This window comes from Amia ocellicauda, chromosome 12 (assembly GCF_036373705.1).
Source record: "Amia ocellicauda isolate fAmiCal2 chromosome 12, fAmiCal2.hap1, whole genome shotgun sequence".
NCBI classification, from domain to species: domain Eukaryota; kingdom Metazoa; phylum Chordata; class Actinopteri; order Amiiformes; family Amiidae; genus Amia; species Amia ocellicauda.
This window is the reverse complement of record NC_089861.1, coordinates 17,298,942-17,368,551: the sequence shown is the minus strand read 5'-3', so window position 1 is coordinate 17,368,551 and position 69,610 is coordinate 17,298,942. Positions and strand designations below refer to the sequence as shown.

At 42.0% G+C, this 69,610-nt stretch overlaps 2 protein-coding genes across 2 annotated transcripts; both read left to right on the top strand.

Annotated features, from left to right (window-relative positions):
• Positions 1-12,005: 12,005 nt before the first annotated feature.
• Positions 12,006-33,584, top strand: LOC136764001 (mucin-2-like; the record flags this gene model as incomplete). Its single annotated transcript, XM_066717830.1, has 3 exons — positions 12,006-13,355; positions 14,969-15,444; positions 33,560-33,584. Coding segments are annotated over 3 exons (1,851 nt in total), but the record flags the coding sequence as incomplete, so codon positions are not given.
• Positions 33,585-41,832: 8,248 nt separating this feature from the next.
• Positions 41,833-67,642, top strand: LOC136764000 (uncharacterized). The gene is made up of 11 exons (XM_066717829.1): positions 41,833-41,930; positions 58,997-59,067; positions 60,512-60,542; positions 60,669-60,814; positions 60,934-61,052; positions 61,197-61,258; positions 61,516-61,634; positions 62,885-65,256; positions 66,219-66,283; positions 66,767-66,909; positions 67,062-67,642. Exons 1-11 carry the CDS (start codon positions 41,833-41,835, stop codon positions 67,166-67,168), a joined length of 3,333 nt encoding a protein of 1,110 aa, XP_066573926.1. The 3' UTR covers positions 67,169-67,642.
• The last annotated feature ends 1,968 nt before the right edge of the window (positions 67,643-69,610 follow it).

The following is a 69,610-nucleotide window of genomic DNA, read 5'->3' as shown; positions in this document are numbered from 1 at the left end:
CAAAAGATTAACATTCATATTTTATTAATATAATGTAATGGTATTAGTTTCCCATTAAATGTGTCCCAAATAAATAAATGCACACTTGTGATTTCAATGTTCTCCCTCTTATAGAATAAAGAGAAGATAGAAAGAATCTGAAAGGGGAGATGATGTGAGATTCAGTTAAACTGTAATGCTGATTGGATGGAAATCTTATGTGCGAGAAATTCATTTTACATACCCATATGCTCACTCTCCATTTGAGGTGATTAAAGTGGGTAAATTGATAACGGCTGACAAACAGACCTCTGGGTATATAACCTCAGCACTGAGAGGAAAGCGGGACGATAGCTAGATGCCACTTGTTTAATTGCCAGCCCCATTCAGATTAGTGGAAATTATTGCATCACAGACAGGTATGCAGGTATGTTTCACCAGCAGCTCTCTAAGACTCAGGTTGTTTTTCAGGTTTAACTATAAGTATTGTGTACTTAACTGATGTTTTGACTTAAATTTTTTTGTGTCATTCTTGTAAGGTGCTTTGATGATTACTATAAATGGCACTATGAGGCACTATGTGATTAATTAATATTCTTACTGTAACTAATGGAAGGCCGAAGGAATTGATCTCTCTAAAGATATTAGACAAGAGATACTGTTACTGTTTCTAAACATAAACTAAAAGATTTCATTTTAAAGCAGGGTGTTTACAGTCAGTGGATCATTGTCTTTTACTGTCTAAATTGTTTACGCGTGAATTTCAATACTGATGTGCTGTTTTCATGTGTTCACTGTCTGAAATTTGTACAGATGTGTTTTAAATACTCATGAGTAGTTGGGTTTCTTGTAAAGTGCTCTAGGAAATACTGGCATGAAGGCACAATTATATATAGATTATTATCACCTATTCCTATCACTAAACATTTTTATTTACAATAGTCCTTAAATTAAATGTAATTCTCTATAAACGTACATTAATTTGATTTTTTTTTAATCTGTTCAATAGTTTATGCATATTATGTATCTTTACATAAAGTGGTTGTTATTGATGGTTATTGATGGATGGATGGATGGACAGGCCAATAGAAAAGCTGACAGACAGACAGACAGACAGGCAAAGACAGATAAACAGATAGAGACTGATAGATTAAATGAGGGACAGATTGAGATGCAGAGAGAGATTCAAATTGAAACTGAAAGAGGAAGATGTGAGGTACAAATGTGGAAAGGTGTATGTATTTACAAGAACGATAGAATAAAACAAAAGCATTCCAGAGATAGGTGTCTTGGAGATAGGTGGAGCAAAGTCAAGGGAATGTCATGCTGGTTGCCCAATTGCACTCAGAGAATGTCACTGTGACTTATAAGTGGTTCATAAGTGAAGGGTGTCTAAGGGGAGGAACATACTGATGCAGCTGCCACTGCCACTGCTGTGATACAACTGCTACTACTACTGCTGTGATACAACTGCCACTGCTTAATATAACTCCATCAGACCTACAACCCAGCTCGTGAGTCACAAGCTCAAACATTGATTAAATATAATTGATATTAGTATTACTGATTAATACTAATATTCAAATTCTCTTATTGACTGAGGTGGAAAGTACTGAAAAATCTTAGAACAGTAGAACTGCAGAAGTAGTTACTTTGATGAAATGTTACTCAAGTAGAAGTAAAAGTACTGGTATAAAAAACTACTCAAGTAAAAGTAAAAAAAAAAAAAGTAGCTAATTTAAAAAGTACTTGGAGTACAAATTACACAGTTACTTTTAACAAAGTCTTGTCATATGATCTCCAAGCAAACATTAACACTATATATATGTATATATGTATATATATATTCTCAATCATGGTGCAGAGGTATGTAACTATAAAGTAAAGTTCTATTGATTGTGTTATTATTATTATTTCTAAATGGCTGTAGATATTTAAATAAATAAATACAAATAAAATACCACAATACCAACTTACATAGAACACAGAGAAATGTTGCTGTAACTTTATTCTTAGTTTATTGTGCTTGTAAATCAATATGTGTGTGTGTGTGTGAACAATCCTATTATGTCTTTAGTGTGTTTTCAGTATTCCAGGCCTGTCATTCCATGGAAATCAGCTGTCATTCCACTTTTATTTTTTATATGAGATTATTTTAAAGAAAGTGTATTCAGGATTTTACAATCCCAGTTTAGGATTTGGAGATATAGGCAGTCAAATCTATTTGTGCTGTTTTGAGTGTGTTTTCAATATTCCAGGCTTGTCATTCCATGTCATTAAACTTTTATTTTTATATGTTATTTTAAAGAAAGTGTATTCGGGATTGTAGGATTCCTGTGTGGGATTTGGAGATATAGACCGTCCTTCTGTCTCCCCCATTGTACTCTATGGGCATTCCGTAAGTACGGGTTTGTAATGTGTGATACTGTCTGCTATTTCGTCAACATGTCTGAATGATGTGTTCATTGTGATCGTGTGAACGTTTTCCGTTTCAGATATCAGTGCTAATTTGAAAATGGATATATTGCGTTTTGATATAAATCAGGAATGTCAACTGTCGCGTTTTCAGAGGGGATTACAAGACATAATTCGTTTTAGATTAAACTGTGTATACTATGTGGAAATGCTTCATTATAACGTTCATTATAAGCTCTTCAATGTTTGCTCACTGATAGTGTAACGATTCCACAACTTTTCGATTCGGTTCAATTTTCGATTGTATTTATTTTCCTTCACACACTTAATTATTATTAATAACCTTTTCTGACAAAAATCGAACAATTATTTGAACACTGCCAGCCAGGAAATCAACAATAACAGTATTAACAGTAAATGAACAGTAAGGGCTTATGAAACGCACTTTAATGGACTTTATAAGTAGTTCTGGATTTGCATGAACAGTTTTTTTGGAGTTTCATGATTTAAGTCCAGGATCGTCAGACACTCGCTGAGCCGGTCAGAGGACAGACAGACAGGAGCTGCATCAGCTGCCATTATTCAATTATGTATCAAACCTTGCACATAAACATACACAAGAACAATAAAAGATGTGGTGTGCACGTATCTTAGAAGACATATACAATTATAAAACAAAGAACTAGGTATAAAATTAGCATGAAACTGAAATATGACGTAGCCTATAGTATCATGCAACGTGAAAGCGCTTAGAAATGGCTCCGTCTCTGTATTACAGCTGTACATCAGTGCAGTAAACGCGCTTTTCAACACTACAGTGCCCTATAGTATTGTAGCGACCTTGCCTTTTTAAAGGTCGCCGACTAAATGAAACAACTATGTTATTGTTTATATTCTTCTTCTTGTTACTGTTTATTATTCATATTGTTTGTGGGTCTATTGCCATAAACATTGACTTGAGTCCAGCTCTCTCTCCAGGTATTGTCATCGATTGGCTACTCTTAATTGACTGGTAGTCATGTGTGTTTGTGTGCGCTGCCTTGCCACGGACTGCTGTTCCACAAGGCCATGCCCTTCCTCGAGTCCTGTGCCCAGCTCACTGGCCCTGTACTGGAGCATGTATAATGACGATGTGTGTCTGCTGATTTTGTCTCAATTGGCATTCACTCTATTCTTCGTGTTTCCAGAGATTTATGTGAAAAAGCTGTTCCAGCTCTTAATTATTAAATAAATGGTCATATGGTCATATAGACATACAAAGATTGGGACTAAAACTAAAAAGGACACGGTCTGGTCAGTGTCCATGGCCTGAAATATATTTGAAAAGAAAAACAGTAATGTGTAAAACGAATTCTACCTTCCCAATTATATTAGAAAACACCATTCCATCATGACTAACCCGGACCCCTGCAAATGGAAAATAAGATGAAACATGCAAGATGTGTACTGAAGAATAGGGCTGGGGGTTGCAAGGGACCTCATTCTACGGTATGATCATGATACTAAGGTGCCGATATGAATTAGAAATTACACTATCACACTAAACCTACACTATTGCAATATTTCTCCTGTTAATTATTTTTTCCAGCTTATTTATGTTTGTGAAGGTCCTTGATAGTTTGTGCCCAAGGGCATTTCTAGCCTTTTGGGGGCCTTAAGCAGGATATGATTTGGGAGCATCCCTCGCTTCTTTTCCCTATCACTTTCTTTACAATGACATACATACATACATTTTTGCCCCAGGCTCAGTCATAGTCAGCAGCACCCCACCATGTGTAGTCTGTCAGGCAACAAAGGTCCTGACTGATATTTATTACACACTTTGCAGGTTTAAATAAGTCTATCAAGACCAGGGGTTCTCAAACATTGTCAAAATGAGCCTCCCTGAGCTATGACACAAAATGACTGTGCCTCCTCATAGTTTACTAAACCAATGCAACAATAAGTAGCAAAATCTAAAAGTAAGGATTTGATCAATATAGAGTTCAATATGAGCTACAGAAATATACATTGTGATATCAAAAATAGTATAAGTATTTTACAACAATTTAAGAAATATGACACAAACCAATGATAGATTTATTCCGTATAATGTTTATTATTCCCACCTTATCAGTGGGAGGGGTTTGTTTGTTTCCTCAATGCAAAACGTAGTGGGATTTGCAGTTTAGGCAGGAAGAGACATAAGTCATCTTCCAAAGAAAGCTTCCGATATTTTGTTTTAATTGCAGTTATGCTGAGAAGCCGCTCCATGTAAAGCCCAGATTTAAAGAAGCTTCATCATAGTTTCGTTTTTTGCGTTTTGCTTGAACCTCCGCTGCTGCCCTCACTTCAGTTTGTATTGGACGCTTTTCTCCCTTTCTCACAAAACGATCAATTTCTCACAACTATTTCTCTCTAAGCACGTTGCTGATGCGTTTACTTGTCGGAGAAACTACACAATGTACAAATAATAATAATAATAATAATAATAATAATAATAATAATAATAATAATAATAATAGTTTATTTAGGACACTGTACAAAAACACGTCTGACGTCACTTGCTTTGGAAAAGTAGAACGTTAATAATATACACTGAATTAATCGTTACGGTGTTCTGGACAAAACAAGCCTATTTGCAAAGAAATCCGATTGAAACCGATTGATCTGTGACTGTCTGAATGAAACCCCCCCCCCTTCCCCGGAGCAGACCTGAATGACAGCAGTGACAAGGAAACTGTTAATGGGATGTGTTTGACAATGAATGAATGAGCTTTCACACGATGTGCGCATTGTAGGAATGCAGTGTGACTTCTATGCACAGGAGCTGCACTTATCACTGCCAAATAATGCTTAAGAGGGTGTAGTAACACAGTATACTCTGAAAATGTTCAGTTTTTGGTAACCTCAACTTTTAACCTCTGTCAGTTTACCGCTTACCTAGGTTTCTAATGTGTAAATTATGATGTTTGATTCCATGATGCCCTGGGCACAAAATCTCTACATTCTTTGAAAACTGATAACAGTGATAATTTATGAAAATTAATTATAGAATATAATTGAAAATATCTTGAATATATGTATTATTCCTTTTTGCCCTAGTGGCCGGGGCCCCTAAGCGGCCACTTACGTCGCTTATACCTAGAATTTCAAGTTACCTGTGTCCTTTCACATTGTACAGCGTTAATCGGGCCGAGTGAAAAAACAAAACCGTGAGCATATGCAAATGAACCTTAAATGAACCTCTGACAAATAGTCAGTTGCTCAATTCTGTAGCTCAGGCTATCAAAACCCAACATATGTGTAAGATGTAAGGCCGTTTGAAAGCTCCCAGTCTATAGTTTGTAGATATAGTTTTACTGCATCTGTATATTTAGTAGTTTTGATAAAAATACAATTTATTTATTGGATTTACACAGTCTAAAATGGATACACAGTCAAATTCAACATCGAAGAAGAACACTGTTCCATCTATAGGTTTGTAATAATTAAAGCATTGTTATTTTGCCTCAATAATAAAACAACCACGTTTTGTAGAGAATTGATTCATGGAGACAGAGGATACATTTTAATATTATAAAGAACAATATTGCAATACTACACTGTATACTACACTCTTTTCCCATCCCTACTGAATAAGGGATGTGTTGTATCATCTGCCAGAACATACTCCGAAGGAGGTTACCATAGCAATCCCTATTTGCAGTAACACACAGGCAGTGGAAACCACTCAGTTGAACTGTGTAAGAAAGCCTTGAACTCTATTCCAGATGCCATTTTCTGCAATGTCATGTTTAATTTTAAACCCTCTAGTAAAAGAGTTTGTGGTCAGTCTAGTCAGCAGCCGGCAGCCGGGTGTCTCTCGCTCTCTCTCTTTCTCTCTGTTCTTCCTCCTGTCCTCCTTCTTGTCATTGTGGAACACCTGTATACCATGAGCTCAACGCTTGATGAGACCATGCTTTACATGGGCCCCTCTCCTCTGTCCACGCTTAAAGTCAAAAAGTTCTTCACAAGAATGCACTAGATAAGGTTAAATTGCAGGCTGTGTGGAGTAGAGGTATTCACAGGTCCACCCGAACCCGAGGACCCGGGACCTGACCGGGTCGCGTCCCATTCTTGTACTTTGGGTCCCGGGTCTGTTTAACATTGTGTGTGATACCCAAGTGACCCAATGACTTTACCGATTGACGATTTGCTCTTTTAGAAGGCGGGACTTAGTCCGCCATATCGGTGATTGACAGATTACATAAACAGAAGTGCATTATTGGCGTCGGCGCAGTTTTTGAGATATTGTGGTTGGAGTTCGTTCGCTTTGTATCTAAACTCTATGGCAGACGCGTCTCAGAGCACAATGACAGGACATTAGTGATGCTAACATCAGCGCCGTGGCACTGAACGAGCAGTCCTTATTATAGTTCAAAAGTGCAAACAGGGGAAGTTATCGTATTATGCGAGATACAAAAAAAACTGCAAAGCTGCAAAGTCACGTTTGTCCTCCAGCCACCGCAACAGCAAGTGGACTTTTGAACTGAAATAATGAGTGGATTATAAAGGCGCTTTCAGTCAGCAAGAGGAACAACATGGATGTTATTTTACCAGCTTTCCTGGCAAGGAGGATGGACTGTGCAAATAGCGATTAGCTGTGGGATCTGTGCCGATCGGTTTCAATTGGGTCTGTGTGTCCCAGCTGGGTCTGGGTCCAGATTTCAAATAATAGACGGGTCCGAGTCGGGTCCGGGTTGTACATTTACGGCATTTCTCGGTTCTGTACGGGTCCGGGTGCAAACTTTCAAATAATAGTCTGTCCGGGTCGGGTCCGGGTAGCACTTTTCTGGGTCTCTTCAGGTTTGGGCACACATTTTTGGACCCGTGAAGACCTCTAGTGTGGAGTTACAGGGTCACATGGAGAAATCCTGTATTTTAGAAAAATATGCTGTACCTCAAAATATCTTACACCATGGTAACGACAATGTCCCATCCCCTGTTGGGTAGTATGCTCTTTCTCAGGTATCCAGGCTTACATTCACAACCTATCAATCAGTATAATCATGAGTGAGTGTTTTACCCAGGCTCTCTCTAAAAAATTAAAGAGAAGAGCTTGTATATCTGTTCCCTGGCTAATGCTCTGTTGATTCTCCTTCTCTATCAACTCTCCCTATCTCTCTCCTTTCTCTTTCTACTCTCCCTCCCCCTCTCTCTCTCTCAGGTACAGCCTGGAGGATGAGAGCTGGTGACATTGTTTGGATCTTCCTCCTTGCAGGTAAGAGAGAGAGAAGTGGGAGAGGGAGAGACAGAGAATGGAAAGAGAGAAGGGAGAAGGAGAAGAAAGAGACGGAGAGAGAGAGAGAGACAAAATAGATCACTAGGCAGGGAGCAGATGAGGATACACTTCTCTTATTGTCCTGTTCTCTCTGTTCTCTCCTCATCTCCTCTCAGAAAAAATAGTTTATACAGTGAATGCATTATAGTCAGCAAGCACCTTGTAATTGCCTTCAACACAAAAACATATTTAATAGGTAATTTCAATACAGTTCTGTGGTCTGAAATGAAAGGCTGATATGCAGTTATCTGATAAATCAATAGCTGCTACATGTGTCTAATGGTGTTTTTAGCTATGCACCATTATTTCAGATCCCACTACCGCATAGTAATTATCTGGCTTGCAAAAGAAAATACAATTAAACACAATTAAATATAACAGTGCAGCTTGACTTATTCTTAGGATTATCAATAAAAAATTAATCATAATAATGTGGTTCTTTCTACATGTAGGAGCTACACTATTGGATGACACAAATGCAGCCCCCATCACAACTGAAGCTCCAATCATGACCACAACTACAACGCCCAGTACCACCATTACAAAAGCTCAGACTACCACAACTATACCTCCCACTATCACCACAACTATACCTCCCACTACCACCACAACAAAAACTCCCACCACTACCACAATAAAACCTCCCACTACCACAACAACTACAAGTCCAACCACTACCACAACAACAACTCCCACTACAACCACAACTACACCTCCCACTACCACTACAACTACCACCACAACTACAAGTTCCACCACCACAACTACAACTCCCACCACTACAACAACAAAAACTCCCACTACCACAACAACTACACCCCCCACTACCACCACAACTACAAGTCCAACCACTACCACAACAAAAACTCCCACTACCACAACAACTACACCTCTCACTACCACCACAACTACAACTCCGACCACTACCACAAAAACAACTCCCACTACCACAACAACTACACCCCCCACTACCACCACAACTACAACTCCCACCACTACCACAACAACTCCCACTACCACTACAACTACACCTCCCACTACCACTACAACTACACCTCCCACTACCACCACAACTACAACTCCCACCACTACCACAACAAAAACTCCCACTACCACAACAACTACACCTCCCACTACCACCACAACTACAAGTCCAACCACTACCACAACAAAAACTCCCACTACCACAACAACTACACCCCCCACTACCACCACAACTACAAGTCCAACCACTACCACAACAAAAACTCCCACTACCACAACAACTACACCCCCCACTACAACAACAACTACAAGTTCCACCACCACAACTACAACTCCCACCACTACCACAACAAAAACTCCCACTACCACAACAACTACACCCCCCACTACCACCACAACTACAAGTCCAACCACTACCACATCAACAACTCCCACTACAACCACAACTACAACTCCCACCACTACCACAACAAAAACTCCCACTACCACAACAACTACACCTCTCACTACCACCACAACTACAAGTCCAACCACTACCACAACAAAAACTCCCACTACCACAACAACTACACCTCTCACTACCACCACAACTACAACTCCGACCACTACCACAAAAACAACTCCCACTACCACAACAACTACACCCCCCACTACCACCACAACTACAACTCCCACCACTACCACAACAACTCCCACTACCACTACAACTACACCTCCCACTACCACTACAACTACACCTCCCACTACCACCACAACTACAACTCCCACCACTACCACAACAAAAACTCCCACTACCACAACAACTACACCTCCCACTACCACCACAACTACAAGTCCAACCACTACCACAACAAAAACTCCCACTACCACAACAACTACACCCCCCACTACCACCACAACTACAAGTCCAACCACTACCACAACAAAAACTCCCACTACCACAACAACTACACCCCCCACTACAACAACAACTACAAGTTCCACCACCACAACTACAACTCCCACCACTACCACAACAAAAACTCCCACTACCACAACAACTACACCTCCCACTACCACCACAACTACAAGTCCAACCACTACCACAACAAGAACTCCCACTACCACAACAACTACACCCCCCACTACCACCACAACTACAAGTCCAACCACTACCACACCAAAAACTCCCACTACCACAACAACTACACCTCCCACTACCACTACAACTACACCTCCCACTACCACCACAACTACAACTCCCACCACTACCACAACAAAAACTCCCACTACCACAACAACTACACCTCCCACTACCACCACAACTACAAGTCCAACCACTACCACAACAAAAACTCCCACTACCACAACAACTACACCCCCCACTACCACCACAACTACAAGTTCCACCACCACAACTACAACTCCCACCACTACCACAACAAAAACTCCCACTACCACAACAACTACACCCCCCACTACCACCACAACTACAAGTCCAACCACTACCACATCAACAACTCCCACTACAACCACAACTACAACTCCCACCACTACCACAACAAAAACTCCCACTACCACAACAACTACACCCCTCACTACCACCACAACTACAACTCCCACCACTACCACAACAAAAACTCCCACTTCCACAACAACTACACCTCCCACTACCACCACAACTACAACTCCCACCACTACCACAAAAAAAACTCCCACTACCACCACAACTACACCCCCCACTACCACCACAACTACAAGTCCAACCACTAGCACAACAACAACTCCCACTACAACCACAACTACACCTCCCACTACCACCACAACTACAACTCCCACCACTACCACAACAAAAACTCCCACTACCACAACAACTACACCCCCCACTACCACCACAACTACAAGTCCAACCACTACCACCACAACTACAACTCCCACTAAAACCACAACTACACCTCCCACCACTACCACAACAAAAACTCCCACTACCACAACAACTACACCCCCCACTACCACCACAACTACAAGTCCAACCACTACCACAACAAAAACTCCCACTACCACAACAACTACACCCCCCACTACCACCACAACTACAAGTCCAACCACTACCACAACAAAAACTCCCACTACCACAACAACTACACCCCCCACTACCACCACAACTACAAGTTCCACCACCACAACTACAACTCCCACCACTACCACAACAAAAACTCCCACTACCACAACAACTACACCCCCCACTACCACCACAACTACAAGTCCAACCACTACCACATCAACAACTCCCACTACAACCACAACTACAACTCCCACCACTACCACAACAAAAACTCCCACTACCACAACAACTACACCCCTCACTACCACCACAACTACAACTCCCACCACTACCACAACAAAAACTCCCACTTCCAAAACAACTACACCTCCCACTACCACCACAACTACAAGTCCAACCACTACCACATCAACAACTCCCACTACAACCACAACTACAACTCCCACCACTACCACAACAAAAACTCCCACTACCACAACAACTACACCTCTCACTACCACCACAACTACAACTCCCACCACTACCACAACAACACCTCCCACTACCACAACAACTACACCTCCCACTACCACCACAACTACAAGTCCAACCACTACCACAACAAGAACTCCCACTACCACAACAACTACACCCCCCACTACCACCACAACTACAAGTCCAACCACTACCACAACAAAAACTCCCACTACCACAACAACTACACCTCCCACTACCACTACAACTACACCTCCCACTACCACCACAACTACAACTCCCACCACTACCACAACAAAAACTCCCACTACCACAACAACTACACCTCCCACTACCACCACAACTACAAGTCCAACCACTACCACAACAAAAACTCCCACTACAACCACAACTACACCTCCCACTACAACCACAACTACACCTCCCACTACCACCACAACTACAACTCCCACCACTACCACAACAAAAACTCCCACTATCACCACAACTACACCCCCCACTACCACCACAACTACAAGTCCAACCACTACCACAACAACAACTCCCACTACAACCACAACTACACCTCCCACTACAACCACAACTACAACTCCCACCACTACCACAACAAAAACTCCCACTACCACCACAACTACACCCCCCACTACCACCACAACTACAAGTCCAACCACTAGCACAACAACAACTCCCACTACAACCACAACTACACCTCCCACTACCACCACAACTACAACTCCCACCACTACCACAACAAAAACTCCCACTACAACCACAACTACACCTCCCACTACCACCACAACTACAACTCCCACCACTACCACAACAAAAACTCCCACTACAACCACAACTACACCCCCCACTACCACCACAACTACAAGTCCAACCACTACCACATCAACAACTCCCACTACAACCACAACTACACCTCCAACTACCACCACAACTACACCTCCCACTACCACCACAACTACAACTCCCACCACTACCACAAAAAAAACTCCCACTACCACCACAACTACACCCCCCACTACCACCACAACTACAAGTCCAACCACTACCACCACAACTACAACTCCCACTAAAACCACAACTACACCTCCCACCACTACCACAACAAAAACTCCCACTACCACAACAACTACACCCCCCACTACCACCACAACTACAAGTCCAACCACTACCACAACAAAAACTCCCACTACCACAACAACTACACCCCCCACTACCACCACAACTACAAGTTCCACCACCACAACTACAACTCCCACCACTACCACAACAAAAACTCCCACTACCACAACAACTACACCCCCCACTACCACCACAACTACAAGTCCAACCACTACCACATCAACAACTCCCACTACAACCACAACTACAACTCCCACCACTACCACAACAAAAACTCCCACTACCACAACAACTACACCCCTCACTACCACCACAACTACAACTCCCACCACTACCACAACAACAACTCCCACTTCCACAACAACTACACCTCCCACTACCACCACAACTACAACTCCCACCACTACCACAAAAAAAACTCCCACTACCACCACAACTACACCCCCCACTACCACCACAACTACAAGTCCAACCACTAGCACAACAACAACTCCCACTACAACCACAACTACACCTCCCACTACCACCACAACTACAACTCCCACCACTACCACAACAAAAACTCCCACTACCACAACAACTACACCCCCCACTACCACCACAACTACAAGTCCAACCACTACCACCACAACTACAACTCCCACTAAAACCACAACTACACCTCCCACCACTACCACAACAAAAACTCCCACTACCACAACAACTACACCCCCCACTACCACCACAACTACAAGTCCAACCACTACCACAACAAAAACTCCCACTACCACAACAACTACACCCCCCACTACCACCACAACTACAAGTTCCACCACCACAACTACAACTCCCACCACTACCACAACAAAAACTCCCACTACCACAACAACTACACCCCCCACTACCACCACAACTACAAGTCCAACCACTACCACATCAACAACTCCCACTACAACCACAACTACAACTCCCACCACTACCACAACAAAAACTCCCACTACCACAACAACTACACCCCTCACTACCACCACAACTACAACTCCCACCACTACCACAACAAAAACTACCACTACAACCACAACTACACCTCCCACTACAACCATAACTACACCTCCCACTACCACCACAACTACAACTCCCACCACTACCACAACAAAAACTCCCACTATCACCACAACTACACCCCCCACTACCACCACAACTACAAGTCCAACCACTACCACAACAACAACTCCCACTACAACCACAACTACACCTCCCACTATCACCACAACTACACCTCCCACTACCACCACAACTACAACTCCCACCACTACCACAACAAAAACTCCCACTACCACAACAACTACACCCCTCACTACCACCACAACTACAAGTCCAACCACTACCACAACAACTCCCGCTACAACCACAACTACACCTCCCACTACCACCACAACTACAACTCCCACCACTACCACAACAAAAACTCCCACTACCACCACAACTACACTCCCCACTACCACCACAACTACAAGTCCAACCACTAGCACAACAACAACTTTCACTACAACCAAAACTACACCTCCCACTACCACCACAACTACAACTCCCACCACTACCACAACAAAAACTCCCACTACCACAACAACTACACCCCCCACTACCACCACAACTACAAGTCCAACCACTACCACAACTACACCTCCCACTACAACCACAACTACACCTCCCACTACAACCACAACTACAACTCCCACCACTACCACAACAAAAACTCCCACTACCACAACAACTACACCTCCCACTACCACCACAACTACAAGTCCAACCACTACCACAACAAAAACTCCCACTACCACAACAACTACACCCCCCACTACCACCACAACTACAAGTCCAACCACTACCACAACTACACCTCCCACTACAACCACAACTACACCTCCCACTACAACCACAACTACACCTCCCACTACCACCACAACAAAAACTCCCACCACTACCACAACAAAAACTCCCACTACCACAACAACTACACCTCCCACTACCACCACAACTACAAGTCCAACCACTACCACAACAAAAACTCCCACTACCACAACAACTACACCCCCCACTACCACCACAACTACAAGTCCAACCACTACCACAACTACACCTCCCACTACAACCACAACTACACCTCCCACTACAACCACAACTACACCTCCCACTACCACCACAACTACAACTCCCACCACTACCACAACAAAAACTCCCACTACCACCACAACTACACCCCCCACTACCACCACAACTACAAGTCCAACCACTACCACAACTACACCTCCCACTACAACCACAACTACACCTCCCACTACCACCACAACTACAACTACCACAACAAAAACTCCCACTACCACAACAACTACACCTCCCACTACCACCACAACTACAAGTCCAACCACTACCACAACAAAAACTCCCACTACCACAACAACTACACCCCCCACTACCACCACAACTACAAGTCCAACCACTACCACAACTACACCTCCCACTACAACCACAACTACACCTCCCACTACAACCACAACTACACCTCCCACTACCACCACAACTACAACTCCCACCACTACCACAACAAAAACTCCCACTACCACCACAACTACACCCCCCACTACCACCACAACTACAAGTCCAACCACTACCACAACAACAACTCCCACTACAACCACAACTACACCTCCCACTATCACCACAACTACACCTTCCACTACCACCACAACTACAACTCCCACCACTACCACAACAAAAACTCCCACTACCACCACAACTACACCCCTCACTACCACCACAACTACAAGTCCAACCACTACCACAACAACTCCCGCTACAACCACAACTACACCTCCCACTACCACCACAACTACAACTCCCACTACTACCACAACAAAAACTCCCACTACCACCACAACTACAAGTCCAACCACTACCACATCAACAACTCCCACTACAACCACAACTACAAGTCCAACCACTACCACAACAACAACTCCCACTACAACCACAACTACACCTCCCACTATCACCACAACTACACCTTCCACTACCACCACAACTACAACTCCCACTACTACCACAACAAAAACTCCCACTACCACCACAACTACAAGTCCAACCACTACCACAACAACAACTCCCACTACAACCACAACTACACCTCCCACTATCACCACAACTACACCTCCCACTACCACCACAACTACAACTCCCACCACTACCACAACAACTCCCGCTACAACCACAACTACACCTCCCACTACCACCACAACTACAACTCCCACCACTACCACAACAAAAACTCCCACTACCACCACAACTACACCCCCCACTACCACCACAACTACAAGTCCAACCACTACCACAACTACACCTCCCACTACAACCACAACTACACCTCCCACTACCACCACAACTACAACTACCACAACAAAAACTCCCACTACCACAACAACTACACCTCCCACTACCACCACAACTACAAGTCCAACCACTACCACAACAAAAACTCCCACTACCACAACAACTACACCCCCCACTACCACCACAACTACAAGTCCAACCACTACCACAACTACACCTCCCACTACAACCACAACTACACCTCCCACTACAACCACAACTACACCTCCCACTACCACCACAACTACAACTCCCACCACTACCACAACAAAAACTCCCACTACCACCACAACTACACCCCCCACTACCACCACAACTACAAGTCCAACCACTACCACAACAACAACTCCCACTACAACCACAACTACACCTCCCACTATCACCACAACTACACCTTCCACTACCACCACAACTACAACTCCCACCACTACCACAACAAAAACTCCCACTACCACCACAACTACACCCCTCACTACCACCACAACTACAAGTCCAACCACTACCACAACAACTCCCGCTACAACCACAACTACACCTCCCACTACCACCACAACTACAACTCCCACTACTACCACAACAAAAACTCCCACTACCACCACAACTACAAGTCCAACCACTACCACAACAACAACTCCCACTACAACCACAACTACAAGTCCAACCACTACCACAACAACAACTCCCACTACAACCACAACTACACCTCCCACTATCACCACAACTACACCTTCCACTACCACCACAACTACAACTCCCACTACTACCACAACAAAAACTCCCACTACCACCACAACTACAAGTCCAACCACTACCACAACAACAACTCCCACTACAACCACAACTACACCTCCCACTATCACCACAACTACACCTCCCACTACCACCACAACTACAACTCCCACCACTACCACAACAACTCCCGCTACAACCACAACTACACCTCCCACTACCACCACAACTACAACTCCCACCACTACCACAACAAAAACTCCCACTACCACCACAACTACACCCCCCACTACCACCACAACTACAAGTCCAACCACTAGCACAACAACAACTCCCACTACCACCACAACTACAACTCCCACTACCACCACAACTACAACTCCCACCACTACCACAACAAAAACTCCCACTACCACCACAACTACACCCCCCACTACCACCACAACTACAAGTTCAACCACTAGCACAACAACAACTCCCTCTACCACCACAACTACACCTCCCACTACCACCACAACTACAACTCCCACCACTACCACAACAAAAACTCCCACTACCACCACAACTACACCCCCCACTACCACCACAACTACAAGTCCAACCACTACCACAACAACTCCCACTACAACCACAACTACACCTCCCACTATCACCACAACTACACCTCCCACTACCACCACTACTTCAACTCCCACCACTACCACATCAACTACACCCCCCACTACCACCACAACTACAAGTCCAACCACTACCACCACAACTACACCTCCCACTACCACCACAACTACAACTCCCACCACTACCACAACAAAAACTCCCACTACCACCACAACTACACCCCCCACTACCACCACAACTACAAGTCCAACCACTACCACAACAACAACTCCCACTACCACCACAACTACACCTCCCACTACCACCACAACTACAACTCCCACCACTACCACAACAAAAACTCCTACTACCACAACAACTACGCCCCCCACTACCACCACAACTACAAGTCCAACCACTACCACACCAAGAACTCCCACTACAACCACAACTACACCTCTCACTACAACCACAACTACACCTCCCACTACCACCACAACTACAACTCCCACCACTACCACAACAAAAACTCCCACTACCACCACAACTACACCCCCCACTACCACCACAACTACAACTCCCACCACTACCACAACAAAAACTCCCACTACCACCACAACTACACCCCCCACTACCACCACAACTACAAGTCCAACCACTACCACAACAACAACTCCCACTACAACCACAACTACACCTCCCACTATCACCACAACTACACCTCCCACTACCACCACAACTTCAACTCCCACCACTACCACCACAAGTACACCCCTCACTACCACCACAACTACAAGTCCAACCACTACCACAACAACAACTCCCACTACAACCACAACTACACCTCCCACTATCACCACAACTACACCTCCCACTACCACCACAACTTCAACTCCCACCATTACTACAACAAAAACTCCCACTACCACCACAAGTACACCCCTCACTACCACCACAACTACAAGTCCTACCACTACCACAACAACTCCCACTACAACCACAACTACACCTCCCACTACCACCACAACTAAAACTCCCACCACTACCACAACAAAAACTCCCACTACCACCACAACTACACCCCCCACTACCACCACAACTACAAGTCCAACCACTTCCACAACAACAACTCCCACCACTACCACAACTACACCTCCCACTACCACAATAACTACACCTCCCACTATCACCAGAACTACAACTCCCTCTACCAACAATAATATAAGACAAATACCACTACAAAAAAAAGTCCCAGTACCACCACAACAAAATTTCCCACTACTTCCAATACAAAAACTCCCACTACAGCCACGAATACAATTCCCCCTATCACCAAAACAAATCTTCCCACTACCACCACAATTACAACTGCCAGTACCACAAGAACATAACACCCAGTACCAGAACAACTACAACTCCCACTACCAGATTAACTACAACCCCCACTAGCACCACAACAATAACTCCCACTACCACTTTCACCGCAACTACAACTCCCATTAACACCACCATCATGGCTCCCACCTCAACCACAACTACATCTACAACTCCGAGAACCATAACTTCAACTACAACTATCAATACCATGACAACATCAACTCAGACTCCCACAACAACTACAACTCCCACCAAAACAAGAACTCCAACTACAGGCACAACAACTCCTATCACTAAAACATAAACTCCCATTGCCACTCAATTAAAAAAAACACCCACTACCACCACAACTACTTCTGCCACTTCCACCTAACTATGACTCAGATTACTCCAACTACAGATTTCACCACTACCAACATTTCCTCTACACCACAACTACAGCTCTTACTCCCACCACAAGTATAGACTGCACAGGTTTCTTGGATCACTCGGTTATTAATGGACACCAAACAAGCATGATGGGTTGAATGACCTCCTCTTATCTGTAAACTTTTTTGTGACTACCTCAACTACAACTCCCACTACCATGACAACTACAACTCCCACTACCAACCACAACTCCAACTCTGACTACCACAATTACAACTCCCACAATGACAACAACTCTGAGTAGCACCAGAACTTCATCTCCCACTACCATGACAACTTTAAATCACAACTCTGACTTACCACAACTACAACTCCGACTACCAGAATAACTACAACTCCCACTATCACCACTACCATTACTCTCACTACTTCAACAACTCCAACTCAACAGCTACAGCTCCCACTAGCACTACCATAACAACTGCAACTCCCACTGCAAGTACAACTCCAACTATCATCACTAGAACAATTCCCACTTTCACCACTGTAGTGGCGCAGCTTTCTTTAAAAATGCAACCACGGTTGTCTATATGAAGCAATGAGTCTTACACATTTTAAACATTTCAACACAATTCTTATTTTTACTATTTACTTTGAAAAATAAAAAAACAATACCAAGAATTATATTTTACATGGTCAAAAACTGTGCTGCTCCATATACTCCTTCCTGCTTACAAAATTAGCATTGATGACAGTACTTTGACATCAGTCACATTAAACTGATGGGGATCTAATGGGGGGTTTCAAAATAATTATGAATATAGATAACATTCTTTTTAAATGAACTAATAAATACATAAACAATAAAATTAATTCAGAAAATTCACCTTTTCCTTTACTATGGCTCTTACATTTCCAGCCCCTAATTGGCTAAGCGGAAAGCATGACAATTATACTAAAAACTCAAAGTAGAGCCATATTAATCTCAATAAAGACTTAAACTAATAACTAATTGTCCTTGTTTCCTTTTTCACTTGGTGACACATTCCTTCAGTGTCTTTATTTCAGCACTCTCCTGCTGCTTCTTGTAGCAGACAAAGCTTAGTAACTGGTCTCTCATGGGTGCTGAACTTTGTTTTCACACTCACGCAGGGATGGTATTGATGATTTTTCCCATCATCCAGACACTTCGAGGTGTGGAGTTGTCCATGATCAGAACAATATCTCGCAGCTTGAAGTTTCTGTTTGTTTTGGACCATTTCTGGCATTCTTGTAGAATAGGTAAGTATTCACTTGTCCATCTTGTCATGGACATATTGACATATGCGCTGCCATGCCCCAGTTCCACAGAGACCAGCACCAAATTCCAATTGAAGATTTCTTTTTTGAAACACAGACATTCAAGGTACTTCATTTATTCCATAGACCAGAGCAACAAACCCAAATACAAACTACATGCTGTTAACAGAAGTGTTACCCAGCTTCTTCCTCAGTTTGATAACAAACAATGAAGGTGGCTTAAAACTAACTTAACAACACTTAAGTAATTCTACCTCAGAACCAAAACATGCATAAGCCATGTTTAGTCTTAAAAGGAAAAGCATTAGCTAAAACAACAATTGTACCATTGATATTTCACGTACATTGCAAACTAAACATTTGGGAAGAGAATAATTCACATATACTAATTTATCCTCCACTGACATCGGCATACATACATACATGCAAACATAAATACTGCATGTAGGAAATTGTAGTTAGTATGTAGTTAGTAGTATGCAGCGTGTCCGTGGTCATTGCTAGTGTCCCCTGAGGTTTTAACTATGACTATATCTTGTTTACAATTAGTAGCTCACAAATCTAGGATGTACAATGAGGGAAAAAAGTATTTGATCCCCTGCTGATTTTGTACGTTTGCCCACTGACAAAGAAATGATCAGTCTATAATTTTAATGGTAGGTGTATTTTAACAGTGAGAGACAGAATAACAACAAAAAAATTCAGAAAAACGCATTTCAAAAAAGTTATAAATTGATTTGCATGTTAATGAGGGAACTAAGTATTTGACCCCTTCAACTTAGTACTTGGTGGCAAAACCCTTGTTGGCAATCACAGAGGTCAGACGTTTCTTGTAGTTGGCCACCAGGTTTGCACACATCTCAGGAGGGATTTTGTCCCACTCCTCTTTGAGTTTGGCAACTCGAACCTTCAGCTCCCTCCACAGATTTTCTATGGGATTAAGGTCTGGAGACTGGCTAGGCCACTCCAGGACCTTAATGTGCTTCTTCTTGAGCCACTCCTTTGTTGCCTTGGCTGTGTGTTTTGGGTCATTGTCATGCTGGAATACCCATCCACCACCCATTTTCAATGCCCTGTCTGAGGGAAGGAGGTTCTCACCCAAGATTTGACGGTACATGGCCCCATCCATCGTCCCTTTGATGCAGTGCAGTGATCCTGTCCTCTTAGCAGAAAAACACCCCCAAAGCATAAGGTTTCCACCTCCATGTCTGACGGTGGGGATGGTGTTCTTGGGGTCATTCCTCCTGCTCCAAACACGACAAGTTGAGTTGATGCCAAAGAGCTTGACCACAACACTTTCACCCAGTTCTCATCTGAATCATTCAGATGTTCATTGGCAAACTTCAGACAGGCCTGTACATGTGCTTTCTTGAGCAGGGGGACCTTGCGGGCACTGCAGGATTTCAGTCCTTCATGGCGTAGTGTGTTACCAATTGTTTTCTTGGTGACTATGGTCCTAGCTGCCTTGAGATCATTAACAAGATCCTCCCGTGTAGTTCTGGGCTGATTCCTCACCGTTCTCATGATCATTGAAACTCCACGAGGTGAGATCTTGCATGGAGCCCCAGACCGAGGGAGACTGACAGTTATTTTGTGTTTCTTCCATTTGCGAATAATCACACCAACTGTTGTCACCTTCTCACCAAGCTGCTTGGCGATGGTCTTGTAGCCCATTCCAGCCTTGTGTAGGTCTACAATCATGTCCCTGACATCCTTGGACAGCTCTTTGGTCTTGGCCATGGTGGAGAGTTTGGAATCTGATTGATTGATTGCTTCTGTGGACAGGTGTCTTTTATACAGGTAACGAGCTGAGATTAGGAGCACTCCCTTTAAGAGAGTGCTCCTAATCTCAGCTCGTTACCTGTATAAAAGACACCTGGGAGCCAGAAATCTTGCTGATTGACAGGGGATCAAATACTTATTTCCCTCATTAACATGCAAATCAATTTATAATATATATATATATAGTATATATATATATACTTTTTTGAAATGCGTTTTTCTGGATTTTTTTGTTGTTATTCTGTCTCTCACTATTAAAATACACCTACCAATAAAATTATAGACTGATCATTTCTTTGCCAGTGGGCAAACATACAAAATCAGCAGGGGATCAAATACTTTTTTCCCTCACTGTAGAACTTGTATTAACTGCATATTTTCTGATGCACTTATGTAATTTTTAGCTTTGTACTGTTTTGATCTGTAATTTTAGACTGTATTGCACTTTTCTAATGCTGTTATGTTTTGTAAGTCACCCTGGATAAGGGCGTCTGCTAAGAAACAATAATAATAATAATAATAATAATAATAATAATAATAATAATAATAATAATAATAATAATAATAATAATAATAATTTAGACAGTAATGTTGCACTGTATGCCCGGCAACAGCAACCCCAACACAGGCAAAGATATGCTGCAGGGTGACCGGCCTCACACAGACACAATTCGCCCCATCATACATTCTCCACATGAGCTAAATGCAACCATGAGGGTCTTATCATAGAGCCATAGAACATACATATATACATATACACACACATACATTTGTTCTAATTTATTATTATTTCCAAATTTATTTGTGACTAATTCCAATAGTAGAGACATATACAACTAATTAAGACTTATTTATAGCAGCTGTAGGCTACTTAAAATAGGTTTCACGATCCAATAATAATCTCTGTTGACACAGTGGGGAAGGAACAGCACTGTGAACCAGGCGTAGTGGGTTCAAATCCTGTAATGGGCAGTAAACCTCTACTAGAACACAAAGTTCCCTTGCCAGAGCAACTGCATGGTCTTCTGATGACACTGACTTCAAACAATCATCTATGTAAAGGTTTCTAAACACTGTGTCAACTACCTCAGCTGTCACCTGTTCTCTTCCTTCTTCAGTTGTTCTTATCAGTGCATAAGATGCACAACTGAGGGATGATGTGGCTTCAAACAGATGCACAACCATTCTGTACTCCAATGTGGCTTGACTTGAGTGACCATCCGACCACCACAGGAAGCGTAGTAGATCAGCATCTTCATATGGAACTTTGACCTGATAAAACATCTACTTAATTAATGTCCACCATCATAGCCATAGACTCTTCTCTGAATCTGATCAGTATATAATGAGTGTGTGGGTAAGGTTGGGTCCCCGAAGTAGCTGCTCATTCAACGAGGTTCCCTGATATGTTGGAGTGCAGTCAAAGACAACACAGATCTTTTTTCTTTCGGTCTTGTGGTTCTCCACTGGTGTACTGTTCCAAGTAGTACAACTTGTCTTGGCTGCTCTCTGTTTTGCTGTTGATGAAATTCTTGAATGCTGTAATGAAAGATGTGTATACAAGTGGGTCACCATTGAGAACAGGTTTTGCTCTTTTAGGAAGATGAGACATCTCATTCTGCCTCCACATAACTTGATAGAGATCTTTCTCATATCCTTCAAGCCTCTGCTTAATCATCACTGTGGTATGGTCTGCGCTGTTCTGTACCTGGACCACAGCTGTAGTGCGTGCATTTACTCCTGTAGTGTGAGCTGGTTTGAATAAACATCCTTTCTTCTGACTGATGCAGGAGGAAGGTTTTCATACTTCTCGTTTAACTGTGAGGCTCCCCTGGATTCTGTCTTGATTTACATCATCAACTTAAACTAGTCATTCAGGCCAGAGCACTGTTATCTTCAAACACTTTCAGCTTAGATATACCGGTATTCATTTACAGACCGGTTTGGAATTTTACTATACCTTCATACCGGTTTTTTAAAGTTTTGAATAATTTACTATTTACTATGTCATTGAGTCATAGCATTCAGCTACCAATAAACTGGATCGTGTTTGCGTATCCCACAACTTGGTGCGTTGGCTGCTTGAGACTGCGCTGTCTGACATGAGACGCATCTGATCAAATATCAAAAATAAACTCCATGTGCATTGCGTGTTGACATAAACAAACATGATAAAAGCACAATGAATGAAGACAAGATGGAGGAGAGTAGTGCGGCTTCACAGCAAAGTGACCCCAGTGAATCTGTCCCGAATAAAGGTGCGTTGTCAATAGTGTGTACATTATTTGGTTTCAAGACAACTGACACAGAACAGGAAATGTAATTCAATGTAATTTGTGTCCTATTATTTTTTATTCATGAGCAGTATAAAATGGCCATTAAAAAATATTGTCATACCGTCAAGAATGTGAAAAATACCGCGATATTGTATTTTGGCCATATCACCCAGCCCCAGGAAGTGGTGGGCGGGGCTATTGCCATCAAGAGCCCTGCTGGCTTCTGGGGTTTGGAGTCTTGGAGGAGAGGTTGTGTGGTCTCCTCCACTAAAAGATCTGCCCTGCCCCCAGCCGTGCCCCTCACATCATCACACAATATTCAAATATTCAAAACATTTTAAAATTTCAACACTAGTGTTTCGCCAACAAAGACAAGAAAGGCAAGAGAATATAATTGTTTGCTTTCAATCAATTATGAATATTTAAATTACAGCACTGGAAACAATTCAATAAAGCACATCAAAGTTTGTTTGTGTGTGTGCCAGAGAGAGAGAGAGGGAGAGAGAGAATACAGATTTATTTTATGGGAAACTATTGGTTGACCATAATGATATCCGGGGCAAGGGCTAAGGGGTGGATTTTTATTCTCCAGTTTGAATTTTTTTTATCCCGTGGCTCTGTCAATTTTGACGGTGACTTTCATCGCAGGACATTGCACTGTTGTTAGCATATGAATGTGTCATTTGTCACACCATTTCAATGCAAGTAGCTTGTCATCATGTATAAACTAGACTTGACCTTTATCCATCTTTTTTTTTAATTGTGGCTTCCCCTTTCCGTTTGAGCACACAGTGCCACACACCCAAGTGATTTCTTTGTACAAACCCTCAAAAAGGGTTGAATTTGTGTACCAATTGTCAGTGTACAGCATGTGGCCTTTTCTGAGGTACGACTTCATAAGGCTTAGGACTACAGAAACAGATACTCCACGGTTGGTTTCATGGATCAGGTGAGTTGTTCCATCTGTATAAACAATAAAATCCACAATGTACATCACACATCACACATAATGAAGAGTTTGATGGTGAAGCGATGTCGCTTTGATGGAATATATTGTTTGAACGAAACAATATCACCTCTGCTTCATGCTGTCTCTTGGCTGGATGCTCATGCTGTGAGGATCCTCTCGGTATGTAATTTTCTTCTCTGACCTCTGCCTCTGAATCGGTACTAGCATTAGATTCTGTACATTCATTTGAAAAGGTGTCTTCAAAATCAGTCTGAATTGAGAAAAATATATCTCTCTCTTGCTGATAAATGTTCTCCTGTATGTATTCATTATGTACCTAGCTTGACAATGACAGTGTTTTCTTTCAAGTATGTATTTTTATGTGACGTCAGAGGGCAAACAGAAACCAGTGAATGTGTAACCCAGGGTTTTAACAGCATTTCAGCTGGCGATTTGTTTGTGTGTGTTTTATTTCCATGTTACAGAAAATCTAAGTAGGGTGTAGATGATGAAATAGTTGAAAGTGATGTGCTTATTTAGATATCTCTTCTTTTGCACATTTATTGCAGCCAGGAAGCACACTGACTATTGTTTTTGTTTTAGTTGTTGGTTTATTTTTTTAGTACGTTTGGTGGAAAGCTGTGTTTTGCTTTCCTTTCAAAAACAATGTGTATGAAATCACTGCACTGAATATATGGTATTACTGCTAGACACTCACTGACAAATAGTTTCACTGCTAATTGCAAATTATAAATCAGACCAGGCTGTATGTTTTATCAGTGCGAAGCTTGCAACAGTATGCAGGTTTTGATCTGACGTCACTTTTAAGTTTGTTTAGTTGTTTGTTTTAGTCTAAAACATCGAAAGGGTCCAAAATAATGAGACAAAGACTTAATTCAATTAATTACAGTAATGTATGGTTGTAAAAAAAAACATAGTTGTAGCTAGTTTTATATAGTTTCATATGCGCTGTATTACGTCTTTATTGTAGAACATACCAGTATGTTAATACTCCCTGAGGACCACCTCACTTAGAACGTACCGGTACATTCTTACTGCTCAAAGGGTTAAAGATGCTGCCTTGGGTAGCAGTGCTGCATGTTCAGCTTCTTCCTTCCAAGTATGCAGAACTGGTGGAGCTTGTAAAACAGGCAACTGACATGCATCCAGTTCTTGTGCAACCTTGCTGAAATTTCTGAAATGGTTAAACTGATCAGCATTTCTCTCATCTTCAGGTAAGTGATCTAACACTTATCACGATAGGTTAACTCTCTATGTAACTCTCTGCTCTTCTCAATGATGAGTCTGTGAAGTTTTTCCTCCACTGCTTTATATGTGGGTTTTTCTGCCCTCTTCTGGTCGTTTTCTGCAGTTACTAAATTGTCAGACATTTATTGTTCAGTTCAATGCCCAAACAAACGGTTAAACTTGTTAAGAAAATATTCGCAAACAAAACAATTGCATACTCGGACAATACACTGTGTCTCAAAAACAGGTAGTTACTATCTTCAGTATGGCTTAGAAAAACAATCAAAACAAATGCAGCTCTCAGTATTAGCTAGGAGCATGTCAAAAGATTTTTCAGTGTTCACTGCCATAATATTATTAATTGGGTACTTCTTAATTTGATTCCAATATTGTTGTTAATAGTGAATAACCACAGCTGATCAAAGTTTGGTCAAATTGTGTTTTGGCTCTCCTGTAAACTTCGTCAAATGTCACTTACGCCTCTCTGGCTCCAAGCCCTCGATATATAGGTAGGCGCTATCTATATATATATATATATATATATATATATATATATATATACATACATACATACACACACACACACTTTATATTATTTAAAGAGATAATTTTCCTTGTGGATTACAAATTGCTAAAAGAAGACCAGACAGGAGCAGTGGATTCAGTACTTGAGTGAATGTCAGAAGGAGCATACGGCAGAGGTTCTACGAAAAGCTAAGTATTTGGGATTCAAGCCTTTATACACATGGCAGATTTAACTTAATAACAGAGAACACAGTGCAAGAAAGAAAGGCTTTATTCAATACACAGTGGAATTATCCACATTGGCAATTTGCATTAATTCCTCCACCGTTTGGATAAGGTGCTGCATTTTAACATTTACTTTGTTTCCCTCTGGCTGTGAGGCTGCCTCCTCCCCTCTGGTGGCTGCAGGTAGAGCTGATGTACCTTCTAGGGTTTGCTGGCTCCGGCTCCAGAATGGCTCCAGAGGTTCAGCTCCAGCTCCAGGCTGGCTCTGGAGCTGATGGAGGCCCCCTGCTCCAGCTCCAGGCCGGCTCCAGCAGCCCCAGCTCCAGCTCTGGAGCAGCTCCGGTGCAGCTCAACACTGCGGCTCCAGCTCCAGCTGCTTTTAACCAGCTCCAGCTCCAGAGCCAAAAAAAACAGTGCAAACTATGCGATCATTATTTATATTGTTTCCTTTTTAACTTCTTTTATGTAAATAACTGTTTAATAAAAACAAAATAACCAACCAACATCTATTTAACCATTCAAACATGAAAAAGTAGAAAATTGTAAAGATGTCTGTGGCAATTAGGGTTGCCAGCCAGCCAGTATTTTAGCTGACTGTTTGTTATTTGTACTACATGGCCAAGAGTGTGTGGACACCCCTTCTAATTATTGTATTTGGCACTCTGAGACCAAGTAGAGGACGATTCTATGGTCTGATGAGACCAAATAGAGCTTTCTGGAGTCAACGCAAAGTGCTACATCTGGTGCAAGCCTAACACCGCACATCATCCTGAGAACACCATCCCTACCGTGAAGAATGGTGATGGCAGCATTACACAAAATGGATGCTGCACAGTACAGAGAAATCCTGTAAAAAAAAACGACTGAAGTCTGCAAGAGACCTGGGACTTGGGAGAAGATTAATCTTCCAGCAGGACAATGACCCCAAACATACAGCCAAAGCCACACTGGAGTGGCTTAAAAACAAAAAGGTCAATGTCCTGGAGTGGCTCAGTCAAAGCCCGGACCTCAATCCAATTGAGAATATGTGGAAAGAGTTGAACATTGCTGTTCACTAAAGGTCCCCATCCAACTTGATGGAGCTTGAGCAATTTTTCAAAGAAGAATGGGCAAACATTGCTGTGTGCAGATATGCAAAGCTGGTAGAGACTCATCCACATAGACACATGGCTGTAATTGCTGCCAAAGGTGCCTCTACCAAATATTGACTGCATTCAGTTATTTTCTATTTTGTATTTGTAATTCATTTATAACAATTTGCAGATTAAACTCCTGATTAAATCAATTCTGATTTCATTTTGAAACAATGACATGTGGAAAAGTCCAAGGGGGTAAATACTTTTGAGAGCCACTGTAAAATCAAGTCATCAGCAATCTCCTTAGACAAGCATTGGCAGAAGAATGGACTTTACTGAAGAGCTCAGTGACTTTCAATGTGGCACCGTCATAGGATGCCACCTTTCCAACAAGCCAGTTAATCAAATGTCTGCCCTGCTAGAGCTGCCCCGGTGAGCTGTAAGTGCTGTTATTGTGAAGTGGAAACATCTAGGAGCAACAACAGCTCAGCCGTGAAGTGGAAGGCCACACAAGCTCACAGAATGGGACTGTTGAGTGCTGAAGCACGTAGCACATACAAATCATCTGTCCTCGGTTGCAACAATCACTTCTGATTGCCAAACTGCCTCTGGAAGCAACGTCACCAGAACTGTTTGTCTGGAGCTTCATGAAATGGGTTTCCATGGCCGAGCAGCCGCACAAGCCTAAGATCTCCATGCAACAATGCCAAGCGTCGGCTGGAGTGGTGTTCACCAACTGGCAGTCCGACGGAGGAATCTGGGTTTGGCAGATGCCAGGAGAACGCTACCTGCACAAATGCATAGACCAACTGTAAAGTTTGGAGGAGGAATAATGGTCTCAGGGCTCGGCCCCTTAGTCCCACTGAAGGGAAATCTTAACTCTACAGCCTACAATGACATTCTAGGTGATTTTGCACAACAGTTTGGGGAAGGCCCTTTCCTGTTTCAGCATGACAACATGCTCAAGCCAGCAGACTTTTAACCCCTGCCTAAGACACACCAGTGGAAGCTATCAATCTGACAAGCCTCTAACTCCGCCCACCACTGTCCTGAAAGGGGAAAACCCCGAACACAGCAGACGGAGCGAGGGAGCTGTCACACACCCCCCGCCATAAAAACAGGGACCCAAAAAACCCTGGGGGAAAAAAACAAATAATTACAACAAAGAAAACAAAAACTTGACAGGCATCAAAGACCGTCACCACCACCCCCTTCGACCTGCCACTCTCCAAACCACAGCAACCATGGTACCTGGAAGCAATTTAAGAAGAACAGATAGGATAGGACAGAAAAGAGCCAGACAGGGACAGACAGGAATACCCAACACATGGAAACAGTCGGAAGGCATATTAGCAAGGCACACGAGACAAGGCATCTGCAATGATATTATCAGCACCTCGAATATGCCTGATATCTAGATGGAACGCCTGCAAGAAAAGATGTCACAGACAGTAAAATGGGTTTAGTTTATCGTTATTGGTTAATTGCTTCTTGTGTTATGCATTATTATTTTGCTTCTTCTCCCAGCTGGAAAAGTTTAATGGGCAGGTGTTGCTTATGATGGACCCGATTTCTTTTAAGGGATAAAGGGGGGATAAAAGGAGCGAGAAGGGGACAGCAGAGAGAGCACGGCTGGGGAGAGACTGCACAGAGCTGGAAGGAATGCACCACAGCCACTGGGCAAGGCCTGATGTGGGGGATAGAGTGGCCAGCGAGCAGGGGAAGCAGTGATGGGACGGACACCAGGTGAAGGGAAGGGGGAGTGAGAGGCTCGGCTCCACACCCGGGGCATGGTGTGTGGAAGATTGGGGCACGACTGGTACAGTGCCCCTGACCGCTTGCCAGGAGCTCGGGAACGGGTGGAGCTGAGCACCCCCAGAATCTGCTGAGTCCTGAGGCAGCGCTGCGCTTGTGCTCTTCCCCTACAGCCCAGCGGCAGAGATCACAGACGTGAGCTGTAGCAAGGGCATTGCAAACTGTGGCTCTCTAAGGGAAAAGGAATAGGGGACACCACCAAAGGCGAGGATGCATCAGACCATACACGCCACCCAGCTAAGTTATTCCCTAAATTGACATCAGCACCTTCCATAGGCAAAAAGGGTCGCATACCGACTACCACTTCACCCTGCACAAGATCTGACCTAAGCACTTGTTTGTGCAGTGGAACAGCTATCGTACTTAAGTCTATTCCATGAATTAATACGCTATCTCCGGTGGCTGTGTCAGAGGATAAGTGTAGCACAGACTCCCCGATAAAAGACTCGGAAGCCCCTGTGTCCCGCAAGATTTTAACTGGCACAGACACATCACTCCCTACCAACGACACAGTACCATCGGTGATAAAAGGTGAGTAATCAAGCCCCCTCAAAGTTTTGACGGGCAACTGCAACTGAGATTGGCCAGCAGAACCAACCAAGCTAAGAACTGGCAACGCTAAAGCAGCAGGTTTTATAAATGGCTTGGGGTAAAACTTGGTTCCCCTCCCCTGACAGTAATTACAGACCGACTGCAATCCAGCCCACAGGAAGCACACTCATGCTTAGCAGAACTCGACCTGTGCCCCAAAACTAGTTTAATGCATAAGGACAAATTCATCCGCCAACACAGCAGCATCAGAAGCTGTTCGCACCTTATGTTCATTGATATATGTAGCAAGACGCTCATGAACAGAGTCCTTAAACTGTTCAAGCACAATTAAATTGCATAATTCTTCATAGGTAGTGGCAGATGACACAGAACACCAACAACTAAACTGAGTTACCAGCTCACACGCAAACTCAACATGAGTCTGGTTTTCACCTCATCTCAGAGATCTCAAACACTGACGATAAGCTTCAGGGACTAGCTCATATGCTTGTAGCACTGCAGTTTTAACTTTTATATAACTAGTGCCATCGAGAACACCAAGTGCTGAGTAAGCCTCCTGAGCCTTACCAGTCAATATGCACTGCAGCAGCAAAGTGCGCTCAGAATCAGGCCAATCCCTATACTCAGCCAATCGCTGAAACAGGGAAAAAAACATATCTGGATCTCTCTCAGAGAATTTACTCAATAATCGTAAATTAGTAAGAACACCACCTCTGGGAGGGTCAGGGAAATCACTAAGTTTACCCTCCTTGATTAGCTGGATGTTGTATTTTGAGTTTAGCCATCTCCTCTCTTGTTTCAATTGGTCATGCTCCAACTGCAAAACTGTATTTTTGTTGCCCAAACCTCTAATTTTCAAAAAGAACACGTCGCTTAGGCCTATCTGGGGAGAAAGCTATAGCTTCAGTTAGCACACTGCAGCTACCTTGCCCGTATCTCCGGCTGTTGTGCTCCAAAACAACCGACCCTAGACAGAATACAAACCGATCCTCTCTCTACGTGGCACACAAACCAACCAAAACAAAACCTATAATTATAACCAACACACCATACAGGTGCACATCTAACAAAACCAATAACAAGCTTAACCAAATATAGAAGTCCATACCCAACGAAAGTAATTTTTGACAACATCAGCAGAGTTTCCATGGTCAAGTGCCCCCTCTTGTGGTCAAATATTTTTAAGTACAAGTCAGTATTAATCTCAAAAAATCAACTACCCTTACTTGATTTAACCAATTCATTTTTAATTATTAGTTATAATATACATAGCTCTGGTATCATAATAAATGAATACACACTTTATTCTCAAAGTTTCGTTTGTGTACTTGTTTAAAAAATATCAGACTAAAAACATGTATAGCTTACAACTGGGGCAGCTTTTCAATTTGCAGTTACCTTCTCAACCTCATTTAGTTGCTTAGTTTGATTTGGTTGTCACATTGATTACCGATGTGCAAGATATATATAATTGCAGCTTTTAAAAGCAATATCTCCAATTATTAAGCGCCTCAATGAGTATGTCAATTTTTTCGGGTGTAGCTCGCAAAGTACACATCTTATGTTCACCCTTTCAACTCTACAGTATAGAGCCAGCGATTCTGCACAGTTAGTATATATAAGGGCAAGCAAAGCTTAGTTACGAGTGCGTACGTGTGAGCATGCTAGCGCAGTTGGCTGCCGCTTCATCTCATACAAATATTTGTAATTGTCTGCTTAGTTGTTTGTTTTTGTTGTTTCTATTTAAGAACATTGTGCTTTTAAAGCCTTTTAAAGTTTATTTTGATTTGCCGAAAGTCTTTTATTAATCAAGAAACATAATTTACTTTTTCCTGGATTTATTATTGTACTTCTCTTGGCTCGAACTTTCAAACGCCAACGCTACTTCAATTCTCATCTCCACAACTGCACTTGGAACTACCATGAGAAGTGCCGATTGCTTCTGGTTTTCTTCCCATACCTGGTCTGGTGTGGGTGAGTGACGCTGTGCTGCCGATCATGTTTGTTGTGGTGTTCTACACCTGGAGGCTCTGCTTGCTGCCGGCCTGACGGAGAGATGGATCCCCGCAAGCCGTGTGCCCCGCCGGTGTATCAACTCTGCTGCCTGCAGGGACGCACAGATACACGGACTGCTGCACAGCTGCCTGCTCATCTGGCTGGTTGCTCTCTTCGCCGTCGCTATGTGGATTAATACGCTTTTTGGGTGGATTGAGGATCACGTGCCTCACGGAGACCTGGCAACAGCCAAACAACTTTCATGATCTCAATCAATCGCGCCTGGTTACTCGTATATTGGTCAACCTCGCTCTACTGGGCGAGACGGCAGTGTTGCTGTACTGTACCGGGATAATGTTAAAGTTAAACCCATCAGTTTACCTCAGCACTCTTCTCTGGAATATCTGGCTGTTAAACTCCCAGGTTCTCAACCATTGATCATTTTAACAATCTATAGACCACCTAAGCCATCTGATTTGTTTTTAACTGAGCTGTCTTCATTATTGACTTCTGTCTGTGCCATGTCCCCCAATGTACTCCTTGTAGGTGATTTTAACATTCATATCAATGCAACTAAAAAATGTAGATTTGCTGCTGATTTTATGTAATTACTTGATAGTCTTGACATCACTCAAAATGTTACATTCCACTGCTCAAGAAACCAACCCTTGATGCCACCTCTCCTCAGAACTACCGCCCTGTCTCCCTACTCCCCTTCCTCTCTAAGACTCTCGAGCGGTCAGTCCACCGTCAGCTCTCTGACTTTCTGTCCCAACACTCACTCCTTGATTCTCTGCAATCCGGCTTCCGCACAGCTCATTCCACTGAGACGGCTCTCCTGGCTGTCACTGACTCCCTCAGCTGTGCTCGGGTGTCCTCCCTCTCCTCAGTCCTCATCCTCCATGACCTCTCCGCAGCATTTTACACTGTCAATCACTCCATCCTCCTCTCCTGCCTCGCTGACCTTGGAATCTCTGGGACTGCTCTCACCTGTTTCTCCTCCTACCTCAGCGACCGGACCTACCAAGTGACATGACAAGGTTCTTCATCCACCCCCAAACCTCTCCTCACAGGCGTACCCCAATGCTCTGTCTTGGGCCCCCTCCTGTTCTCTCTCTACACTCGCTCCCTGGGCCCCCTCATCGCATCCCATGGTTTCTCCTACCACTTCTACGCTGATGATGCCTAGATCTTCCTGTCTTTTCCCTCTTCTGACCCTCTCATCCCCTCTCGCATCTCTTCCTGCTTGTCTGCTATCTCTGCCTGGATGTACTCACACCACCTGAAGCTCAACCTCTCCAAATCTGATCTCCTCTTTTTTCCCCCACTCTTGCTCACCTTCTGCTGATCTCTCCATCTCAATCCCCTTGGAATCTATGACACTGTCTCCCTCTTTTTCCGAAAAGAACCTAGGAGTGACCCTCGATCCTGCGCTCTCCTACACCCAGCACATCACCACGCTGACACGCACCTGCAGATTCTTCCTGAGCAACATACGCCGAATCCGACCCTTCCTCACCAACTACTCGACTCGACTGCACATGCTACTCCATTGCTCCGCTCCCTCCACTGGCTCCCGATACCTACTGCTGTCTCAACCACACTGCACCGAGTTACCTTCAGTCCCTCGTCTCCCCATACATCCCCTCCAGACCACTGCGCTCTTCCAGTGCCAGAAGACTAACTCTGCCTCCTCTCCACTCTCCTTCCTCCAGAGCCGCTCCTTCTCATCCCTGGCCCCTAAGTGGTGGAATGACCTTCCCACTGAAGTCAAAAGAGCAGAGTTCTTGACCTCCTTCCGGCGCTTACTCAAGACACATCTTTTCAGACAGTACTTCAGTACCTGTGTCATTACCGCTCCTGTAAGATAGCATTTATACAACGTTTTCTCATACTACTTGCTTTGCTTTACTAGTACTCTCATTGTTTATTTGATTTCCCCAATGCTCTTCCCTCGGCCCTTGACTGTGACTTAACATCTTGTCTTCACTCATCAGCTTTTACAATGTAGGATGTAAGACCTCATTGTTTACTGTATATCTCCTATACACTTGTGTAAATTGGAATTGTAAAATGTATTGTGCCTTGAATTGCACTTTAGTATTGCTTTTTGTACTGCTCTTATTTTGTAAGTCGCCCTGGACAAGGGCATCTGCTAAGAAATAAATGATGATAATAATACCAGATCGCAATGTTGATGATGTGAATAAATCATAAGCTCACACCATTAGTTTAATTGCATACATGAATAATATAACATACTATGCCATTGCATTTGTAACTGTACTTTATTCATAAAATAGATGGGAGGCAGGGTGTGGTGGAGGGTTATTTTTAGACCTACTATTTATTATTATGGCTACAAACACTCATGTGGAAATTATGGGTAAATAATGTATTAATATAAAAGGTCACATTGTATGCATACATATTTTTATTTGCATTGACAAAACTTCAATATGTATCAGTATGTTTTATAAAAAAAAAATAATGAGTGTAATAAAACCATTAATAAATGAATTAACAAAAAGGTGTATTTGTTTTACATATACTAATAGGATCATTTTTTATTTCATAATCAGCACCCACTTTACCGCTGGGAATAATATTATAGTCTCTTCTAAAATGCACTTTCCTTCCATTTTTCCAGCATATTCCCGCATTTTCAAGTTCAATACACAATATATGCCACTGGGAAATGAAGTTCACTCATATACGTTTTCTTCTTAAAAATATGCAAGCCCAACATTGCATAGATTGCCAAGAGACGGAACCGGAAATACAAATGTTCCCAGCTCTATTTCCGCTATGAGGCAGCAGTGCTAACCACCGTGCCACCCATTTACTAAATCCAAGCTTTTTAATTATTTTTAACAGTAGGGGTTTTAAAAGTTAAGGATAACATCGCATAAGGAATGTATTTTCTTAATAAGGAACCAGCTTTTTATCAGTTACACAATTTAAAGATTACTACAATTAAGGATTCAAAGAGAGCTGCCTTCAGAAGAGCGTTGGTTTCTCAAAACTCAACTTACCAATTTTACCACGTTTGTGTTCCATGTCGTTTCCTGTTGCAGTACTGCCACCTTGTGGTACAAAGAGGACGTACTGCACTGGAGGAAAATTATGTAGTTCTATGGCAGTGATTCACAGCCTGTGGCCGGTGGGCCACTAGTGGGCCATAGAGGAACTGCAGGTGGGCTGCAAAAATATTTTTAAAACAATGCTTTTGAAATAATGCTTAAATAATAATAATTAGGGCTGACTCAGGGCCATGGCTATTTTGAAATAAAAATATTATTTGGTGGTCGAAGCTCCCCACTTGGGAACCTGGCACTCCTCCACCCACCTGTATGTAAATAAGGACATCAAACTAATATGATGTTCCGTTATTTATGAATTTGGGCGTCACAACAGTAAACCATGATAAGTTTCCCTGCATAATGTTGGTTGATGTGAGATTGTGAGCTAAGTTTTTCAACTTCAAAATTACTCAGAATTGCACATTTCAGGTCTCCAATTTTCAAAATGTTCTGGGTAAGAAACAATCGGACCAGCATGTATTGGACAAGATTACATTTAAACAAAGTATTTTGAAAATGGACAATTTTTTTTTTCTCCTTTACAGTCCCCCATCTACCAGCATGCATGTGGACCACTGTGTTATTCTGCTTTATTGTTCATCTCCATGGCACACTGGCAGCACTATTGGATAGAAAAAACAAAGATTATCAGCTGTGATTTACAGAGGGGGCATCCATAGCCAGGGTTTAGAAATTAGTGAGGTCCAGATTTTCTCTTTTAATAGAGCTTATTTACAGCAATTCATACAAAAATTACATCTAAACACAACCAGTTATACACTACAGTCACACAAACTATGAAATACATAGAGGGACCTGTTGGCAAAAACACTTTTATTAAAGCTGCACAATCTCGTGTGTGTGTGTGTTGTGAAAGGTGAAAAAAAGAAAGGGAAAGAGTACGTAGGGCTATGAAGCTATTTAGGTTACTAGGTTAGCCATAATGTGCATTAATGTCAGTGCCACTTAGATACAGTTTGGAACAGCATGTTGCTTGAATACAATTTACTAAGGGTTTGAATGAATCGAGTCCTGCACATGTTAACAAGCCGCTAGCCTTGCTTGTGTCCTGAACTCTAACTGTTACAGTATGCAGCATTTAATATATCTGAAGTAGCATCAACATTGATGCTCTAGTTAGTGAACACTTCTTAGCAGTAACTTGTTTTACAGGGTTGCCTACTTAGTTTGGTTACCTGGCTGTAGTGAGATTTTGATGCCATGGGCTTAATCATGAGAACGAGCAGTTGGGCACTTAATCATGTGCACAGGTTTGACTCAGTTCAGGGTCCCCTCATCTCCTTCTGGTCTAGCTCCTAAAAATACCTCAAACTCAACCGGAATAACAGTTGACAAGTCTTTGTTGAAAACATGCATAGTATTAGTAGCTAGCTACCTAGTGTCACGCCCTAGTGGGTGCTCAGGGGCGACAGCGCTACACGACCACGCCACCTCCTTTGTTGCATGAGGGAGGAGCTCATCTACCCACCCCAGTGCTCTCCCCGGCAGCTCGACAGAACCAACACACTCCCACAGGGCATGAAGACTGTGCTGGATAAATTGTACAGAACTTATAAAAGGTTACTAGCTAAAACCACCTTTAAATCAGAGGGGCATTAAAACGCTACCCAAAAATATAGCTAAGAAAAAAGGAAACTCAAAACTTTCTATACAATTATGTTGCGCGCACACACAAAGACAGCAATAACGTTTCCCCTCTTCCTTTCGCAGATGCGATCAATACTCCGGCCACACAGGGAAGTGGCATTTCTTCTTTTGGTTTCTCTTCCCCGCAGCCCGACAGCGCCCCGTTGGCCACACGGACACCAGCAGGCTAGGAGACAAACACAGCTGAGAGCAGCGAAACCTCGGGTAGGATGAAAGCAATCAAGTTTCAATATTAATCTCTAGCCGCAACTAAGATCTAATCCAAAATACTTTTTATCCAGACACAGTTAAACAGATAATACCAGAGGGAGGGAATAACCCAGAGATCTACGCCTCTTCGCCGTAACGCAGTCCCAGTTCAAAATAAAGACCAGTCCCATAAAGTGCAATGCCGTGTGGCTTTTGATTTCCGTATTTAAAGTTTCTTCAACGCTGCCCAGTGCTCTTTCACTTACAACAACCCTCAAATCAGAACCCCCCCCGACTTTGCTGCTCAGAGCTCATGCCGCCCATGCTCCGCCGCCAGGTCCCTGGGGTGTCTCGCCGCCGCTTCAGGGTTCAGGATCTCCGTCTGCACGGTTTGTAATCCACCGGGAAAATAAAGAGTTCGTCTATCGCCACAATAGTCTCCACAGGTCCCCTCTCCAGCCCTGGCGGTAGTGGGTAGTGGGTAGTGGGTAGTGGGTAGTGGGTAGTGGGTAGTGGGTAGTGGGTAGTGGGTAGTGGGTAGTGGGTAGTGGGTAGTGGGTAGTGGGTAGTGGGTAGTGGGTAGTGGGTAGTGGGTAGTGGGTAGTGGGTAGTCACATCGTCTGTGTCAGTCTGTATGGGCTCTCTAGTGGACAATCCCTCCCAGATTAAGTACCGGGGCAGAGAGCCGGGGTGCAGGTGGAGGTGATCAGGAGAGATTGAGCAGGTGAGTCCAGGTGACAATGTGGCTAGCCGTGTGCCCTGGGCAGGACAAAAATAAAGCAATGAAAAACCCAATAAACCAATTATACAAAGAAAGTGATACAACAAAAATAAGGAAGCAAAAAACATACTTAACCGTTATCATCAAAATAAAGTGCACACAACAGTATAATTAAGTGAAATAAATAAAACAATAATTAACCAATTAGTGATTAAATTGCCCATCACGCACTGCCCGTGGCATAGTTGCATAGAAGACACGAATGGCATTGTTTAGCGTTGCTTTCTTCCTTCTCTCGGGCTGTGCACTTAAGGTTAGCTAACGTTAACTGAGGTACATTTATTCAAAACAAAGATGATATAGTTAGATTACATAGCAAACACCCCGAGTTACTTAATTAATGAATGGTTGTTAGCTGTCCTGTCACGTACCGTGCTTCATGCCAGGTCATTTCGACAGTTCGGCTGGACTGTGGCTGGATTGTTGATCCCGGCCGGCTGTGACTTACATTATTTACAAAGATTTGCACTTTCAAATAAACAATATAATGTTTCTACTGTTGTGTCTTTATGGTGAGGTGTAGTTTGTGTGCGATTGGGTTTTTATTTATTTACATTATTGTAAATCATAATGTAAAAGCCCTTATTTCTCCAGCACCCCTTTGCAAAAAGACGAAAGATGACCCAGCCGACAGAGCAGCTCCGCGGCTGCGCAGCTCTGAGCGCCACTCCATAGCTTTAAGACATTTCTTAAGGAGTGAAAGAAACGGTGGCGTAGCTTGTGAGCGCACACCAGAGCAAGAAACTGGAAAGGTTGTGTACTTAGTGAGGTTTTAACGGATCCAATGGCCAATGTCTTTGACCGACAACTTTTCGGATTACGGACTAATTAATTGAATGTTTAATTAATAAACCTGTCAGAAATACAGCACAGTATAGTTTTCTGGAAGGTGTATCGAGTCATTAGATCGGTAGATGTTCAAACAGAGACGGACGAGCCGGTTCACGTCCAGAGGAAACTGCTGAGTCACCGCAGCGCCAACACTTGGATCAGCTGAGACGGATCACGATCTGCTTCAAAAAGCGCATTTTCATGATCCGGATCCATTGAGCCCGGATCCGATCCCGCTTTCTGATCCTGTTAGTACAACCGGCCCCAGATGTTTTCAATAACTGATTATACAGTTAAATAGCACCGATTGTTTTTTTTATTAGAAAAATGTTTATAGATAGACATATATATTTTTTAATAATTACCGAGGTCCGCACCTCATAGCTGGCTACGGCCCTGGGGCATCTCTTACAGTAGAGTCTGTATAGGTCGCTGCAGCGTGGTCATTTTACTGTCTCCGATTATTATAACTCGCTATTAAATCAATTGTGCATGATTGATACATCAATATACTAAAGGTTTATGAAAATATAATTACTGCCAAAGGTATTTGCAATATATATATAATACAACATTTAAATCTTATGTGCAGTAGTCATTTGTTCCGCCAGGCGGCACGGAAAAGTTCGGTCGCTCCGCCCATTTAAGGGCCTGGCCTCCGTCAACCACTGTGATTTGATGCAAAACCTGTCTGTCAATTTAAAGTAGAGGGTTTCACCAAAATGTCTGTATCAGGGCTTGAGGAAGCGTGCAATAGAAATTTTAAAGACAGTTTGCGTTGGCTATATAGGCTGGGACATGGTTTGACAGTTTCAGGGCCCTATAACTCAAATGTTCTACCACGTGCGTCTTTCTTGTGTATTTGAGGCACCACTTAGTAACCGGCTTCCTGGAATCTCATTGGCCGACCTGGAGTGTATTTGATAAGGATATATTTTATGAAGGGAGGTGCCAGTCCCTTAAATGCTTGAGATGCTACTTAGAAAACTGTTAAATGTATTCTGTAGCGGGCCCCTGCACTGGTCCCTATTGCCGGCGCTGTAATTGCGGTCTCTGTGCGCTGTGAATTGCGAGATCCTACACTACACTGAAGACTGCTTTATCTGTTATACTCGTTAGTGTTTAGTCGGTGTTACAATTTCACGTTTTTGTTTCAGTAGTTATATTTTTGTCATGCCATTATTTTTCTAATATATTTATCGTAATCACCATTTTTGTCTGTTACGAATATGCGGTTTGTCTGTGGACAATAACAACAAAATGGCAATAATACATGTGAACACCAGCACTTCTGAGTGGTCTCTGTGGTATATATTATTTCTTGTCTTGGGTATACAGTGAGTTACAATCTTTTACGAGTTTGTCAATAATAATAATAATAATAATAATAATAATAATAATAATAATAATAATAATATTTTCTTGTTCTTTCACAGTAGCCTGGCTGCTACTGTAAAGTACATGGTATACTGTTCTGATGTGTTTTTTCTGTCATTCAATATTTTGCATTAGGAACCAACAATGTTTGTGTGTAAACATGTCTCGCTGGTCCCTGGACCACTGTGGTCTCTGTACTGGTCCTCACCAGTTGTGGCTGGAGTATTTCAGACCACTGTCGTGGTGTTATCACAAGTTTGATTCAGACTACTACTAATAAAAACGATGATAATGATGATGATACATACACGGGCCGACGTTGGCCCAACACTGCTGTGCCATCTGGGAAGGTACCTGAATAGGACCCTAACGTTGTTTTGTTTGTTTGTTTTTTAATGAAAATTACCCATAAGTTGTTTTTTGCAACCATTAACTACCTTAAGATAAATACTTAAGTATTAAGTATGATTCCTTAACTTCCCTTAAGAAATGTAACTTATTTTATGCAACGCTAATTAAGAAGAAAACTAAGGGTGAAATTCACTTGCGTTGTTTTATGCAAACTCTTTTTGGCGTGGAGGGCTTAACACTGTACCGTAATAAAACACTGTAATACAGTAATACCGCGCTGGAGCCGTGCGCAGCGCTCGGAGGAATACGGTTCGAGTCCCGGGCGGGGAGCTCCGACCCAGACAGGTTACATATGCACTTTAAATGCAATTTTAAACTTAAGTACCAGTTAACATTACAATTAAGGGGGAAATTCACTTAAGTTGTTTTATGCTTTTAAGTTGTTTTATGTTGTTTTTAATTGGTTGATGCGGTAAGGTCACTGCACTGAGATCGTTGTATGAATCTATTATTTATCTTTTTTTTTTTTTTTATTAGCAGACGCCCTTGTCCAGGGCGACTTACAATATATAAGAGCAATACAAAGTGCAATAATACAGTGCAATTCAAGGCATAATACATTTACAAATTCAAATTTACTAAAGTGTACATAAAATATGAGGTCAGACTCTTATATCCTTGAGTGTAAAAGCTGATAAATGCAGACAAGATGTTAGGTCACAGTCAAATGAATCTAGCCATGGCTGAACCAGGATGTTGCATTATCATTACTGCAATTATTTATGATTTCTTAGCGGATGCCATGGTGGCACAGTAGTTGGTGCTGCTGGTCTTGTGTGTCTGGCTGTGTGAGGTGAGTCTGCTCGGCCGCTCTCCCTCCCTGCACTGGTGCATGTTTACTGTTGTTTCTGACTGCCGACTCTCCTCTACCCGCCTATCTGCACCTGCGTCTAATTACTAATGATTAATTCAAACCAATTACAATCAAAACCACATGCTTTGCAATGCTTAATACTCCAGCGACTGGCGCAGTATCGGTTTGCGCTGACGGCTGCGCCATCCACCCCGGGGACCTGCATTTCCTCTCCGCAAAGGCCTTCAGGTGGGTAAAATTGTGTGATGTGGGAAACGAAGCTTTCCGAAGCAATTAACCATTTGAAGCTATTGTATCGCAAAAAGATCACTGCATCGAAACGCTGGACACAGGCTCTCCACAGGGACATCTGTGAGGCAATACGTGGATCGAGTGATTTGAAAGGCAACGGCCATCTAGACATCAGCGAGGCAGTATGAACCCATCGGCATCTGTGATCTGGAGTTTAATAAAGGTTATGCGAGAATAATGTGTCGATCATGTATACAAATAAATCTTGCTCTGTCACCAAGGTGTAAGTAACACTGTCATAGTTTAGCTCTGTGATCAAAATAGAGACTCGAGTGAATGTTGAATTTAGGAAGCAGTCATTCGTACGTGATGACTGTAGTATGTCGACGTCAAATAAATGCAATTGACTTGGTGTAGACTACATTTCATATACTCTAGATTAGTCTTTTAGATGCATTTCCTTTTTTTTTTTTTAATCTATGCCGATATAGAGTATAGTCGTGTTTCTTGCTTTATCTGCCCGATTGGTCCAGCGGGTGAAACCGCACTGAGATTCTTCGAGCGCCTGAGGTAAGCGGTGGAATCCCGTGCGGACATTTCTTTTCAAATATCCCATGGCGCAGAGAGGGGAGCTGGCATGACTCTCTATAACCTTGGATTTGAGGTAGTTCAGACTCGTTTAAACATTATGGTTTTTGATGTACCGACACGTATTCCAAACCAATTCGACACTGTCAGCTGCTGCAGTGACGTCCCGAAGCTTCGTTTGCAGTGATCACGTGGTTTCTGGCAAGGTGTTCGGCCATTGTATCGATACATTGTGCTCCGGAGGGGTAGATCAGGGGAGCGTAACATCACTAGTGAAAAGGTCAGACTGCTTAACTACCAATACTGTGCATTTTGTTTGCATGGAAATTGGACCGTTTGTTTGAAAGTTTCTGTTTCCCAGCTAACCCACAACGTTGCTACAAAGTTTTATAACATTGTAGCAACGTAAATTAATTTGCTACGATGTTGTGGCAACATTGTGTGTTAGGAGGGCTTATATTAATGAATAGTCACATTAATTATAGTTGATGCATTTAATTAAATTGACACGAATCGGACAAATTAATAAATTACTTGACAGATTCCTGGATTAATTTACTACTCTATGGCGAAACTGCAGGTTGAATGGCCAAATTGATTAATTTCTGAATGAATTTCCCAATGAACTACCAAATTCACGAATTAACACTTTTGGCACAAACGGCGCTCCATACATTTGTTTGTGTTCAGGTCATGGAGCTATTCCTCTCCATTACACTCCCATATACACTCACCTAAAGGATTATTAGGAACACCATACTAATACTGTGTTTGACCCCCTTTCGCCTTAATTCTACGTGGCATTGATTCAACAAGGTGCTGAAAGCATTCTTTAGAAATGTTGGCCCATATTGATAGGATAGCATCTTGCAGTTGATGGAGATTCGTGGGATGCACATCCAGGGCACGAAGCTCCCGTTCCACCACATCCCAAAGATGCTCTATTGGGTTGAGATCTGGTGACTGTGGGGGCCAGTTTAGTACAGTGAACTCATTGTCATGTTCAAGAAACCAATTTGAAATGATTCGACCTTTGTGACATGGTGCATTATCCTGCTGGAAGTAGCCATCAGAGGATGGGTACATGGTGGTCATAAAGGGATGGACATGGTCAGAAACAATGCTCAGGTAGGCCGTGTCATTTAAACGATGCCCAATTGGCACTAAGGGGCCTAAAGTGTGCCAAGAAAACATCCCCCACACCATTACACCACCACCACCAGCCTGCACAGTGGTAACAAGGCATGATGGATCCATGTTCTCATTCTGTTTATGCCAAATTCTGACTCTACCATCTGAATGTCTCAACAGAAATCGAGACTCATCAGACCAGGCAACATTTTTCCAGTCTTCAACTGTCCAATTTTGGTGAGCTTGTGCAAATTGTAGCCTCTTTTTCCTATTTGTAGTGGAGATGAGTGGTACCCGGTGGGGTCTTCTGCTGTTGTAGCCCATCCGCCTCAAGGTTGTAGGTGTTGTGGTTTCACAAATGCTTTGCTGCATACCTCGGTTGTAACGAGTGGTTATTTCAGTCAAAGTTGCTCTTCTATCAGCTTGAATCAGTCGGCCCATTCTCCTCTGACCTCTAGCATCAACAAGGCATTTTCGCCCACAGGACTGCCGCATACTGGATGTTTTTCCCTTTTCACACCATTCTTTGTAAACCCTAGAAATGGTTGTGCGTGAAAATCCCAGTACCTGAGCAGATTGTGAAATACTCAGACCGGCCCGTCTGGCACCAACAACCATGCCACGCTCAAAATTGCTTAAATCACCTTTCTTTCCCATTCAGACACTCAGTTTGGAGTTCAGGAGATTGTCTCGACCAGGACCACACCCCTAAATGCATTGAAGCAACTGCCATGTGATTGGTTGGTTAGATAATTGCATTAATGAGAAATTGAACAGGTGTTCCTAATAATCCTTTAGGTGAGTGTATAGCAGTGCATATCTTGCATAGATAAAGTTTCAGGGCACTGGGCTTTAGTGTTCCGTAGCAGTAGCTATTAATATTCACACACTGACACATTAAATCCAACATTTGCGGCTTAACAGTGTACCCTACAAACTTAATTGTCTGTTTTTATGGTCAAGTCGTAGGCATAAATGTATGTGCAGAGTTTCATGTATGTACTGTATTCCAGTGTGCAGGAAATGTGTAATGTGAAGCGGCGTGTATGTTTTTTTTCATTGGCCCACAGCACCCATGTTTTTCACTGGGGCAACTCACCTTTAACGACCTTGGTAGTACTCTGCACTAGTGTCATGCATGCCAATTTGTGCCACAGTGGGTATAACTGGCATGGAGTAGAAGGCACCAAAGCTTGAATCAGAGAATGCTACATGGCAGACAAAGCATGAGACCAAGCAACGTCTGATGGACAAGCGTAATAGTGGGGCATAAGGTATGCATGAGTATGAAGTGGCATATGCATGTGTCAGTTGGTTTAGGAGAAGATTTTTGTAGCATTTCACAATTTTGCCGCTAATCGCAATATGGCGGCAGCACCATGTGACCGGCACGTGTAGTTTTCACTGAATTCACTGAGTTTCATGAGTTTTAATGTATGTATGAGTGTTATAGGGGCATTTTGGCAGAAGGAAAAATAAAAATAACTAGACGTTGCACATTTTAGGGACATTTGAAAGTTTCAAGTTTTCTGCATTGAAGATACAGAATGCAATTTTGTCCACATGATGGAGGTAGAGGTCTACATAACAAATGTCAGTATAAGGTTGAAGCAGTCATTTTCATTGGTGCACAGCAGCCATGTTTTGTGTCCAATCAACTTTGGCTTTTTCAACTTTGACAGATGTTTGTACTAATATGAATCACTGATATTTTAAGCACTGTACGCATGACTATGCTGTAGATATTCACTGCTGCATGTGACATGGCCTTAAGCATCATGGCCACTGTACCGTGTTGGTGACAAAACTAACCACAATCAAGCATAACATTATTTAGTATTGTACCAAGTTTGGTGAGTTTTTGAATATGGCTAATGGGTTTTTTTCCGTGGTCAAAGTTCATGCGTTTATAAATACACTTAATTTGCATACATGCGTAGTCATTTGCTTGTGGCTGCCTTGTTTTTGCACACAGTCACTTGACTCTTGCCTCTAGCGTAATAGTGGGGCATAAGGTATGCATGAGTATGAAGTGGCATATGCATGTGCCATTTGGTTTTGGAGAAAAAGATTTTCGTAGGATTTCAAACTTTTTCACAATATGCATTATGGCGGCAGTACCATGTGACCAGCACATGCAGTTTTCTCAGCTTTTGCAGGTATTAGTGGTTTCTATAACACTTACAAGTTTTGTGAGTTTTTTCATGAATGTATGCACTTCGTGCATGGAAGCCTAATAAATTGTCACCACTTGTGTTTGTGCAATTGATGAAATACAGCAGCAACAACAATGTAAATTGTGTTTTTTCATGTATTTAAATTAAATTTAAGACGTACGTATTCTATGTAGATTGTGATTATCAATCTGTATATACATACGTAGTTAAAGTCGCTCTCATCAGCACAGAGGTTAGTGTATTTGATCTTCTCTTACTGTAAAATATGTATGTTTTGTGTAATTCTCCCTGTGCTAAGAAAAGTAATGTATGAATCATGCACAAACCAACCACGGACACGTGATTCGTAGGGGCGCTGGATTCGGCGTGACACCGCATTTCTGTCAGTGGCGGAAGAAACTGCCTGTATTCAATCGCTGTCCAATCTACATCGTCACATTAACTGTCCATCATAATATCGCTGTAACACGTCTTCCCTGTCACGGAAGCTGCGCTCAGTCGTCTCTCATTGCTGCCATTTACCAACTCCTAACTAGTTATTGACCTGGTGAGGCCATATTGTTACTAAAGCGTCTCTCTCCTCGACATACCGCTGTTTGCTGCTGATCTGGCTAAATTTTAATCATAACTCTCCTCACTGCTTGTGTCTCTGCTGGCATTTTAAAAATAGCGGTTGAACTCCAGCAAATAACTTTTGTGCAGAACTGAGCTTCCCTATCAGGATGAGCTGCCCGGTATCTGAAAACAATGGGCTACCGGTTGAAATGAGCTGCCCTGACTGAAAATATTAAGCAGCTCATCCTGTCAGACATAAAGGACCTGTCTGAAAGTGCTACCAGCTGTTTTTCAGCACTATTACTGTATTTTAATACTTCAAATCCGAGGTAGCGCATCCTGTCGGACAGAAGGGACCCGTCAGAATGGGCTTCCCTCTGTTTTTCAACACTATCACTGTATTGGAAGCTTTCAAACCCTATGTAGCTCATCCTGTCATCTATGTGTAAATAGAAAATTGGTCACTATGGAAAAAACACGGTCAAAATCATTTTAAATGTACATAATTATTACCAACACATTTATGGGCGTGTTCACTGCGCACGCGTACTTTCGCCAGGCAGCTCATTCAAAGTAGCTCAGTTTGTCAGAGCACCTGTTAAAGTGGCTCCGTGCCGCCGGGAACCAGTTTTTTGGAAGTGAAAAGGCGTGGAACGGTTCCAGATTAGGCACCGGCTCTGAACCAGCACGGGCACCATGTCGGTGGAAAAGCGTTATGTTTCCAGAGCCCGTTCTTGCTGTTGTAGAAATATATTGCAGAAGAGCAGAATTGCAGTCACTGCTTCGTTTTCTCTCTCCCTGGTGAGGTATGGATGCAGGAAGCTTGAGAGAGTATTTCTAAAATGTAGTATTATCCAACAGTTATTTAAAAAGGCTTGGTTCTTTTCAGCATGTATAAGATGTATTTAAATCACCTTTTTAAATAATGCATTTAATATTATACACGTAAATGTTCAGTAGCCACTTTGGCGAATTACAGATCAAAACACAACAGTTACGTTTCCCACACTGGTAGGACGTGACTTCGTACACATTAACATCACTCAGCCGAGGCGTGATTAAGGAATAACAAGCACCAATTTTATTCAGAAATGAAACTCTTAAAAGAATAAACGACAAACGTCTGATCTTGCTTCTTGCTTAGTGAACTGAACCGCAGGAATCCTCTGGACTAGTCTTGGATCAATTCTAAACCGAAAAACAAAAAAATAACTCTAAACAAAGCATTCAATAGAATAGTTATAAGAATGAATATGGCTTGTAATCTTAATTGTCAGTATTGACCACGTTTAAAATAGTTATGAGGTATAAGTTCCCTTCTGTCCTGTAGCCATTATGTTAAATGTGTGGCCTCTTAGAAATAAACAACTCGTTTCTGTGGCATCTTCACACACTACACCTATATAAGAATGACCACTGGGATTCATGTGACCTGGTGGATGTGGCGCCATTCGTTCATGGCGCAAAGCGCGTCATTGTCAATTGCGCATGCGCGCTGCTGCAAACGGAGCGAGTTGAGCGCTTCTGTCCGGCGCATAGCTGACTTTGTGCAATTGTACATGCAGAATGGATTGTTTAAAAATGGCAACTATACAAATTGTTTCTTGATGTGTATACATTAGTTACTATAGAATGTAAGTATATGTACTCACTATAGGTTATCGAACTTTATATACATAAAGTTGAACTTCTTAGTACTGAAGTTAATCTGTGTGATCTGCTCTTACTGTAATATATGACATGATATTGGTGTAACGTGAGATGGAGAAATGGACTGGAGATGCGTTTACCTAACTGACCAGTTTCTCAGGCAGTCATCCCAATCCCATCATAGCAGAAGGACACATACCTTTTGTTTCAGGGTTTCTTTGTTATATATGCAGGCAATCGAACAAGTCCTACCCGAATCCTGAGTGTCTGCAAGCTTGACTGGTAAAACCCGTTTCTGGACAAGAGCTGCACCCAGCTATTGTCTTTATGGAAAACCTTGACCCCAGCCCATCTGCAAGAGAGGGCCATGTTTAATGCAGAGTCCAGTTTGATATAAGGAACGTTCATTTTTCCCTCTTCACGAGTACGTTATGTGGATAGCTTATTTATATTACATCAAGAAAGTGGCTGTATCTGAATAGTAGTCGCCACATTTTCCAATGGCTGTAAGAAACGGTGCTCCCTGGAAAAAATGGTGACCCCTTCCTTAGTGACCGAAAATACACACTAGAGTCACAAAAGTGGTTGAGTATGCATACAGATGATACATTATTGACCATTATAATCTCCTTTTAAAGTTCAAAGTTTCTGTTATTGCTTCACCTGTGTGTGTGATTGTTGTGAAAAGCTGTCAAACTAAATTACTTACAAATAAGTAAATAAACATTTGAAAGATTGTACTGCATTTATGTTGCTGAAGTGTATGATGTTTGCATACGTTTACAAGTGGTATTACTTGTGTAGTAATAAGAAATTAATATAAATGAGTGTCTCAATGCGTGAGTTGTGGTCTGTGGAAAATACATGTACGTTGTATATAAAGTTAGATAACATAAAGTAAGAGTACATATACTTACATCCTATAGTACGTGTAACTAGTATACACATTTCAAACAATTTATATATTTGCTGTTTTTAAACGATCAATTCAGCATGTACAATTGCACAAAAACAACCATGTGCCGTGCAGAAGCACTAAACTCTGTTTGCTCTATTGACAATGACGTGCTTTGCACCGTGAGTGATCACACTCCCGTAGGCAGAAAGCAGAGATTGCTGCTGGCGCATGCGCACATCCACCAGGTCACATGATTCCCAGCGGTCTCCGAATTAGTCGTAACAACTGCTCACTGAAGAAAAATTAAATGCGAAGAAAATGTGAACACTATTCTGTTTTTCACTTTTGACAAATTAGTTGCACATTTAAATACATTCGCTACACAATGAATGATCCAACTGCCAATATATTGTCATTTTAATTAAAACATTCCGCGATGCAGAAAATTAAGCCTTTTCTCAATGTGGTCTCGAGGAAGTGCGCTCGAGCGCTTTCAAATAGTGAAGCTGGGAACATTTTTGACAGTATCAAATATTTACTACGATAATAGTTTTATACGCATCATATTTTAAAGTAGTATAGGTCCATTTAGTAAAACAAGTTGCACTGATATCGCATAAGTCTGCATTTATTCGGACATGATCCATCGGTAACTGTATGCCGACGTCGGTCATCCTCCACCTCCCCGACCTACTGCTGTCCGACCACGACAACCATAATCCAACATTGGCTATAGGTCACCACTCACCCCATACTGCTGTCCGACAATGCCAACTATAATCCGATGTCTGTCATCCTCCACCTCCCCGACCTACTGCTGTAAAACCATGCCAACAATATGCCGACATCAGCCCAACTTCCTGTGCTATCTAGATGATCGAGCAAAGCATTCCAAAGTTAGGTCTTAAAATGTTCCTGTAGGCAGTGTTTTTTCCTAGAGATCAAAATGGACACCATTTTTTTCAGTCCTCCACATTAACACAAAAATCCTAAGAACAAATTGTTTTATTTTGTTTTTTTATTTTATTTTGTTAACTAGTTGATTGACAAATTCCTAAAATTTCAAAGATTGAAAAAAGGGTTTCAGAGTTCTGAAATGTTTTAACCCTTGGTTTAAAATAAACCCAGCTGGTGCTTTTAGAAGCTTGTTAGATTACAGTGCCACTCAATTTATTGCCGTTAAATGTACTTTGTTTATATTCGCAAAATGTACTGAAACGCAACAATGTCTTAAGTACTTTGCTTTGTTAACAACTACAATGATAAAATGATTACACTACTGATACGTTTTATGATGATGATGTTGATGAAGATTACTATTATTAACAATATTTCACAATACTATTACTCTTATTTTGGTAGCTTTTTCAACTTTAGTCATGACATTAAATTACTAAAATAGTCATAGGTTGGGTTATGCAAATGAGTTTGAGGAGTTGTGGGAACGATTTGCTTATTTAGATATTTACTTGCATTTCTTTCATAAGTTTATAAATGTGTGCTTTATACTGGGTATTTGTATGTAAATTGGGCTACCTTAAGTTGAATTCACCCTTTCTTTGATGGTTAGGTGTCCATTTGACTTGTGTGATCAGAACAAACCGGAGTAGTTTTCATCTTTTAATTTAGTTACTGTTGTACAATTCCTATTTCAGAGGGAGGAGAGAGAAGCTGAGATGGACAGTACTTTTTCTTTACTTTCGTAACCACTCATAGAGTGGTATTTTCCTGTGTTTGGGGAGGGGGGGAGGTCCCAAAAAACTAGGATGTTGGAGAACGGTTTCTAGTACCTGTGTGAATTTGACATTCACTTTACACCCATGCCTTATCGAGACTAGTTTTTATACTAGTTATTAGGTCTAATAAATATAGAAGTATATGTATAAAGTTGAGGCTCTGTCACTTGGAACATTCATGCACCTCATATTTGTCTGTCAGTTCCCAGTCAGATATCTCGAGACCACAGTGGTGGGGAAAAAATAATCTCTTGGAACACAGTCCCCTTCCCCATTATAAATTGTTGAATTTACATCTGTATCAGATTGTAGATATGTTTGTCTGTTTCTATATATTTTTTCATGTTATCTACATCGGTATATAGTTGTATCTCACACACAAACCCTAAATTATCATATTGAACTCAAGCTTGCCTAGTTCTCAAAACACTTCTCGAATTTCGTATGGTAACAATGACTTGGTCAATTAAACTGGGAAAAAATGCAGTAACATTAATGCAATTATAAAACAATCATACACTCACCTAAAGGATTATTAGGAACACCATACTAATACTGTGTTTGACCCCCTTTCGCCTTCAGAACTGCCTTAATTCTACGTGGCATTGATTCAACAAGGTGCTGAAAGCATTCTTTAGAAATGTTGGCCCATATTGATAGGATAGCATCTTGCAGTTGATGGAGATTTGTGGGATGCTCATCCAGGGCACGAAGCTCCCGTTCCACCACATCCCAAAGATGCTCGATTATCTATCGACATACCGCCGTTTGCTGCTGATCTGGCTAAATTTTAATCATAACTCTCCTCACTGCTTGTGTCTCTGCTGGCATTTTAAAAATAGCGGTTGAACTCCAGCAAATAACTTTTGTGCAGAACTGAGCTTCCCTATCAGGATGAGCTGCCCGGTATCTGAAAACAATGGGCTACCGGTTGAAATGAGCTGCCCTGACTGAAAATATTAAGCAGCTCATCCTGTCAGACATAAAGGACCTGTCTGAAAGTGCTACCAGCTGTTTTTCAGCACTATTACTGTATTTTAATACTTCAAATCCGAGGTAGCGCATCCTGTCGGACAGAAGGGACCCGTCAGAATGGGCTTCCCTCTGTTTTTCAACACTATCACTGTATTGGAAGCTTTCAAACCCTATGTAGCTCATCCTGTCATCTATGTGTAAATAGAAAATTGGTCACTATGGAAAAAACACGGTCAAAATCATTTTAAATGTACATAATTATTACCAACACATTTATGGGCGTGTTCACTGCGCACGCGTACTTTCGCCAGGCAGCTCATTCAAAGTAGCTCAGTTTGTCAGAGCACCTGTTAAAGTGGCTCCGTGCCGCCGGGAACCAGTTTTTTGGAAGTGAAAAGGCGTGGAACGGTTCCAGATTAGGCACCGGCTCTGAACCAGCACGGGCACCATGTCGGTGGAAAAGCGTTATGTTTCCAGAGCCCGTTCTTGCTGTTGTAGAAATATATTGCAGAAGAGCAGAATTGCAGTCACTGCTTCGTTTTCTCTCTCCCTGGTGAGGTATGGATGCAGGAAGCTTGAGAGAGTATTTCTAAAATGTAGTATTATCCAACAGTTATTTAAAAAGGCTTGGTTCTTTTCAGCATGTATAAGATGTATTTAAATCACCTTTTTAAATAATGCATTTAATATTATACACGTAAATGTTCAGTAGCCACTTTGGCGAATTACAGATCAAAACACAACAGTTACGTTTCCCACACTGGTAGGACGTGACTTCGTACACATTAACATCACTCAGCCGAGGCGTGATTAAGGAATAACAAGCACCAATTTTATTCAGAAATGAAACTCTTAAAAGAATAAACGACAAACGTCTGATCTTGCTTCTTGCTTAGTGAACTGAACCGCAGGAATCCTCTGGACTAGTCTTGGATCAATTCTAAACCGAAAAACAAAAAAATAACTCTAAACAAAGCATTCAATAGAATAGTTATAAGAATGAATATGGCTTGTAATCTTAATTGTCAGTATTGACCACGTTTAAAATAGTTATGAGGTATAAGTTCCCTTCTGTCCTGTAGCCATTATGTTAAATGTGTGGCCTCTTAGAAATAAACAACTCGTTTCTGTGGCATCTTCACACACTACACCTATATAAGAATGACCACTGGGATTCATGTGACCTGGTGGATGTGGCGCCATTCGTTCATGGCGCAAAGCGCGTCATTGTCAATTGCGCATGCGCGCTGCTGCAAACGGAGCGAGTTGAGCGCTTCTGTCCGGCGCATAGCTGACTTTGTGCAATTGTACATGCAGAATGGATTGTTTAAAAATGGCAACTATACAAATTGTTTCTTGATGTGTATACATTAGTTACTATAGAATGTAAGTATATGTACTCACTATAGGTTATCGAACTTTATATACATAAAGTTGAACTTCTTAGTACTGAAGTTAATCTGTGTGATCTGCTCTTACTGTAATATATGACATGATATTGGTGTAACGTGAGATGGAGAAATGGACTGGAGATGCGTTTACCTAACTGACCAGTTTCTCAGGCAGTCATCCCAATCCCATCATAGCAGAAGGACACATACCTTTTGTTTCAGGGTTTCTTTGTTATATATGCAGGCAATCGAACAAGTCCTACCCGAATCCTGAGTGTCTGCAAGCTTGACTGGTAAAACCCGTTTCTGGACAAGAGCTGCACCCAGCTATTGTCTTTATGGAAAACCTTGACCCCAGCCCATCTGCAAGAGAGGGCCATGTTTAATGCAGAGTCCAGTTTGATATAAGGAACGTTCATTTTTCCCTCTTCACGAGTACGTTATGTGGATAGCTTATTTATATTACATCAAGAAAGTGGCTGTATCTGAATAGTAGTCGCCACATTTTCCAATGGCTGTAAGAAACGGTGCTCCCTGGAAAAAATGGTGACCCCTTCCTTAGTGACCGAAAATACACACTAGAGTCACAAAAGTGGTTGAGTATGCATACAGATGATACATTATTGACCATTATAATCTCCTTTTAAAGTTCAAAGTTTCTGTTATTGCTTCACCTGTGTGTGTGATTGTTGTGAAAAGCTGTCAAACTAAATTACTTACAAATAAGTAAATAAACATTTGAAAGATTGTACTGCATTTATGTTGCTGAAGTGTATGATGTTTGCATACGTTTACAAGTGGTATTACTTGTGTAGTAATAAGAAATTAATATAAATGAGTGTCTCAATGCGTGAGTTGTGGTCTGTGGAAAATACATGTACGTTGTATATAAAGTTAGATAACATAAAGTAAGAGTACATATACTTACATCCTATAGTACGTGTAACTAGTATACACATTTCAAACAATTTATATATTTGCTGTTTTTAAACGATCAATTCAGCATGTACAATTGCACAAAAACAACCATGTGCCGTGCAGAAGCACTAAACTCTGTTTGCTCTATTGACAATGACGTGCTTTGCACCGTGAGTGATCACACTCCCGTAGGCAGAAAGCAGAGATTGCTGCTGGCGCATGCGCACATCCACCAGGTCACATGATTCCCAGCGGTCTCCGAATTAGTCGTAACAACTGCTCACTGAAGAAAAATTAAATGCGAAGAAAATGTGAACACTATTCTGTTTTTCACTTTTGACAAATTAGTTGCACATTTAAATACATTCGCTACACAATGAATGATCCAACTGCCAATATATTGTCATTTTAATTAAAACATTCCGCGATGCAGAAAATTAAGCCTTTTCTCAATGTGGTCTCGAGGAAGTGCGCTCGAGCGCTTTCAAATAGTGAAGCTGGGAACATTTTTGACAGTATCAAATATTTACTACGATAATAGTTTTATACGCATCATATTTTAAAGTAGTATAGGTCCATTTAGTAAAACAAGTTGCACTGATATCGCATAAGTCTGCATTTATTCGGACATGATCCATCGGTAACTGTATGCCGACGTCGGTCATCCTCCACCTCCCCGACCTACTGCTGTCCGACCACGACAACCATAATCCAACATTGGCTATAGGTCACCACTCACCCCATACTGCTGTCCGACAATGCCAACTATAATCCGATGTCTGTCATCCTCCACCTCCCCGACCTACTGCTGTAAAACCATGCCAACAATATGCCGACATCAGCCCAACTTCCTGTGCTATCTAGATGATCGAGCAAAGCATTCCAAAGTTAGGTCTTAAAATGTTCCTGTAGGCAGTGTTTTTTCCTAGAGATCAAAATGGACACCATTTTTTTCAGTCCTCCACATTAACACAAAAATCCTAAGAACAAATTGTTTTATTTTGTTTTTTTATTTTATTTTGTTAACTAGTTGATTGACAAATTCCTAAAATTTCAAAGATTGAAAAAAGGGTTTCAGAGTTCTGAAATGTTTTAACCCTTGGTTTAAAATAAACCCAGCTGGTGCTTTTAGAAGCTTGTTAGATTACAGTGCCACTCAATTTATTGCCGTTAAATGTACTTTGTTTATATTCGCAAAATGTACTGAAACGCAACAATGTCTTAAGTACTTTGCTTTGTTAACAACTACAATGATAAAATGATTACACTACTGATACGTTTTATGATGATGATGTTGATGAAGATTACTATTATTAACAATATTTCACAATACTATTACTCTTATTTTGGTAGCTTTTTCAACTTTAGTCATGACATTAAATTACTAAAATAGTCATAGGTTGGGTTATGCAAATGAGTTTGAGGAGTTGTGGGAACGATTTGCTTATTTAGATATTTACTTGCATTTCTTTCATAAGTTTATAAATGTGTGCTTTATACTGGGTATTTGTATGTAAATTGGGCTACCTTAAGTTGAATTCACCCTTTCTTTGATGGTTAGGTGTCCATTTGACTTGTGTGATCAGAACAAACCGGAGTAGTTTTCATCTTTTAATTTAGTTACTGTTGTACAATTCCTATTTCAGAGGGAGGAGAGAGAAGCTGAGATGGACAGTACTTTTTCTTTACTTTCGTAACCACTCATAGAGTGGTATTTTCCTGTGTTTGGGGAGGGGGGGAGGTCCCAAAAAACTAGGATGTTGGAGAACGGTTTCTAGTACCTGTGTGAATTTGACATTCACTTTACACCCATGCCTTATCGAGACTAGTTTTTATACTAGTTATTAGGTCTAATAAATATAGAAGTATATGTATAAAGTTGAGGCTCTGTCACTTGGAACATTCATGCACCTCATATTTGTCTGTCAGTTCCCAGTCAGATATCTCGAGACCACAGTGGTGGGGAAAAAATAATCTCTTGGAACACAGTCCCCTTCCCCATTATAAATTGTTGAATTTACATCTGTATCAGATTGTAGATATGTTTGTCTGTTTCTATATATTTTTTCATGTTATCTACATCGGTATATAGTTGTATCTCACACACAAACCCTAAATTATCATATTGAACTCAAGCTTGCCTAGTTCTCAAAACACTTCTCGAATTTCGTATGGTAACAATGACTTGGTCAATTAAACTGGGAAAAAATGCAGTAACATTAATGCAATTATAAAACAATCATACACTCACCTAAAGGATTATTAGGAACACCATACTAATACTGTGTTTGACCCCCTTTCGCCTTCAGAACTGCCTTAATTCTACGTGGCATTGATTCAACAAGGTGCTGAAAGCATTCTTTAGAAATGTTGGCCCATATTGATAGGATAGCATCTTGCAGTTGATGGAGATTTGTGGGATGCACATCCAGGGCACGAAGCTCCCGTTCCACCACATCCCAAAGATGCTCTATTGGGTTGAGATCTGGTGACTGTGGGGGCCAGTTTAGTACAGTGAACTCATTGTCATGTTCAAGAAACCAATTTGAAATGATTCGACCTTTGTGACATGGTGCATTATCCTGCTGGAAGTAGCCATCAGAGGATGGGTACATGGTGGTCATAAAGGGATGGACATGGTCAGAAACAATGCTCAGGTAGGCCGTGGCATTTATACGATGCCCAATTGGCACTAAGGGGCCTAAAGTGTGCCAAGAAAACATCCCCCACACCATTACACCACCACCACCAGCCTGCACAGTGGTAACAAGGCATGATGGATCCATGTTCTCATTCTGTTTATGCCAAATTCTGACTCTACCATCTGAATGTCTCAACAGAAATCGAGACTCATCAGACCAGGCAACATTTTTCCAGTCTTCAACTGTCCAATTTTGGTGAGCTTGTGCAAATTGTAGCCTCTTTTTCCTATTTGTAGTGGAGATGAGTGGTACCCGGTGGGGTCTTCTGCTGTTGTAGCCCATCCGCCTCAAGGTTGTACATGTTGTGGCTTCACAAATGCTTTGCTGCATTCCTCGGTTGTAACGAGTGGTTATTTCAGTCAAAGTTGCTCTTCTATCAGCTTGAATCAGTCGGCCCATTCTCCTCTGACCTCTAGCATCAACAAGGCATTTTCGCCCACAGGACTGCCGCATACTGGATGTTTTTCCCTTTTCACACCATTCTTTGTAAACCCTAGAAATGGTTGTGCGTGAAAATCCCAGTAACTGAGCAGATTGTGAAATACTCAGACCGGCCCGTCTGGCACCAACAACCATGCCACGCTCAAAATTGCTTAAATCACCTTTCTTTCCCATTCAGACATTCAGTTTGGAGTTCAGGAGATTGTCTTGACCAGGACCACACCCCTAAATGCATTGAAGCAACTGCCATGTGATTGGTTGGTTAGATAATTGCATTAATGAGAAATTGAACAGATGTTCCTAATAATCCTTTAGGTGAGTGTATAATCCTTAGGGGTTTGGTCACAGCAGTCACAGTGCATAGCCTACCCCCCATCACTAAATGGTAAGCCCCCATAGTGAAGCCTCGTACAATATACAGGGGGCATGTCTAGGGGGTGGCCATGGCCCCCCTGAAATCTAATTGGCCACCTCAGTGGGCCCCCCAGAAATTGAGGTCTGTTTGGTCAGGAGTTGTTGATCAAACCAGAAAGGTGAGACCAGCCACACTTGCGGAAGAGCTTTGCCCGTATTCAGTGTCTGAGAGCGATAAATCGGTCCTAAGTGCCTGAAATATCTGAGAAATTTGCTCCTACTTTTATTCTTAGAAGTAAAAGCTATTCATAAAGATTCTTTTGAATTTCAAGTACTCCTAACTCGACCAATTTTTACGAGAGCTCACCAGGACAATGTCCCGAGATCATTCAACAGTTGATTGAAATACCCAAATCAAGCCGCATTCATAATCGATAGATTAGCCTATATTCATCAAGGGTTTTACATTACACCAATTCTATATCCAACTGTATTCAACTAACAAGAATACAACTAAAAATACACCACAAAATGAATGAAAAATTATCCACTCATACAAAGCATATTCATAATAAACTAATTGCGTTAACTTTAATTTGCGAATCGGTGTAAATCCTTTCATGAATAGTGTTTCCACCTGTCGACAACTTCCTATGTAAAATGTAAAGATAAATAGTGTTCAATTTTAAGATGTTTAATGTATATTTATTGTGATCATTAATGAGAAATGATTCTAGCATTTTAATTCCATGTAACACCTTAACGTACTAGTAATGAAGGAATAAGGGGGAAACGCTTTTCATTTAATGTCAAATTATGGACAAATAAAGGCTGTTATCTTAGCATATTTGTGTAGTTGTATTTTTTACTTCTGCTTGTGTACATGATCTTGCGTGTAGCCCGGGGCCAGAAAGAAAGTTTGAGTCATTGAGTCTCTGTGGCAAAAGTCCCATTCATACTGAAATGCCAGCAAAATGCAGGCAACGTTTGTCGACTTTTCCTATCGCTCCCCATTCACGCTGGCTTTGAAACCCGGCAATATGCGGAGTGAGAAGGCACCACACGAACACAAAACATATGGAGTAACCTGGGTGTCTCAGCATTGAGGCAAGGCACTTGACATGGACAACTTTATCAAAATCTTTGTCACCCAGCACAAAAACACTTATTCAGCTGTTTTAGAAGTGCAGTTTGAAATAATTGGGCTATAGACCACAAGTGAGCAATTTTGTGTTTTTTTTTTTTTTTGTAATTTTTGAATTTGTTTAGTTTCTCCTTTATGGAACATTTACTAATATATGCTAATACTCTTATATAAAATCTTAACCTTCAGTGCAAACACTGTATTAAGAAAAAGCAAACCCAGAGCATTGCCAACCTTACTGTATTGTCCAGTCTGTCAGTCAGGGTTACTGTGCTGTAGTATCCAGTCAGTGTTACGGTTCTGCAGTGTACAGTAACTCTAGAAAGTCATTGTGTTTGTGGATTAAGGAATTGCAGTTGTCATGTGTGTCTCATTCTCTTTCTCCCTCCACCCACCCCCTCAGGTACAGAAGGCTGTTGGAGCCACAGACGAAGATGAGAGCTGGTTACATTGTTTGGATCTTCCTCCTCGCAGGTGAGGGGGAGAGGGAGATGTAGGGAGAGGTGGGAGTGATGAGGGCAGTAGAGGGGAGAGAGTGGAAAGAGAGCAGTAGAAATTAATATTTTTGTATTCAGCTTATATTTAAGTTATGATGGTGTTTATAGTAAAACATTTTTTACAGCACACTTTATTATTTAAGGAAAATGTTGCAGGCAACCACAAACGAGTTTCAGAAAACATTTTGGTTTGATTGTCGTTTTTTGCAATCTTTGTTGAAACAATTTTCTTAACATTGTAATCTTTTAAAGTTCAAACGGAGCCATGGATAGTGTGTTCCTTTTCATGGATTTGGAGATTACCTTTCAAAGAATATGAATTGGAAGTGATTCAATCAATTTTGAGATGGAATCGAACCCAAATCCTTGGAGTTCTGTCCCTGTCATACGCTTCCCGACAGCATCAGAAACAGCCACTTATACTCAAGCAGCATTGGGAACACTATATGGAATTGGATATTTGGACTCAGTGTGGATATTTCCGTCTGGAAATGGAGAGACACGCAAGGTCTGAAGAAGGATAAAATGTCAAGTTTGTGGGAAAACAGATTTACACACATACTACTACAATGAACTTGATACCATCGCTAATATTGTTGAGGAGGTGCCTGAATTTAAAAGGTTACTAACTTAAATATACATATAAAGGAAGAGATGTCTAATTGACCATGTTAGGGTGAACTGTTTGAAGGCTCACAGGTGTAGCTATTTTTCACATTGCATCATATGAACAAATCCATGCATGATTTCCCACAAGCCTTATAGGCTTATAACCCTAAAGCAAGTGAATAACTTTCAATACTGGCCTGCTTTCAACAGCAGTTCACACTGGGACTGGGACAGACATGGCTGAATGCTTCAGCAGAGCAACATCAGGCCACATATCAACTTGGAGCAGCTCTGCCGCTCGTTTAGTGGTATTTTCTCTGGAGGTCCAGGTACTGCGCCCGAAGCTCTAATCTAAAATATCTTAAAACAGCAACTGAAGCACAAGCCTTACAGCTACGATGCCCCGATATGGAGAAAAACAATGTGTATAAGATTTGTAAAGAGTACCATCAAGTCTCCAACAAGGCTTGATGAGTTTGTCAGCATTCCTCTCTGGCTCTGGAGTCTTCAGGTTTAATAACCATAAATAAACATTCAGGGGATCAATGTGGATAAATCATTGAAGCATGACATTTGGACCCCCTGGCTATATCACTGCAGCACTGAGAGACCAGAGCAGCTATAGCTGGAAGCCACGTTTTTAACGGGGCCTCACTCGGTTTCATCACCACTGTGCCGGCTCCCCTGCATTCACTGACCGGGCGGTTGTGGGGTTTAACCGGAGTCCCCCAAAACATTCCTCGCAAATCAAAACCCCCTCAGTCATAATTTATCAATGTATATCACCCCTCTCTCTCTCTCTCTCTCTCTAGGAACCTCACTGATCATCACTGTAGCCAACAGGTAACAAGCCCTTCTCTCTCCCTCCACACCCCACCCCCCCTTTAACTGAAATCCATCTATCACTGGGTGAGGAGGGTGAAATGAATGAATAAAGGAATACAAAAATCCATAATCTCCCACTTCAAGCACCACAGTAACTGGCAAATTGGTGATAAGCATCAGTCCCGACCCAGGAGCCTCAGACACGGATGCTGTGATTAAGGCTGTGGGTGGGCTGGGTGTGGAGAGCATCTCTAGCCCTTACCCAGTCACCTTCACCTCTGTTGGACTAAGTAAGTACGGCCTTTGTGAAGATTGTGTGTGTGTGTGTGTAATAATGTGTGTGGGTGTCTGTGTTTGTGTGGGTCAGTGTGTGCCTCTATCACCATGCAGTCTTGCTTCTATTCTCCAGACCCTTCACTTCCATTTCTGATGCAGCAATTTCCACATGATACATTGTACCTGCAATTCGATGTGAAAAATCTAGACACAGTGTCACACTCCCAGGCTGAAACACAGATGAAAACACTGGTGAGTCCAGAGTCCTATTTCTATTTGATATTGTAAGGTTCATTTTTCCTCTGTACTGTATCTGTAATCACTTTGGCGACACTTTTGTAAACTTGTTATGCCAAAAAAGTTAATTTGAACATTGAATTTCTCTCTCTCTCTCAGTTCCGAGCAATGGTAGATAAACTGCTATGGAAGCAAATTACCATCTCGAGGATCAATGTGTCGTAAGTTATTTCAGTGCTCTGTTCTGCATTTGTTAAGGTTTCATACTTCATTTCCCATCTGAATAAACTGATCAGTGCAATAGACCGCATGCCTGATTACACTGCCACAGTGCGTCTGGACAGCACCCGAGTACGAGACAGGTCTGCTGTGTGGACGCTGCACATCCGATTGAGTGGCGCTCATGGTGTGTGTGTGTGTGTGGGCTCTCACTCTGCACAGTGACTGAACTCGGCATGTCCTTTCTGTGCCCCTACAGTGACTGCATGATTGTGCAAGGAGGGGAACTCCATAATGACTTTGCAAACCCGGGCCCTGTGGGCAAAGTATTACTGCGGACAGACATACAAGATGTATTGTTGTATTTCACTTTAACTGGTAGGTCACCAGTTTGCCTTCAGACATAAAACACCGCAAGAAACAAACCTAAGGGTACAATTCTCAAAAAGGTGTTCAATTATGAATACACTTTATTAAGTAATTTCAAGTTACAGCACTGTGAGGCACACTTGGCTGGGGCATAATGATATTCGAATGTCCAAGGGATATTGTGGTTAGTTGTTCACATTGCCAACGGGCTCACAATGGTAGGGCACAATGAGATACAGCAGGACTTTAAAGGTGCCCTGAAGCTCAAATGTACTTAGAAAAGTTTCTTTGCTGATGATGTTGCTCAGCAATTAGTATTGGTGCTTTATTGTCAGGCCTGAAAACACAAAAGTCCAAAGTCCTACTTTTTAAATTTAAAATGATCGTTTATTGGTTAAATGCAGGTAATTAATTAATGTAATTAACAAATCTGTTGAAAGAGCAGAACTTGCCTGATTTACTAATTTGATAACCAAGTGCAATTTAAAAAGCTGATTAACTTCCGATTGACTAAATTAAAATGTAACCATGTTCTACATGCTTCTTCTATTTAGAAATCAGTGGTAGACTGTTGAAAGGCCCACAGCGCACTTGGTGCGCAATGGCAATTTAACATTTTTAACAGTTTTCAGTGTCAGGGCAACTGTACCATTCTGTTCTGTCTCGGTGTCCCAGGATTATGAGGCCTGTTGGCAACCCTGTTTGACACTATTATTCATCTGATTTCTAGCCACAAGTGAGCTGGGGACTTACTAATGCCATGTTTTAGCTTTCACACACTGCTCTACCATTTTTGGCACAAACAACGGGTGACACTCCACACTGTTGAGGACACAATGGTTAATCTGGAATAACAAAGTCCCTAACAGTAATTCTGATTTTGCATGAAAAATATTATTTTCTGGAAATACATTATAATACACCAAGTTCACACTGCGTGGTATGCGGATTGATTTAAAACAGTAAAAACAAACATTTAATATTCACATTCCTGCCGAAAATCCATTCGAAGCACTCGACACAATTTTTCAAAACAATGGCAGCTACTGCACTGTGCCCGATGTGAGAGCTGGTCACATGGCCTCCAGCAGAACTGTGGTCATCGCTGACACTGATTCACTGTACTGTTGCCAAGACTGAGAGAACCATTCTGTCCAACGTGATCCCTACTTGCCGGAGAAACTATGCGTCTGCTAAACCTGACCACATAGCTCAAAACCATTTGTGGACTTAACCTCTCACCTTCATTTTTCATACAGGAGTTACTTTTGTGGATAGCGCTATGACTGCAGCTTGCAACACTATAACTCGGGCTCGCAATAAAGCTGCGGCTCTCAACTTGACAACTGTGGCTCCCAATATAACAACCCTCACTTCAAACACTACAACTGCGGCTACCAATATTGCATCTCGCAACACTACAACTGCAGCTCCTAATGGAACAACTCTGGCTCACAAAAACACTACAGTTACAGCTCCCAATATTATTGTGGCTCGCAATACAACTGCGGCTACCAATATTATTGTGGCTCGCAACACTACAACTGCGGCTCCTAATAGAACAACTCTGGCTCACAAAAACACTACAACTGCGGCTACCAAAATCATTGCGGCTCGCAACACTACAACTGCAGCTCCTAATAGAACAACTCTGGCTCACAAAAACACTACAGTTACAGCTCCCAATATTATTGTGGCTCGCAATACAACTGCGGCTACCAATATTATTGTGGCTCGCAACACTACAACTGCGGCTCCTAATAGAACAACTCTGGCTCACAAAAACACTACAACTGCAGCTACCAAAACCATTGCGGCTCGCAACACTACAACTGCGGCTCCTAATCGAACAACTCTGGCTCACAAAAACACTACAGTTACAGCTCCCAATATTATTGTGGCTCGCAATACAACTGCGGCTACCAATATTATTGTGGCTCGCAACACTACAACTGCGGCTCCTAATAGAACAACTCTGGCTCACAAAAACACTACAACTGCAGCTACCAAAACCATTGCGGCTCGCAACACTACAACTGCGGCTCCTAATCGAACAACTCTGGCTCACAAAAACACTACAGTTACGTCTCCCAATATTATTGTGGCTCGCAATACAACTGCGGCTACCAATATTATTGTGGCTCGCAATACAACTGCGGCTACCAAAATCATTGGGGCTCGCAACACTACAACTGCAGCTCCTAACAGAACAACTCTGGCTCACAAAAACACTACAGTTACGGCTCCCAATATTATTGTGGCTCGCAACACTACAACTGCGGCTCCTAATAGAACAACTCTGGCTCACAAAAACACTACAACTGCGGCTACCAAAATCATTGTGGCTCGCAACACTACAACTGCAGCTCCTAACAGAACAACTCTGGCTCACAAAAACACTACAGTTACGGCTCCCAATATTATTGTGGCTCGCAACACTACAAATGCGGCTCCTAATAGAACAACTCTGGCTCACAAAAACACTACAACTGCGGCTACCAAAATCATTGCGGCTCGCAACACTACAACTGCAGCTCCTAATAGAACAACTCTGGCTCACAAAAACACTACAGTTACAGCTCCCAATATTATTGTGGCTCGCAATACAACTGCGGCTACCAATATTATTGTGGCTCGCAACACTACAACTGCGGCTCCTAATAGAACAACTCTGGCTCACAAAAACACTACAACTGCAGCTACCAAAACCATTGCGGCTCGCAACACTACAACTGCGGCTCCTAATCGAACAACTCTGGCTCACAAAAATACTACAGTTACGTCTCCCAATATTATTGTGGCTCGCAATACAACTGCGGCTACCAATATTATTGTGGCTCGCAATACAACTGCGGCTACCAAAATCATTGGGGCTCGCAACACTACAACTGCAGCTCCTAACAGAACAACTCTGGCTCACAAAAACACTACAACTGCAGCTACCAAAACCATTGCGGCTCGCAACACTACAACTGCGGCTCCTAATAGAACAACTCTGGCTCACAAAAACACTACAACTGCAGCTACCAAAACCATTGCGGCTCGCAACACTACAACTGCGGCTCCTAATCGAACAACTCTGGCTCACAAAAACACTACAGTTACGTCTCCCAATATTATTGTGGCTCGCAATACAACTGCGGCTACCAAAATCATTGGGGCTCGCAACACTACAACTGCGGCTCCTAATAGAACAACTCTGGCTCACAAAAACACTACAACTGCAGCTCCCAATATTATTGTGGCTCGCAATACAACTGCGGCTACCAATATTATTGTGGCTCGCAACACTACAACTGCGGCTCCTAATAGAACAACTCTAGCTCACAAAAACACTACAGTTACGGCTCCCAATATTATTGCAGCTCGCAACACTGCAACTGCGGCTCCTAACAGAACAACTCTAGCTCACAAAAACACTACAGTTACGGCTCCCAATATTATTGCGGATCGCAACACTACAACTGTCGTGCCTACTAACGCCACAAAAGAAATAATTCTGGGGGCCCCTGCCAGTAATGGAGAGGGCTCAATCAGCATCCAGTTCCAGATGGATCAAGAGTTTGACGAGCGGCTGAGCGACAGGACATCTGATCAGTTCAAGAACCTGGCGATGAACACTACCACAGAGGTACCTCTGATCATGTTTACCACTATACACTTGCTCTGGTCATTGAATCAATAGGTGCATTTACACTGCCATTTCTGATCCGGATCAAATACATCGGTAGCATTTTGATCCTGGCAGTGTAAACACTCGACCGGCTCAAGCTCTGGCATGCACTGCTGCGGCGTGCGTTTTAAAGACTGGGGCAGACAAACATATCATATCAGAGGATCAGATAGGAGAACACTTCCCTACTGCCCATATTATAAATTTAACACTAAATGGTTTATTTTATGTTATCAAAAGTATATAATTGTATTTTTATATTCAGTTATATGCAAGTGCTATTACTGTATTATTGCTCTTATTTTGAAAGTCGCCCTGGACAAGGGCATCTGCTAAGAAATACATAAGTGTGTTGGTTTCACTTGTTATAACAATTTGTAATGAGAGAAATACAATTTTCGATGGCGTTTTAAAGTCAGGTGGCAGACCTGCATCAGTGGAGCAGATGAGACCCTTCCCTACAGCCCTTATTACAAATAAATTGGTTAAAATATTAAATATTTAAACACTAAATGCCTTGTTAATTTATCCTGGCAAAAAATACAGAATTGTATTTTAATTTGAAATGCTTCAGCTGCGAAAAGTAACTTTATTTTTAGATTTTGACCTAGCTATGTTATAATGCACTAATTTAATATGCATATAATGAAGTATGGACTTGCGTGCTAATGCGTATGATCAAATGGCAGTGTAAACGCAATGCCAGTGATAGTGATCAAATGTTCTGATGCATTTGATCTGGATCAGAAATTGTAGTGTAAATGTGCCTAATGTGACCCCAGTTGCTCCAACTAACGATTTAGTCTATAAAAAAGTATTACTACTATTTATAGCGTACTTTTAACTGCTGTTAAAATGTTCTCAATTTACTGTCCTGTGAGATGGTAAAGTAAATACTGTATTGCTGTGCTGTGTTTCAGCTCAGTGGGATTTACAGCAGAAGCAATCCCAGCACTTACAGGAGGTGTTACCTGGAGAGATTCTGGTGAGCAGCTGTGGCCACTGTGGGACACTGCGAAGGATCTTGGTGGAAAGCCAAAATTACTCTAAGAGGCTTCTCTTTTCAGACTGAGAAAAGTTAAAAACCTTAGTTTACAGTAGAAGGGATTTAGTTCCATGGAGAGTCATCCTTGTAACAACTGGAGCAGAAGCATCTCCAGCTCAACTATCTTGGTATAATGTAAGAGAATTAGGGGGCGGTTGCACCAACTAGAATAAGAACAAGAACTGGGATGAGATGAAGCTCACTGGAGATGGGTCACACATGCACTACCCAGCAGGTTGGGTTCAGGCTCAAAATTAAAGTTGAATTATCTTGGATTAAAATAGGGATGTTTCAGTTTCAGGGATCTTGGTTCAAAGCAGAAGTCTGTGTTTAATGTCAGAATGGGTCAATTCCTGAAGCCCCTGTGCCGAGTCTCGTCTCTCCTGTGTATCTGTCTGCCTGTGTGCCTGTCTGTGTTTTCAGGAATGGCTCAGTGGGGGCAGATGTGCAACTGGTGTTCAGCAGTCCCAGTGTGGTACCCAGTAACGACACTGTGGTGCAGGATCTAAAGAGTGCAGTGGCCAACATGTTAATTAATGTGATTCCCAACAGCATCAGTGCCACACGTGAGTATTGAGGGAGAGGGAAAGATGTACAGAGCACAGCCCCTAATAGAGCTTAGAGAATTCTAGCTCCCACTGGCATAGTTACACACTCCAACAACCACAACTCCATAATACTACAAGTGTGATCTTGGATTTTTGTCTCTCTGTTCCAGAGGCAAACATCACCACTCGTGGTGGAGGCTCTGAAGCTACAGTTCCCAGTTCAGTCCTGCTGCTGTTCCTTCTGCACCTGACTGCTCTGTACAGCATGCTGCTCTGACAAGTCAAACCCAGAGCCCAGTATGGCACACTGCTCTAACACAACAGACACAAACTGACCACAGAACAGTGCGACGTTGTGCCACAGCCCACTGATGTGCTTCTCTCATTTTGTCATAAAACGCAACCAAACCACAACTTCACAGAGCACTGCCAGTCTTCGTAGTGATAATTATTTTATCACAAACAAACCATAACATCAAACAGTGACACACTGAGTTGGCTGGGTATTTGATTCGACCATGTACCTGCTGGAGATTAATTCTGCATCATGCCGCTGCTCTTCCTCGGATGCCCTGCAGGGTGTGGGATGACATTCGGACACTGCCTGGCCATATATATAAGCAGGATTTACTTTACACTTTTTATATTTTTAACTAATGTGTTTGTTATTTTAGTGATTTAACACTGGTGACAGAGCAAAGTTTTATGCGAGGTAATTATGAATGTGATTAATAAAGGTCATTAAACCCTGTATCTGTCTGCAATGGAAATGTGATGAAGTGCTTTACTCAGACACCATATTTTATATACCTATTCCACTTAAGTTTAAGGAATCAACAGTGAATTGATCAGTTTATTGTATAATGATAATAAAATGGAGATAGTGGTGACCGACACGTAGTATCCCCAGAGTCGGTGAAGGCTCTGAGCCCTGAGACCTTGATAGTGAACAAAGAAAAGTCTATAGAGAATAATAAGGAAGAATCAATGAAGTATTAATTATGAATTCGGATGCAAGTCTACTACTGAATAATCCTCAATATAGCTAATGAGTAGATATGTCAAACCCTATGATACATTTGCACTGCACCACTTCTGTAACCTTGTGGCTGACTCTAAGAAACAACTGGAAGGTTTGTTATCAATATAGCTATTACTTAATTCCCTACAGTTCATCCTTGAAAGTGTCAAGGCAAGGGAATCACATGTTTTTGAGAAATGAGTGTCTGTCTGCTACAGATTTCTCAAGACGCACACAGACAGCCCTGTATGAGCCAAATGAATTAATTTGGATAAGTTTCAAAATTTGTGTTCTGTTTGAGATAAAAGGAAGTACAAAATATGTATTATATATGTGTAATGTGTAGTTTATAAGATACATTTTAGAAGGGTTCTAGTGTTATGTGGGTGATTCAAACTTTTTTTATTAGTAGTAGTAGCAGTATAGTAGTAATTTTATACACCCTGTGAAATAGGAACATTAAAGTACAATATCCTGGTAATGTATAATATATTTCTCTGTATTTTTGCACTTTGTTTGCACTTGTGTTGTAAGTTGCCCTGGATAAGGGCGTCTGCCAAGAAATAAAAATAATAATAATAACATTATGACAACTGACAGGTAAATTGAATAACACTGATAATCTCATTATCATGGCACCTGTCAGTGGGTGGGATATATTAGGCAGCAAGTGAACATTTTGTCCTCAAAGTTGATGTGTTAGAAGCAGGAAAAATAGGCAAGCATAAGGATCTGAGCGATTTTGACAAGGGCCAAATTGTGATGTGGTCAGTATCAAAAGTGGTCCAAGGAAGGAAAAGCAGTGAACCGGTGACAGGGTCATGGGCGGCCAAGGCTCATTGATGCACGTGAGCGAAGGCTGGCCCGATCCCGTGTGGTCCGATCCAACAGACGAGCTAGTGTAGCTCAAATTGCTGAAAAAGTTAATGCTGGTTCTGATAGAAAGGTGTCAGAACACACAGTGCAACGCGTAGCTGCAAACCGGTCAGCGTGCCCGTGCTGACCCCTGTCCACTGCCGAAAGCACCTACAATGGGCATGTGAGCATCAGAACTGGACCACGGAGCAATGGAAGAAGGTGGCCTGGTCTGATTAATCACAAGTTCAAGGTGTTGACTTGGCCTCCAAATTCCCCAGATCTCAATCCAATCGAGCATCTATGGGATGTGCTGGACAAACAAGTCGATCCATGGAGGCCCCACCTCGCAACTTACAGGATTTAAAGGATCTGCTGCTAACGTCTTGGTGCCAGATACAACAGCACACCTTCAGAGGTCTAGTGGAGTCCATGCCTCGATGGGTCAGGGCTGTTTTGGCGACAAAAGGGGGACCTAATATTAGGCAGGTGGTCATAATGTTATGGCTGATCGGTGTATGTACACCTATCTCACATTTATTAACCTCCAAAACCAGGATTGGGAACCCCAGAATTAATTGGATGAAGGCATCTGCTACATGTTTGTAATATACTTTAATCTACTTCACTGTAACTCAGGAGACAGGGGTTTGAATTTCAGCACGGCTGGAATCCCAGGATGTTACAATATAGCCTATATAAATTAGTTGATGTTGTAATCATAAAACCCTTATATTTACAATTTGCCAACTCCATCAGTGATGTGAAAAAATGGTCGGTTAAGATAATTAAAACAAAGTATTAAACAGCAGACGCAAGGCGCAAGGCACACGCCACAGCTGC

Coding starts and splice junctions, on each gene's coding strand:
- LOC136764000 (XM_066717829.1), top strand. CDS start 41,833: ATGCTTAATACTCCAGCGACTGGCGCAGTATCGGTTTGCGCTGACGGC. Junction 61,053..61,196: donor AAACACAGATGAAAACACTG/GTGAGTCCAGAG, acceptor TCTCTCTCTCAG/TTCCGAGCAATGGTAGATAA. Junction 66,284..66,766: donor TGTTACCTGGAGAGATTCTG/GTGAGCAGCTGT, acceptor CTGTGTTTTCAG/GAATGGCTCAGTGGGGGCAG.